Source organism: Megalops cyprinoides, chromosome 2, assembly GCF_013368585.1.
Source record: "Megalops cyprinoides isolate fMegCyp1 chromosome 2, fMegCyp1.pri, whole genome shotgun sequence".
Taxonomy (NCBI): domain Eukaryota; kingdom Metazoa; phylum Chordata; class Actinopteri; order Elopiformes; family Megalopidae; genus Megalops; species Megalops cyprinoides.
Window position 1 is genome coordinate 46106300 of NC_050584.1, and position 52555 is coordinate 46158854.

The 52555-nt window shown below is 44.2% G+C and overlaps 3 protein-coding genes across 5 annotated transcripts in view; 2 read left to right on the forward strand and 1 right to left on the reverse strand.

Moving 5' to 3' along the window:
- Nucleotides 1-4552, forward strand: part of stx6 (syntaxin 6) — a 7836-nt gene extending 3284 nt beyond the window's left edge. Inside the window, exons 6-8 of the mRNA XM_036521194.1 lie at nucleotides 1-16; nucleotides 666-760; nucleotides 1945-4552. The exon at nucleotides 1-16 is cut by the window's left edge and continues 91 nt beyond it. Of these exons, the coding sequence (XP_036377087.1) occupies nucleotides 1-16; nucleotides 666-760; nucleotides 1945-2021 (188 nt within the window). The 3' untranslated portion in view covers nucleotides 2022-4552. The remainder of the gene's footprint in view (nucleotides 17-665; nucleotides 761-1944) is intronic.
- Nucleotides 4553-8783: 4231 nt separating this feature from the next.
- si:dkey-121a11.3 (uncharacterized protein KIAA1614) lies at nucleotides 8784-29493 on the reverse strand. 3 transcript variants are annotated; one of them, XM_036554595.1, is made up of 10 exons: nucleotides 29159-29493; nucleotides 24077-25195; nucleotides 22936-23005; nucleotides 21877-22017; nucleotides 18208-19643; nucleotides 16648-16798; nucleotides 15775-16021; nucleotides 14295-14416; nucleotides 10760-10935; nucleotides 8784-10356 (listed from the first exon to the last, which is right to left on the reverse strand). In XM_036554595.1, the coding sequence occupies exons 2-10, from the start codon at nucleotides 25161-25163 to the stop codon at nucleotides 10163-10165; spliced, it is 3624 nt and encodes a 1207-aa protein (XP_036410488.1). In that variant the 5' UTR covers nucleotides 25164-25195; nucleotides 29159-29493; the 3' UTR covers nucleotides 8784-10162. The 3 variants fall into 3 exon arrangements, with proteins under 3 accessions (XP_036410488.1, XP_036410496.1, XP_036410483.1); XM_036554603.1 differs by having other exon boundaries at nucleotides 10760-10932; nucleotides 21877-22020; XM_036554590.1 differs by having other exon boundaries at nucleotides 21877-22020.
- Nucleotides 29494-37938: 8445 nt separating this feature from the next.
- On the forward strand, nucleotides 37939-50454 carry stil (STIL centriolar assembly protein). Its single transcript, XM_036519524.1, has 16 exons — nucleotides 37939-38018; nucleotides 38581-38688; nucleotides 38844-38959; nucleotides 39264-39451; nucleotides 40037-40290; nucleotides 40541-40624; nucleotides 41308-41394; nucleotides 42166-42313; nucleotides 42436-42545; nucleotides 43948-44074; nucleotides 44372-45502; nucleotides 45712-45844; nucleotides 46459-46648; nucleotides 46905-47052; nucleotides 49348-49643; nucleotides 49734-50454. The coding sequence occupies exons 1-16, from the start codon at nucleotides 37939-37941 to the stop codon at nucleotides 50452-50454; spliced, it is 3921 nt and encodes a 1306-aa protein (XP_036375417.1).
- The last annotated feature ends 2101 nt before the right edge of the window (nucleotides 50455-52555 follow it).

Sequence of the window (52555 nt, forward strand, 5' to 3'; positions counted from 1 at the left end):
TGGATGAGCAGGCCGTGTGAGTTTGCTATTCAGTGAGATAAGTTTGGAAAAATGAGACTCTGCTATTGGAAAATTTAAGGAATTAGTGTGGGTGTGAGGAATTAGGTAGAGGTGGTGGTAAGGCAACAGTATAATTGTTAATTTCATTATTGATTTAGATTACCTAATATTGTAATTTCTTGCATTGGCCCATCACACTAACCAGCTGACATGGTGCCACATCTCTGCATAGACGTATTTCAGGTTTTATTTACCCGGAGGTAACTGCGGCTTTGAAGCAACTTTCATACCTTCCCGTGTGTCTGTTGGTTTCCATGCTAATGTGTGCGATTGTAAATTGCGCCACACCAGAACATGGCTACACTGCTGTGCCACTACCAGAGAAGAGCCTCATTGGTCACTCACTGGATTTTGGATTTCAAGTCAAGATCAAACAGTGCAGGATGGCGTGCACTTAGCGTAAAACCCCAGTAAGCTCTTTACTAGCTGGCTAGACAGGAGGATCAGCTTCACAGAGCACCTTACAGACCCTCGGGACTTTACTGATGAGCCGCGGGCTCTCCTCATGTGGCAGATCTGTCTGCTACATACGCAAACCCCTAAGGCTCTTTCCAGCTTATCTTATGGCATGTGTGATATGATTGCTGTGTTCTTTTGATCTGTAGGATGCTGGATGACTTTTCCCATGAGATGGACAACACCCAGTCACGACTCGACAATGTCATGAAGAAACTTGCTAAAGTCTCCCACATGACCAGTGGTGAGTGCTGTCCCACGCTGCGGTCCAAACCTGCTGTGCCGTTTCAGCTGCAACCTGTGCAGCAGTTCAGTGACATGACAAGTGTTGCTTTAAGCTAGTGGCATCCATTAATCAGTTAATATTATAACACAAAGTGCCATGAAAAACAGGATAAGTGGCCACCTCCCTACAATGTTTTGTTGCCTTAGGTCATGTCATATAATATCTCATCCTACTGGTGGGCACACTTAAAAAATGTGCTAGAGCTGTATTTAGAGGAGACTGTTCAAATTATGCCAGCAAAACATTTACATTTACATTTATTTATTCATTTGGCAGACGCTTTTATCCAAAGCGACTTACATAGGTTACAGTTCTTTACAATGTCATCCATTTATACAGCTGGATATTTACTGAGGCAAGTGTGGGTTAAGTACCTTGCCCAAGGGTACAGCAGCAGTGTCCCAGCGGGGATCGAACCGGCAACCTTTCGGTTACGAGTCCTGCTCCTGCTCCTTAACCACTATGCTACACTGCCGCCCCCAAAGAGAATTATATTACACTCAAAGGAGTGTAATATAATTTTACAGACCTTAACTAACAGAAAAATCAAAATAAAGTACAATTCAACTGATTTCTATGCCATGTTTAATAATATGGGAAGGAATGGATGTTGAAGTGTGGTTTTGATTATTAGCGTGTATTGAGGGGAGAGAAAAGTCAGTCAAGAACTTCCTGTTGAAAGGTGCTTCTGAGCTAGACTTCCTGCAGTCCGCAGTGGGCGCTGACTTGAGAGGAAGGAAAGGTGTGGCTTTCACAGCGTGGCACGTCCTAAAAAGGCATTGTCCTGAAGCCCCAGGAAACCTGACCTGTGCCCCTCACAGGAAGTGCTTGGTACAGTGACAGGAAATAAGATGAAATCTTGACCTTTTTTGTTAGGACATCCTGTCAGTTTTATTTTGTGGGGGTTGTTGATATTACATGAATACATTTTTACTGTACAGTGGTTTCCTCACAATGCTCTTAATATATGTGGTCGTACACAGGGAAAAGGCAATGCAAAAATATCAGTATTTTTTCAACTGGCCCCACAACACAGGCAGAACAGCACTCTGCCTTGCGATGGTAAATGCTCACTGTTTCTGCATATAATTTTTTCCCCACAGTTGAAGCAGGGTTCTCATCATATTTCTCTTGTTTTGCAGACCGACGGCAGTGGTGTGCTATTGGTGTTCTCCTGGCCATTCTGTTTGTTGTCCTCATCCTGTTCTTTGCCCTGTGAAAATGCCGTCCTCCACCACCACCACACCTGCCCCTGTCTCCCTCCCTCTATCTCTCTCCCATTCAACTGCCTTTGAAGGACAAGTCATTTGGATCTTGGGAAGGAATTAGCAGTTCCCACTGATTTATTATTGTTCACTCCACCATACACTCCATATACTAAAGAGTATTGAATCCCGAAAACATTGAAACTAACGTCCTGTACCCAGCCCCTAGACTGCAGTAATGTCAGCCGAGATGAAATCCACCTCATACCTGTGCACTCTTAGTGCTCTTGTGCAGTTTTTCACATGACTGGAAAAACTGACTGTGTGTGATTTTTCCTCTCTATTTGTAAGATTTTTAATGGCTGCCTACAGTATCCACCACTGTCCCACAGAGGTCTGGGTCAAGCAAATGCATTTTCCTTTGATTTCCTTTGTACTCATAAGGAGTATGAGTATTTAAGCAATTTTTTTTTTTTTTTAGAACATCAGTGTTTGTTTTAGGGGTATAAAACACAACTCCGTTTTAGACTCAAGAAAAACACTGCCACATGTTTTCATTGCTTTTATTGTTTTTCCTTTAGTACATATTAATGGCAGCCTTTGAAGGATGCTACTTGATATATTGATACAGCGCATGTACGTAGAACAAAGTGCTATGACACCGAACGGTATTGCTACTGTTGAGAGGATATATCACTAACCACACTAACAGTTAATTATTTACTGTAACTTTCAATGTTCTTGTTTTTTCAAATTTTGTGATGTATTGCAGCATTACCAGCGTAAGAAAAAAAAATATGCAGATTGCATTGAAGGAACTCCAGTAATCTTATCACCATGCATAGGATACCAATGGGAATCATGAATTTTGTTTCCATGTTAAAATTGTTCAGGCGTATGTCATGATGAGCTTTTTGAGTTTTTTGTCTTCTCATTTGCCTCATTTTCAGAGTGAGATGATAGTGGTCCGCAACATCTGCTTGACCTTGGTAGAGCTTTGACTCACATGGGAAAATTGCTGGTCATAATCCCTTCATTGAATTGAACACTTTTGCCTGAATGGTGGGCAGAGATACAGCTTAAGCTCTGTGCGTACGCATCTCCACTTTTATTTGATTAGCGGTAGGAGTAGTTTCATCAAGTTCGTGTCTTCCATATTTCAGGCATTCCACAGTGTCTGCTAGTCACAGCAGATCACTCCAAAGTAAGCGGTTGTTTGAGTGAGTCTCAGGCACTCCAAATAATTTGGTCCAGTTTTTGACGAGAGGAAACATTTAGCTTTAACATGGACTGATGAGAGTTTGTAATGTGGCCTGGTGACATGTAGCCTGAGCAGCTTGGTTCAGAGAACTCTGTATAGACAGTGCCTTAGGTTGATGGGAGACTCAAGCATGTACAGCTTTTCTGACGAGACCTTTCTTGCCCTCATGCACCAGGCAAAATTGGCGCAGTTTAATTTGGAGTGGTGCTACATTGTGGTGTGAATGATGTTAACCCAGCATGAAGGGTGTACTGTAATTCAGTCATGGGCAGTTTGTGATACTGTGGCTGAACATGGGTACAGCCTCTGTGCAGATGCAATGTGTTTGACAGTAGTTGCTTGAATTGTGAAATTGACCACCTGTGTAGCCCACTAGTCCAGTCCTGCCTAAGATGCATAAAAACCAAGTCTCCATGAGAAGACATTTTTACATGAGACTGACACATTTTCTGAGATGCACTGAAGATACCTCCTAGATGTGATAAGTACCTGTACTCAATACTTAAGTTTTCTCTGTGAGGGATGTGAAACAGTTTACTTAATTCAGAATCAGGTGTGGAAAAAAAAGAAATCAAAACAGTTTGTCAGGGTCCTAAACTTAAAAACACTACAAGTTAACTCACAAGTGAATTCAAATGTACTTACTAATATTGAGATGTTTTAAACACACTTACCTGTTATTGACATTTATGGTTGATTTGTTCGCTTATGTTTGGTTTTTAATTGTTCTTTTTTTTTCCATAGGTCTGAGTGTTTACGGAATGTTGCACTGTTGCACAGTGTAGTGTGTGGATAGAAAGAGTATCTTTACAGGGAAATATTTTAAAACTTAAATTTGTTATGCTTTTAATTTAGTAGTGCACAATAACCCATAAAGCAAAAACAATAACCAGCTGACTTTGGGGTTAGACAAAAGGATGCAATGTAAAAGCGATTAATACTGCTTTAACTGTGGTTCGAAGACTGTTGTAAAAGCATTAAGGTGTTTCATTATGCAATGTTAAGGGAAAAAAATGAAACGTTAATTTGTACAATCACATCACATCTCTCATATGGGATGCTGATGAATTGGAAGACAATGTGATGTCAGAGACTGGGCACATGAATGCTCTAATTCATTTGTGTAAAACTACTGTATGTGTTGCTACTCTTGTTTGGCTTGTGTTCAGGCTGCTGGAGTGTGTGAGCATAAACATTTCCGCTTTGTGTCCGAAGACCTCCGACCCTCAGCCTTTTGACCTCCATGTCATAAACTTGAGTGTGAAACTGCAATGATACTGAGCTGCGGGGTCAAGAGTTCTTGTGAAAAACAAATAAAAAAATCAGAAAGACTCATTTCATCAAGATGTCTGCCTGCCTTAATTCTGTGCCCGTTTGTCAGCGTCACGGATTGGGAGAGCAGAAGACACATTAAGATGTAAAAAGGATGCATGAAGAAGGAGGTATAGCCAGGGTTCGTAAGCGGAGAGGCAGAGGATGTGGCTGCAGGAGAACCCAGGTGTGAAGCGACAGCGTTAGGACACCCAATATTGACCCACTTAGTCACCGGGGACCAAAGGTCTTTTGGTCAGGAACAGTGAGCAGTCCAAGACCCCGGCTGTTTGACAGGTGGCTCTCTCCCCACCTACCCCCACCCCCACCACCCCAGCTTGTAGGTGATTATTTGTCTGCACCTGTGTCCTCCGGTCAGGCATGACTGAGCGCGTGTCTGATTGTCAGAGGATTATTAATTTTCATCTACTGTCCTTTGTTGCCTGTTTGTATTTTGTAGGATTGTTAAGACAATATTTTATATCAGGACTTCAGATTATCTTCTACAGTCAATATATTATTAATATATTAATTATCAATAAACTAAAGCTCAAATCAATTGTATCAGTATAAGACAAATATGAACAAAGTACCTGTCAGAGCTTAGAATGTCAGATTGGTAATGTAGTGGCTTCGGGTCCTTTCTGAAGACTGTGACTGATCCAGTGCCATCATTTACATCATGATAACAAGACTTGAGCTTCACTCTAACGTGGGTGACGGACCTCCCCCTCCCCCACAGCACAGGAGAGATAGGTCTGATAGGGAGATTTTAGGGAAGTGGGTGTGGTGTGTCTGAGCGCAAGGGCGAGGGTGGGCTCATTACTGAAGGATGTGTTCTATCGGGGGGGGGGGGGGGGGGGGGGGGGGGGGGCAGCTCCGGCAGGCAGCAGGTGCAGGCTGCAGGTTTCCAGCTCGGCCTTTTTATCCACAAAGAGAAAGAGAGAAAGGACAGCTGAGCACACGCCCCCATGGGGATGAGGGTGCGGGGCCGGGACAAGCTGCCTCAGACAGCTGGGTTCATTAGCATTGCAATGCAGGGCCCGAGCACGTATGGAAAAGGGGAAGTGGTGAGATGGACAGAGAAAAGGGAAGAGAAATGCTGAGATGCATCTCCAAGCCAGCTATAGGCAGCAGTGCTGTAAACCTTGCTGACCATAAATGCATTTATAGTCAGGTGACCCCACTCCCTTACCACAGCCAAATCATTATATACCCATTAAGATCAATATAGCCTACAGCACACATCCACTCTCCTGCAAAAAATGACACCGCCACCCCCAGGGAGCCAGCTCCAAATGGACAGGAACAAGTGCAGAGGATTTCAGAAATACTATCGACAGTGCTGAACCAGAAATGATATCAGCCCGCCTTTGATCCACCCGTAATCTAAATATTCATTTGACACATACAACAAATAGTTACAATATTTTAGTATCATGAAAACTGAGTTAGAACACTTATTTCATTGCTGTCCAAAAAATGAAAACATATGCAAACCAAGAAGTGTATAAAAAGACAGCTTTCAGAGACCCCTAGAGTGGATGACACAGATGAAGTACTGGCCTGGTGTACAGCTCTGTAAAATGGTTACTTTACAATGTGAGCTATCCGTGACATGTGCTAACCAGCTAGGAGTAAGTGCTGGAGACCTTCTGGCCTATAGTATTTTATACAGGATAAATACGTCCACCTCCACTTGATGTGCCTGGGCTCCAAGCCAACCTATTATCATACCTGGGATAACGCTGTCAGCCAAGGTTAATACACTATGGAAATGCATCCTGCTTTCCTCAGGTATAGCTGACCTACCGCTAAGGTGGCTAAGTGGAAGCATTTTTCATAAAATATCATTTGCCACTCATTTGTCTGTCTTCTTCAGGTTATCCTCATACTCTGTAAAATAAACAAAATAATCCATATTCATGGAAGCAGCAATTCATTGCTTCCATCTTCATACACATCTTTTGTACAGGTATACAGTTTGATCCAGGAGAGATGGGTTATACCCCAAATCTGAACTGCCTGACTGCGCTCATGTCAGACTCCCTCCATACCCCTCAGATTAAAAAGAAAAAAACAGCTTTCCACTGTAAGCACAGCTAAGATTGTTGTTTTCAGTTTCACTTGTTCAGAAATATATGTGATCCTTCCATTATGCTAATTTTGTAAGCCGGAAGTAAAATGGCTTTCACTTTGGCTCTAATGTTACATTTTCCACAGACGTGATGCAGATGTTGATAAGTACTGCACTGCTCGTTGGTGGCCAGCCACCTCCATTTTCACACTGGATGAATTAGCAGCCTCTCACAAATGCAGATTACTGCACCTGTGTCTGTGTGGCCCCGTCTCTCACATCGCCCACATCAATTACGCACATCTGAGGAAATGGAGGCTGAGAGTGATATTGCTTTAAACACGTCCACCCTCCGCAACCGGAAACCACAGTGGAAAGTTATGATGTTCTTGGAAAAAAAAAATCAAACCAAAGGATCATCACAACCACAATGTGAAAAATAGAAAAAAATGACAGCCATTTTCTGTAATTTTCAGTTTTACTGAAAATGTTCTTAACAGCTCTGTGAGAGTGTGTGCACGTGTGTGTGTTTTGATCTATGTTGGCCCACCCCCGACTGCTGAGAGGGGAGGTTGGGGATGTGGTATCGATCATTCGCCCCTCCCCCCACGTCAGCTTTCCTTGCTGGGTTGCCAGGCCACCTGAGACCCTGGGGCCCTTCACACATCTGTCACCTCCTCTCCTCTCACTCGTCTCTGCTGTGTCCTTCCATACCCCCCCCCCCCCCCCATACATTTTCCTCTCCTTAAAGGGACAGAGGCCATGTACACCAGCCCAGCCGATCCATTCCCCTGACCTGTTTTCAGGTTCAAAGTGGCAATGAAATTCCATGGATGCTTAGAGGAGCAGCAATTCAAATGGTCTTTTTTTTGATTGAGCAGCCCACCACCTACTCTCAGTAAATGTGTGATCTGTAGGACGTGGATATTCTGTGTCAGACCCCACACAACGGTTGTGAAGCAATACTGTGCAGATGCAGGAAGTATCCACTGTTGCCATCTCAATAGTCAGGAGCTTTAGGACAAAGCAAACCACTGTAATCAAACCTAGCAGACACAACCGCATGTTCAAATCTTTTATTTGACTTGTACCGTCAATATAAATAAAAATAACAAAATGAATGGATTGAATGAATGATTGAGTGACCAGGAGATCTATTTTTTTTTTTTACTTTCTTGTATACTTAAATACTGATGTCATGACAGGTGTGAAATGGCACCCTCATTACCAAAGCCTGGATGGTCACTCTCATTCACTTGCTGGTTTTATTATGTCATAAATACTGAAATGTAAAAACAGCACACTATACATTTCCAAATCTGTGTATTTCAAATCACCATGTAAACTATTTTGTTTTTACCTATTTGTCTCCTGATACTATTTAAAGTCTTAAACTATAGCTTTAAATGTTCGATAGATTATAGCAGTGTAACAGTTTGGCATTCATTCTTACTGTTGCATGTGTTCTGTCCGTGTTCTGTCTTTGAGGTAAATAAGTCATGAACAGCAATTAAAATAATGCAGCTCTGCCATTTTTGCCTTAAAGGTCAAATACAGACAGGCGGGACAGCGGAATACAAGCAGAGTGACATCATCAGAGGTCAGCAAAGAGCAAGAGACAAACTGGTAAGAGCTGATGACAGAAAAGCGAGGGATTTCTAATTTTGCCTCCAAAAAGATTACTTTCCTGATCCCCTTGGAACTTGATCCAGTTTACCAGACTGCATATTTATAAATATAGATATAAACTTAATGTTTTCTGCACAGACTCCAGAGGCAAGTAGCCCTGGAAAGACCCATATTTTGATCCACAAACAGTAGAAAAAAAAAACATTTGATTCTGATGAGACTACATTCTTCAGGGCTCTCAACTTGTAAACATTTACTGTTTTAATTCCATAAATTTATGATCCTCCTTTAAGATTATAAAAATTGCATGAGCACAATAGGCGTAATCTTTGATCAGAATGCTATGCATTTACAGATAGCTTTGTTTCATGGAACATTAATGACTGGTACATGTAGCTGCATTTTTACTCCAATTTTACTTTGAAAAACCATGTGGGAAACAGTAAACACTCAATGAGGGAATGTTCTGTTCATTTTTAAACAAAGGGGCATGAAAATGTTTTTTATAACAAATACATCAATTAGTGGTAATCTATGCTGTGCTAAAACTAACTCTGAAGGAAAAAACTAACTGAAGGAAAATAAAATCCTTGAGTCTTCTAATACATTAGAACGATACATTTGAATATATTTCCAATGGTCTGTCATACGCCAATAAAAACCTGCCATTGTACGTGTATAAATCCAATCCCTTGTGAGAACTCCTCTGGCATCCTTTTTTTTTTTAAACCACCATGCAGTTGTACTCTTCAGGACAGCTGAACAAACTCCCGGTCCTTTGCCAGCTTATGCAGAGTGTAAAAAGACTTATTTCAACTTAAATATGTCAGTGGCTGAAAGAATGAGCAGTGAGGCCTGTAGCTGGGCTACATGGACAGCGTTACACATCTCATTTCATTGCATGAAAAAAGTTCTGGCTTCATCTGCTGTCTATAATCCACTGTAGCATTTTATCATCTTACAGGTTTAGCGAATATCCCAGATTTAGTTTGAGATGAGTTGAAGATTGGACTTTACAAAGCTGGTTAAGTAAAAATGAAGAACATCTCCTCCAGGATCTCCTCATTTGCATCCTTCCTACTGTGTAGACTGATGTGGATGTTTTTTTTTTGTGTTAATATAAATTTAGTAAAACCATTTCATTTCAAATAGTTTGTTCTGAGAGGTTTGTGTAAATCATGTTTAGTTTGTTCCACATTTGTGCCATTACAATTCTGTTCATTACTGTTCCTACATTTTAATTCCTTTTTTTCACTGCTGTAGCCATTTGGTAATCATGGTTTCCACTGTAAGAAGAAGCTTTTATTGCACAGAGCAGATCCTAGTAAATCTGTATAGAGTCTTAACAGAAGAAACAATCTATATGAGGTATGAGGCCAGCTATGATGCCTAGAGAATGACTGTAGACAAGTCTTGTGCTGTTTGAGGATAGGCAATGGCACTGGAAACTCAGTGTAGTGTTGATTAGGAGTCTTTCAGAACACATCTTTTATGCACTACTGGTCGCATTTCAAGCTCTGATGTAAAACAATGCGTTAGGGTTGACATTTTTGAATTTGAATTCTAACTTATAATGTGACCAGTTCCCTTCTGACACACATATAAATGCAGCACTCTCCGCAAGGAATCCTGCTGTGGCTCAGAGCTGAAGGAAGAAAGAGGAAAGAAGCGTTTCTCATCTGCTGGTTTGTTCTCTCTGTCCTTGTGAGAGGCTCCGTAAACGACCAAGTGAAGTTGTGGTTTTAACAGGGTGCGGGAGTCTTCCTATTGCACACTACGATTCGGCGACTGTGGTGGCTGCACCCGTGAATTCCGCCCGTCGTTTGTCCCCCTGGTCACACTCTGCTCACTGCTCTGCACGTTGGTGGCGGTCTCGCTTAACGCAGCGCCCGGCGGTGTCTGAGCACACGGATGGACGCGGTGCAGTCCTGCGTCATGAGCCGGGTCACTTGGTCCAGGGTCAGGCCAGCGACCTTTTCGCCGTTCACCTCCAGGATCTCGTCCCCGATCCCCAGGAGCCCCGCGTACAGCTTCTGTGTGCTTCTGTCTCCCATCTCCTCCACATACACGCCTGCAATGCAGAGAGCAGCGGGAGCAGTTACGCATCACGCGGTGAAAACGCTACTGCAGAGCTCCACCTCATCTGTGCAAGTTAATACCAAAGGACAGAAGCAAGAGCAAGCTGGGTGGCGGTGCAGCATGGTGGTAAGTAGCAGGCGTTGAAACCAAAACTTTGCTGGTTCTATTGGCACTGGCACTGCTGCTGTACCCTTGGGCAAGGTGCCCCAGTAAATATCCAGCTGTATGAACGGATAACATACAAAAACTGTAACCTATGTAAGTCACTCTGGATAAGAGTGTCTGCTAATGTAATGTAAAAGAGCAAATGATTGGGTCTCCTCATTAAACATAATAATGCTTAAGAGACCTGGTAAAATCAAGGGATTTAGTCACGTTCCTGCATTTTCTCATACCTGAGTCTGGTCGACCTTTACCCCGGGAAATAAGGAACCCAAAGGGCCCATTGGGGGGCCTCCTGAGCTCCAGCAGTAGAGTCCCATCGGGGAAGGCCTGGGCAACTCGCCCCACAGAGCGCACTGCGCTAGGGCTGCTCACATCCTCCACACTCAGAGCCCTCTGGAGACCCCTGCTGGAGAAACAAGGAGAGGGTCACAGGGTCAGGATCAAAAATATGGTCACAAATCCACTTCGAGAAAGACAAAAGAGATATGTTCAACAATACGTAGACAGAATTATAGAGACAATATTAGACAGATATATACTGAACTGAGGGAAAACATGACCATAATAAACACACTGATATTTACAAGTATATTGATTAGGCATCTACAAATTTTCTCAAATTTATTTGCACAGAGTTTAAATCACGTAATAATGATGTATGTGTATTTGCAAAAATAAATAACTGAAATGTTAAAGTACATGTTTGCATTTTTAGAAAAAATATATTGTCAGAATAAAGAAGTGGGTAAACAGTAGCTCTAAAAAGCTGGAAACAGACAGTAGTGTGGCATAGTGATAAAGAGCAGGGCTCATAACCAAAAGCTTGCTGCTTCAATTCCCCACTGGGGCAGTACTACTGTACCCTTGAGCAAGGTATTGAATTGTGTCTGTAAATACCCAGCTGTATGAATGGATAACATGTAAAACTTGTAACCTGTGTAGGTCACTCTGGATAAGAGTGTCTCCTAAATAACAGTAATGTAATGTAAACAAAATCTAAGTGAGGCACAGAGGGGAAAGAGGTAAACTGATAATGCCCAAATCAGTACCTTACAAGACATTGTGTCTCCCCACCCACGCCCCTCTCCCTCTTGTGAGACTGAGTGCAAGCCATTTATAGACCGTCCTTGTCATGTCACTATCAGGTTTCTCAGTGGCTCTCGAGGAATGTGATGTAAGCCTCGCATGTGGAATCAAGAGTGTGTGGAATTTCCTCTTTGGACTCCTTGACTGTTTCAGCTCTCATGTCACTGCTGGTAGAGGCACCCTTGCTTGTGAACCGTCAACCTCATACGCTTAGTGTAGAGTGTCAACACACGGTTACTGAAGCCATCTTTCCACCCCGTGACGCCAGGGCCGCCTCGTCGTTCGGCTCCTTTCTTTGGAGTGGCGGCACATTCTATTTTTATCTTCCAGGCGGCTGCAAACGCCCCCGTGGATGGTGTGAATGGAAAATATTATAGTGTTGCGCAACGCACCAGCTGTCTACACATACAGGGAATACCTGAGCTGCTGCCAAAATCCCGCCCCCTGCTGCCCATTTGACAGCTTATGATTGAGGATACACTTCATTCATAAACGCCGCATTGGAGGTGATAATGTCACACAAGTCAGACATTAAGAACATTACGAACAACAGTAGCAATCATTTTTATAATGTTGGCAAAATTCTAATCTTAATACACCTATTTTAAAATAAATACCCAATGGCTGAGAACATCTCCTTAAAATATTTTCCCCTGTGGTTCTAATTTAGTGATCTCCCACAGTGTGGAGTTGGTAGGAATTATGTGTTCATTTCATATTGTGGCATTTCAATCGATCACACCTCCGCAGATGTTATTTGAAAGATTCATTTTGTGGTTTCATTTTGTGGAGCTGTCTTAAGAGCAGCTCAATGAAGGGACATTTCTTTGAGATGAGCGAGTCTCTCACATTACATTCCTTTTCCTGGCATTCCACCCTAGACTAGACCTTCAGAGAGGAGAATCCTGCTGTGCCAACATTCAGGAATGTGAGGTTCTGACTCCGGTGGGCCTGCTTCGGTTTAGAAAAGAACTCTACCCATTTGTCTTCAGCTACTTTTGTTGCAAAATCACTTCTGTGAGGCTGATAGCTTCTACGCTCCTAGACACATTATCATTTCAGTGTATCGCTGCCAGATTATCTTTTCTACTTTCATCTCCCCAAACAATGAAAGGCATCCAGTTTCCCTTTCACTTGATCTCATTTCCCTTGCTAGCTTTACCAGTTTGCCTGTTTGGTTTTATTCCACACAAACAAAAAAATCCTCCTCTTGTACCAGCAAATGTAGGTATTGACTCTTGTAATTCCCTGTTGAGTTCCAACTGTGTACTGATGGCACAACTAAGGTGGAATGATCAGCCACCTGCCTGGAGACTTACATGGTTATTGCACATTGCTTGCTTATATTTGAAATGAATGCTTTTCCCTAAATGTTACGCTAAACGTGCTATATGTGTTAACATGAGTTTGCAGACTGAAATTTGGTAACGGTCTTCTCTTCTTACAGTATGACCCATTGCAGCATAGCTGATATACCACACATGGCGTCTGGCTCCACCTTAAGCATCAAGTTCTTAAATTTAACACGGCCACTGCTGGGCAGGTGATACACAGAGTCATTGGAAAACTACCTAAACAAACACACTATCATGATACAATATTAACAAACATATCACTAATTGCTAACAGCCCAAGTTCATGGTCTGTGACTCATCCAGCTTGCAAGATGGGAGCACCTCCTCCCGGTGTCTAATTACAGCAGCTGGCCCAGACTCTGGTTCAGCTCAGACTCCAGGCCTTCCAGGATCTCCTGGGTTCACATAGGACAGGCAGCAGAAATCAAGCTGTCTGCTGCTCCCTGATGTTATTTGAAAAAGGATATGGGAAAGCACCCTTTTTAATTTGGCACACTATAGTCATGTTGGGGAGGCAGTGTGGCATACTGGTAAGGAACAGGACTTGTAACCAAAAGGTTGTCGTTTGATTCGCTGCTGGGGCACTGCTGTTTTACCCTTATGCAAGATACTTATCCCAGAATTGCCTCAGTAAATACCCAGCTGTATAAATGGGTAAAACTGCAACCTATGTAAGTCACTCTGGATAAGAGCATCTGCTAAATGACAAAAATGTAATGTAATACTGTTTAAAATCAAAGCTACAGACATTTACTTATCAGAAGACCCTCCACAAAACCCTCTCTGCCCCCAGAAAAGTAAAGGCTAACAGCTCCAGCCCTACTCCCAGCCATTCCAAATTTAGTAGTTAAGTATTTATGAAATATAACATATTTACCCTGTAAGTGCGGCTAACAGTTATGATGGATATCATAAAAAGAAAAGGATAGAAAGGTAAATTCTAACAGATGAATGACAGGGTAATTATTTAGTCTGCTTTAGTGCACAATTCACTCTGCATGTTTTTGAATGGAAAAGTCTTATTGGACAGCACAGGGGAGGTATTGGCTTTGCTTTGCAGGCTGCTGGATGACCCTTCTGCAATGGTATCTAATAGTGGAGGAAAAACAAACACAAGTGATTTTTTTTGGATGACTCATGAGTGACTGATGCTTTCTGGTAGATACACAAAGAGGTATTTCACAGACCCTGATCATCACTGATTTGAAACAGCACCAACAGGCGACCTTGTCTGACAATGGGTCTTTAAGCCCAGCTCAGGGCTCATCGTGACCTCAAGTGGCCCAGAGTCCTTTTTAACAGTGCATGCTGTTACATTGTGTACCTCTGTGCTGGGCTGCAGGGCTGCTCTCCTGGCATGTACGCGCTGGACCGGTCTCCCTTCCTCTTGGGGACCTGCAGGCTCTGCACTGACGACGCCTTCCGCAGCTGCGCAAATGGAGACCCCTGGTGGTGAATAAAAATGACAATGCAGAAATCAGACCTCAGGTCGTTCCCAAATGTTCCAGCTCCCCCAACCTAAAGATCAAATGCAATTTCTTCATCTTCCATAATGGAGAGGCAACCTAATATGTGGTGCTTGGTTTTTCACTTTTTAAACCACTTTAGGAGTCGCTAATTATGCATTTAAGCTTGACACCATCAGAACCACTGAAACCACTCATGAGAGCAGGGCTAGGTGTGTGCACTCCTCCAATTCATACACACCCTCACTGTGACTATTTTCTACACTACAAATCCCACAGTGCCAAAGGAGGCAAATGCTGTCAGAGGTTAAGCACATCCTCCTGACCCTATATGAGCGCTCCGTAGGTGGGTCCCAGGGTGCCCAGAGATGAGCCACTTGGCTCACCTAATCACCCCTATCCCCAATGGAACAAAGGAAGCTTTTTTCCAACAATGTGGGCTCCCGGACACAGTACCCACTGAACCCGGCATTTGAAACAAGTGCTGTTACTGTCTGCCCAGTAACCTAATATGTATTTCAACAAAGAACAAAACACTTTTAATACATGTCAAAGTGAATAATCTATTCCTGATGCCTGGCAGCAGCATGCCAAGGACAATCCATAATTCTCTTGCATTCAGTCTCATAGGAAGAATGGAGGCTGCCAGTATGTATATACTACTGCTGCAGTAGTGCTGATCTCACCACAGTCTACTTTGTGTTCCAGTTTCCTCTGTTCCGTACCTCACATTTGCTTTGCTTGGACCCTGTTTACTTAATATCCTTCTGTCTAGCAATAAAACCTCAACATTTTTTTAACAATATAACAAGTGCTTTGAATTTCCTCAGCTATTTATGTTTGCAAATACATACACATCAATATTATATGATGTACACCCCATAAGTATACAGTAGTAGTCAAAAGTTTGGATGTACCTACTCATATAAAGGTTTTCTTTACATTCACTATTTTTCACATTTTAGAATTGTAGTAAAGACATCAAACCTATGACATAACACAAAATTATGCCATAACTAAAAAGTGTTAAACAAATCAAAACTGTCATATTTTAGATTCTTCAAAGCAGCCAAAAAAAATATTTTAAAATTAAAAATTTTTGGAAAGAAATTCATACATGGGCATCAACTTCACCATTTATGTTTATTATATATTCTAAGAAAACAATTTCAAGCATTTAAACATTTAAACAAGATCTTTAGATCAAAATGCCTTTGGATACAAATTTCCTATTATCTTAATCAGGTGTGTCTTTTTGACTGGTACTGCACATCTGGGAAAATATTTGCCGAATCAATATAAGGAATAAGTAAACTGCACATTTTTGGAGGTTGTTACCATGCGTAGTGACTGCAGCGAAGGGGCCTTCTTCAGCTGGCCACAGTGCCGGTGTGTGGGGCTGGGGGAGGCTGAGCCATGCTTGGGGGAGAAGCTGAGCTGCTCCATGCTGCTGGAGCGGCCTTGGGTCTGCTTTCCCACGCTGTTGAGTCCGATGGCAGAGAAGAAGCGGCGCAGTGACAGCTTAGGCCTGCCCTCCCGCTGGTCTATGCCCTCAAACACCACTCTTTTGTGAGATTCCGGGCCACTGGGCAAGGGAACACAGCACAAGTCCAGGATATAGAATGAAGCATGCACTTGCAGTTTACGGCCAGCTGAGGGCAGTGTTGAGTTAGAATTGGAAGTACGCGGGAGTGGCAGGGAGTCTGTGCTGGTGTCTTGGGAAAATACTTTTGTTTAATAGCAGCGTGTTGATTTCCAAACCACCACTGTTAGGCATCCTGCTTCTCAGAAACCACAGAATGAAATCAGAAATATTTCTGGTGAGCCAGCAAATGGATATTGACCTTGATTGATCTGAAAACCATGGGGAAAAACGGGGTGGGGCTTGAATAGTGTTATCCTCACAGTCATTGGTGTGGGAGTGTTGTTAGCCTGGTCTGGAACTATTTCTCATTCAACTTGAATGGATACACTTCTGTTCTGTTGTGCTGGAAGTTGCTCTGGATAAGAGCGTCTGCTAAATGAATGTAATGTAATGTAATGACAGATCCAGTCTGCTGTATATTAGGGCTAGAAAACACTGCAAAGCGAATAACCAACCTACTACAAGGTTTTTCATTTGTTATAATTCCCTGTTGAGACTCGTCTTCATTACTGCTGCTGGTACGAGTGATTTGGCCAGTGAGCGAGAGGTGCAGTGTGGGTACTCACTGTCCGGGCTCAGGGCTGTCCTCCCTCAGGTGCTCAGCCCTCAGAGGACCCCTGATTCGGCCGTCACCCACGCAGCGAGGGGCAGGGACCGAGCACGCGCTGACCGGGTCATGGCACAGCTCTCCGTTGACCTGGTGGTACTGACCCACAGCTGAGGAGAGGGGAGGAGACAGATAAATGCTTGAGAGTTTGCGGCTTAACAACGTTCTACCTGCGGATACAAATTAAGCTTATGTAAGTGTGAAAGAAAAGGGGAAAGTGAGGTGTGTGCGTGTGTGTCTGTATGTGTTTGTGTGTGTGTGTGTGTGAGAGAGAGAGCAAGAGAGAAAGCACATACAGTTTAATCTGTTTATCTATTTGTAAGAAAAAAAAAAACACTCAAGTGATTGTGTCTGTTCTTTGTTTGTGCCTTGTTTATGCTAGAGATGGAGGGAGGAGAATGGTACGCCGGGAGCCACCAGAGGATTCACAGCCCTAATTAACCAGAAAGTCCCAATGAAATCATCAGGCCTCTCTGGGCTCGTCACAACGGCGACTGAGAGGATCTGCTGACAGACACTTCTCTCGTGAGCGTGACCACGTCATGCCACCCCCACAGAGACAGTGACAGAGCTGACACCTCACTGACTCATTCAGCCTGTCCCACCGCTGCTGCCTCCAGCTAAAGCACAAACCCATTCACTGCCTTTCATCTGTGCTGAGCCTGCTCCGGTCCAATAACGCTTACACGCAACAGGCATGGTTCGAGGGCACCGACAACCAGATACACATGGTACAAACTACACTCCAACATAACATCTTTGCTTCACCGCAGATGGGTGTAAATTTCTGTTTCTGATACTGCAAAAGAACTTCACTGCCAGCAATGTGATCAAATTTTAATTTGTATTCATGGATTCCAACACCCAGTACAAGGACACAAGAGGAGAGTGAAACCCTGTGTCTGATCTCTAACGTTACAAGAGAAACCTCAGAGTTCAACACGACTATTTTGGTCTTCACCGCTTCAGTAACTCCACACTTTCAGCTTAGTGGAATTACTCTTGAAAAAGGATTAAATCAGGAGATTCACAACTCTAACCCCAGTGGTCAACAGGTCAAAGCTGGCCAACCTTCGCATTAAAAACTGCAGTCCCAAGCCTTCCAGCTACAGGTGAGAGAGGAGGTAAATAAGACAGAGAACACATAAGGTCTCTGGTCTGATTTGGTACCACAAAGCCTCTAGTGTAGATCTCCCTAAAACTCCAGATTCAAAGCATGTCTGAGAGAACATCGGTGCAAATGGACATTTCATGCTCTTTCTCTGTAAAGATCATTTTGGAAGTTATTACTGACGTAGTTATGTCAGCATAATTCAACATAATATTATGCTTAATTACATATTATATTGAATGACATATTATTATATAACATCATTGTACATTATATAGAATTATACATTGAATTATACTGACGTAATTATGTCATTATAATTCAATATAATATAATTCAGTGAAGGTGAGGTGATTGTGTGCGTTGTGCAGAGCTGGTGTGCACATGCATGTGTCTGTTCTTGCAGACCTGGCTCCGTGGATGCAGCGTCCCAGGGGTCCCCGGCTGCGTGGTCAACCGCTCGGGCCGCAGAGTACTTGAGGGAGGAGGGCCTGATGCATGGGGCGGGGCAAATGCCGGTGGACAGCCCCGGGGGGCAGGGCTTCATCAGGGAGGGGCTGTCCTCGTTGTAGCTCAGAACGGCGCACAGCTGCTCCTCCAGGCACTGCCGCAGGGCGTCTGAGTCGCCGGGCGGCTCCAGAGCCCCGCCGCTGGGCTCCAGGATGCACGGGTCCTCCAGGGTGTCCAGGTGTATGAGGCGGTACTGCGGGGAGGGCATCAGCTTCACCACCCGCTGGCCGCTGGGCCGGTTCTTGGACCCGGACTTCAGAGCAGATTTCTTGGGCAGAGGGTTGGAGGAACCGGGGGGAGCGTCCTTGATTTGGCGATGGCTTGAAGGTTCGACTAGAGGGGGTGCCGGAGTTCCGTCTCTGGGTGGGGAAGTTGGCCGGTGGCCCGACTGTTCTGTGGCGTAAGGGTTGGGCGGCAGAACCTCTCCCCCCTGAGACGAGCCCAGCTCCGCCCCGTTAGGCTCCGGCCTGCAGTGTGAAGTCTCTTGTAGCGATGACACACCATGGTAACCACTGCCTGCCACTGTCCGTGCGTATGGACTAAGCCCCACCTCTTGCCTCCCATCCCCCTTCCTACTCTTCCTTTTTAGCTTCCCTAAAGTCGATGCTCTCTCACCTGAACTACTGTTCTCCGTTTCCCCAGCCAAGCCACAATGAGCTACACTGGAGTCTAGGTCTTCAGCAGGAACGACCTCCCCAATGTAGGTCTCCTTGATTCTTTCTGTGCGCACTGTGCGGCTGGGATGGGCGGGGGTGACCCAGCAGGGAATCAGCTTCCCTTGAGACTCCCAGTCGGCCGAAGCCGTCTGAGGGGCCTGACAGTTTGCGTTGGAGTTGAGGTGGGGGGCGTTGCCGCCCTCCAGGAAAGTCCCACAGGAGTTGCACTTCCTGCTTACCGCTTCTTGTCCTGTGGCCTTGTGGCTCCCGCCGTTAGCCACGCTGCATTCCTGGGTCCTTCTGGTCTTCTTGCTCCACTGGGGGGCCCCATCCGGAGCGCGTCCTGCCTCCCCCACCGTGCCCGCCGCGCCCGTCTCGCCCTCCTTCTTGCCGTTGACGTAGGCCGAGAGGCTCGGCTTGGACACCAGGACGCCCTGCGTCCTCTCCCCCGCCCGCCGCCGCTGCCTCAGCCGCTCCAGGTAGCGCACCTCCGCGTCCTTCTCCGACTCGTCCTCGAAGCGCACGCGCGTGGGTGACTGGCCGTGACGGCGGCGGGGCCCGCAGACAGAGTCGCCACTCGACGAGTCGCTCAGGTTGCCGGACGCGGCGGCCGCGCCCTCCTTGCCCGCGAGAGGGGCCTTGCGCAGCGGCGCCGCAGCAGCCCTGGACAGCACCTCCCTGTGACAGACAAACACAAGCACCGGCAGAGGTTACAACAGGGCTCCTCGTCTCGTCCCACGGACACGGAGGGCTGGGTTAAGGCCGCGGAATTCTTCGCTCCGCTGCAGGCTGGCTCCTGCCTACCCAAGGCCTCTGCATTCCTCACATGCTCTTTTTCTGCTCGGGGGAAGGGACATAATTAGACAAGCAGACTTCTCCAAATCCTCAATTCCACTGCATCCCTGCTGTGGCAAGTGATCTGAAAGTAATTTTTGGCTCCTCGGGACAATTAAGTCAATAATCCAAACATAAATTACATTGCATTATATACAGTAAATATAAATAAATTTCATATAATATAAACAAATAAAATAACTTTGCAGTTTTGTCAGATATCACACAGACATTTAATAATCAAATGCAACAACAGGTATTTATATATCGATAGGAAATATTTTAACCATCAAGAAGAGATGTATATGATTATTTTAAATGTCTAACAATACAGCTAGGTCTAATGAAATTATTCCCTTAAAAAATCTATATTCACATATAATACTAAACCATGAATGGATTCATAGCTAAAAGTACAGTTGAAGAGGTGGGTAGCTTTTCTATGACACTCCAGATAAATCACTTCACATTCATCTAATGTATAAATATTACTTAACATGAATTTTAATTAATTAATTTACTTAATTGTAGTTTAGCCACTAGTACAACAATTTTGCAGACAAAGAACAGTGACTGTAGACAAAAAAAGGATGCAACGACTGTTCTGGTATATAGCATCAGACGAAGCAGCTCTGGAGATATGACTGTAATGAGGAACATGAAGCGGTTGTGTAAATACAGGGTTAAATGCGGAGGAAGCATGGTAGCGCTGAGGAAGCTCCTGCTAATATGCCTCAGCCCCCACACACACCCACACTACACACACCCACACCCACACCCACACATATATATTACACAAAAAAAGAACCTCATTGTGTTGTTGAATTCAATATGGGTATTTTAACTGACGTTACACATGTAATATATACTCACATTTTATATGTTACTATATAACAAACACAAAGAAAATTACCACAAAGAAAAGCAGGTCATGTGCAGATTTTGAGAATGATAGTTCTTATCATAGCTAGGATGATTATTTAATTGTATTCAAATTCAGTTGGGTGGGGAACTCAAATATCCCTTTAGAATAACCATAATCTTCACTAAACTTCATCACATGAAGATACAGCTGGCTCAGGAGAATATCCTTTCTGCACTGCCCTGAATCTGCAAGAGGCACTAATCAAAGGCCGGAGATGATATTGTGATTGTGAACAACGCCGTTGCGTATTTGTTGCATAATTCCGGCTTGCTTGCATAATGCCCACCGCAGAAATAGAACGGGCATCATAGCCTCCAGAGCGGCCTCATTGTCTCCATTGGTCCCAATTGATTGGCTATGACCTAGCACAGTGAGGAACGGAAAACACACAAAGTCCTTGTATATTCAACAATAAGAATGTAATTCATTAATATAAACTTTTCTGCTCTTTACATCAATACCACCATTCCTATTACTAGAGTCATCTGTGCATTAAAATTTCTGCAATCAAAATAAAGGACCCAGGAACATTCAGAATATCAGAGTGACGGACGTCCAACATGATTCAATTGAAATGGAAATGGTAACACCTGAATAGTAAGACAGAAAATGCACAAACACAAACATGCTTCATATGTATGAGAGCACGCAGCACCTGTTGCAGATGAACGCTGCCACTAAAGAAAAAAAGAGCCCCCCCCAACAATGGAGCTACTGCTCTTCAGCTCCCTCTGCTCCTTTCCATTGTTAAAATACAAAATGGCTTTGAAGTAACCACTCGGAAACCCCCCAAACTGAGCCTGCGCCTGCTTCAGCCCGTCTTCACACCACGCGCAACAATGACCCTTTCACGGCACTTCAGCTCCGACCGAGTTGAACAAGCCCAACACGAAACAGCTATCACACACACAAGGGATTCACAAGCCCTGCACTCCTGCAGAAATGAGCTGAACAAGAGGCGACACAGACTGCTGAACTGAGATTGATGGAAGCAGCTGAGAATTTTGTTGTTTTCAATGGGGTTAGGGTTGGCGAGGGCGGGCCAGGTGTCGGGTGGCCCTAAGCTCTCTCAGTAAACAACAGATCGGCCCGGCGCTCAAACAGAGAGCCAGGCGGAGGGCAGCACAAACAGACGGTGCGGAGGTAACTTACGGGTTGTCCCTCTGGACGGGCAGGATGGTGTGGTCGGCTTTGAGAGGGTAGGACCGGGCCTTCATGCGCGCTCTCTCCAGTAGACGCTTGGCCTGCTCGTGTCGCGGACTCAGAGGCAGGTCCTCGCTGAACACAAAGGCCCTGCTGCCCAGACCGGGGGGGAGAGAGAGGAAGAGAGGCACACGTCAGCGTGTGTCCAGGATTAGGCAGAGCAGGCCGTCACCACTAATTAGGCTGACGGAGCTGAGTGTGTGAGTGTGTGTGTGTGTGTGTGTGTGTGTGTGTGTGCGTGTGCGCGTGTGCGCACACCAGCATGCATGTGTGTATACGTGGTTCCGAAATGTTTTGTGCCTGTTAATGAATTTTTCTGATGTTTTTATTAGTTGTTTTTTTTCATTCCAAAATCCTCATTTCAGTTATTTTTAAAATTTGTGTTCATGTTCCTTCAAATTCCATAGTGAAAACATTTTTTTCACTTTTCTAAATCTACAATTCCTCAGCAGAGGTCAATTCCTCTTTCCCAGAATTGTTATTCCAAGCCTCTTTTCCAGTAAACCCTAGCGAATATTGTCACCATTGGTCACAACAGACAACTGAAAACGCTCCCCTTGGCCACATTAGTATACTGGTTGCACATTTGTACAATACAATGAAATGCTTCATTCAGACATTCACCGGAAGATGGAGTTGGTTTGGCAGTTTCAATGCTGAATATTATTAAGCCATCTTATGCAATGATACTGAGGAGGAGGGGCATGAGCAGTGAGTGACATAATCTTAATCTTGTGCTGATGAGCACTGGGTTAAGGAAGCAGCTGCTCTGCCCACAATGTCTTCTCTCACAGTTCTAATGTCTCAAATATGCAGAGCTGTGACACTTCAACAGCACTGATTGAGCAAAAAGCACTCATATCAATAACTACAGAGGGAAAAAGTGTGTATTGAATTTATAAATGACTGGCACAGGAAAGGATAATTCCAGGAAACTCCTTAGCGCTGGGGCTTGATGTGTATGGCAGGTATGACTTCAACAAGATGTGTCAGGGCTGGTAGCCATACCTTTGACTGTGTTCACTGTCTTGGAGAGATATCCCAGAATCCCAGTCACTGTCATTCAGGGAAGTCAAGCCTTTAGAGAAACCACCACAGCATTAGCTACAGCAATGCTTTTTTTCCGTCACTCTTACTTTGAATAAGATGCAATTGAGAACATCATGGCTCATGCTATTATTTTCCATCTGCAGTTGTACATAAAATAATATATACGGTGAAAATGTGTGTAGTAGACTTCTGGAAATAAATGTGCCAATCGGGCTTGTATAGAAATGGTCTCCAAAGCACCACAGATTTTAATGAATGCATTATCTCCTCTGAGTAAAGTGCACGAGAAGCAGAACTCTTTGACCTCCAGATCCCCCAGCTTAAAATACCAGCAGAAGGCACCGTGGTCACTGTTACGTAACACCTGCAGGCAAAGAACATCTCAGCTTTTGAAGTGTTCGGTTGTATCAAAATGTTAGTAGGCTCACGTTCAGTTGTCCTCTTTTTCTATTAATAGCACAGTTTATTTATCACGTAGATCTCAGGGTATTGGGATGACTGGAACATCTGTTCACATGGGTGTTGGACCTACAGGCAGAGAGGAACTGCTGTTCAGGGGACCAAGGCCCAACTGGAAAGCATTCGCTGAACATCTGGCAGGCTGTTCTGGGTACCACAACTCTGCTTTTTGTTCTCTATTTCTGGCCATATTTTCATCCTTCAGTCTTGCTGCTTTGAATATCTGGATAGATGACCTCCAGTTTCATTCTATCTTTTTCTTCCGTCCCTGCATGCATTCATCTTCCCATCTTAAATTCGTGCCATCATCCTCACACCTTAAACTGTTCCCTTGAAATTCTTATTTTTTACCACATAAGATCCTGTATGTTTAGGACATAAAGAGAAGCCTAGGCGCTGTGATGGTCGGGAACGTGATCAGGCTCATTCGGTGATATTTCCCCCAAAGAGGAAATCAGAGCCATTTTCCCTACACCTGTCTTAGAGATCAGACCCACTCTGCCACCTAACATCCCTTATATCACAGGATTTAGGAGATTATTGTTTAAACCCAGAGTCTCTAACCATTGTGGTAATCCTAATAGTTTTATACATCACAGCTGGGTTGGAGTGAATAGAGAGGAAGCACTCATCACTGTACCTCTGCCGTTGCACTCCGGTGTGTCCTGCTGCTCACTGCCCAGGCCCGGGGGGCCCTCTGGGTCTTTGCCCTTGGGTTTGCTGAGCATCTGCTTGAGGATGCCGCGGTTCATCTCCACCCTCTCGGCCAGGGAGAGGGAGCTCCCGCTGCTGCACACGCTCTCCCAGCTGTCGGCCCTCCACAGCCCCCCCAGCGGGGCCACCAGCCCCGTCTCGCTCTGCACGCACCTGCGCAGGTGGCTCTCCAGGCTGTCCGACCTCTGCAGCTCCCTGCGCACCCCCTGCCCTCCCGCCAGCCAGGCTCTCTTCGGAATCCCTGTCGCCAGCATCATCCCGCTGGCCATCCTGTCACCCGCCACCGGGGCATCCCCATTCAGAGGCAGGGTCTCGGGCCGGGTCGCTTTCCAAAAGGACTTAGGGGGAACCCAGGGTTTGGAGGGTGGCTCCTCCTGAAGGATGGTGCTGCAGTCAGACAGGTTTTCCAGGCTGGCCCCTTCTCCCAGCTCGCGGGACAGGGCCGCCAGGCCTGTGATGGGGCCTAGCTCACACCCGTCGCCCCCCAACACCTCCACCTGCACCTCCTGCTCTCCCGACAGCGGGTGGTTTGACAGGTAAGAGTGCACCTGGACGTGGGGCTCCATCTCCTCATCACTGCTGCTGGACTGCCATTTCGCTGTGACCGCAGATGCCAGGACAGAGGCCGACACTCTCTTTATGACTGTGGCCTGGCCGGACCCCCTCACCAGCACCACCGGGCTCTGGGTGGGCACCTGCCCGGCCGGCCCCCTGTCGTCCCTCTCCCTCCCTGCAGCCCTGCGCTCTGACAGGGCCTTCACTTTGGACTGCAGGGCTGACACGGCAGAGCCCGGGAGGCAGTGCTGCTGCGGCTGGCCGCCGGCGCAGGGCGAGCCGGGGGAGCAGGAGGAGGGGGTGCTGAGCTCCAGGCTGGGGTCGGGGCTGGGGCTGCGTAGCTGCTGCTCATCGGTCACGTGCAGGGTGGTCTCCGGCCTCCTGCCCAGCTGCAACTCAGCCCTTTCCAGAACGTCGGGCAAAGGGTCAGATCCCTCTGCTACTGCTACTTCCTCCATGGCAGGTTCAGGCTGTCCGTGGAGCGGCGCGTCTGCAGGAGGCATAAGGAGGGTGGGGACACGAATGGAAATGTTTTCATATCTGACTATTATTGGCTTCTGTGAGTCCATTCAGGAATTTTTACCAAAGGCGTTTTCATTTCATTTTATTTCAGTTCCAAAAGTTAATACAGCCAGACCCTGATCTGTATTTTAGCCGCTCTTGGCGGGAGCTGAGTTTCCTTTAATAATCCAGTCGGCAGCAGTGTGGTGGAAAGTCCCCAAGTGAAGGCGGTGATGCAGAGATAAGCACTGAGGAAAGTGTAGCCAGTACTTCTATATGTGGAAGGCACGTCAGGACATTCGTTGTGAGGGACTAGGCCTCACTGTCTTGTTACCTGGTAACTCAGACACTTAGCACTGCTTGGCAGCTGATTACCATGGCTACCTTCCCAGCTATTCCCCCTGCAGCTGACAGCAGTTTGTCACCATGACAACATTTCACAATGGCCAGGAGCTGTAGCATCTTTCATATGTTCTGAGGCCCTCTCTTGCATACAACCAAAAAATACTGTCTTACAAGTTCAGAAGTCCCATTTGAAATACTATCCCCCATTTTTAATCCAGTTTTTTTTTAGTACTTTGACTTATGCTGCTGTTTAATTTTCAACTTCAAACAGGTTTCTTACTAAAGCAGATTTTGTATTTTCCTAAAGTTTGAATGAATTTTATTATACATATATATCAAGAAATCCCATGAAATTGGGCAACTTTGGGTGAACACACACTTGCAGATGCCCATGGGAGCAAATATCAGTCACCAGCAACGCAACGCAAGGGCTATCTATAAAATATCTTTGGTTCAAGCCAGATTGCTAAGCAGTTTGTTAACAATATTAGTACAGACATTACTAGAGTCAAAACTAATAAATTGGCAAGAAAAAAACTTATTTCTTATTAGATTTGAACAATTTACCATGACTTCAAGGATTGTGGGATATTTTTCAAATAAATTGTCGTTGTATGGATAGACACATAATACACATAAGGTAATATAAATGAAATATAAATATCATGACGCTAAAGCCTTTCTAAGACTAGGGAAAAGCCAGCCTGGAGATAATCCACTCTGTGACTGGAATCTTTAAGTATAATTTCTTTTTCTCTAGTCACTTCCCAACTCCTGTCTGCTGTCTGCTGTCACCTTTCATCCCCATCTGGATCAGTGCTGTTAAAAATTGCTGTGTGTTTTTTGTTTTTTGTTATCGTCTTTACTTTGGCACTCATTGCTCTGTTTTTGAATTCGGATCTTGTTAGTTGCCCTATACCCTGTAGTTGTTAAAATTAGCTAGTACTGTGTCCTCAAACAGACTTTGCTCTCAGCTGAGAACTACTGTTTCATTGTGGAACTGTATACATCCTGTCCCCGTACTGTCGCTATACTTACTTAGGCACTTTTGTACATCGCTTTGGATAAAAGCGTCTGCGAAATAAATAAATGTAAATGTAAATGTGAACAGCATAGGGGACCTGTGTAGGTGAAAGCCATTCTTGAAAGGACACAGCATTTTATCATCATGCATTTGATGTTTTCATCCCTGGCTCTTCTGCCTTTAGCTAGCTATATCTGACTACTGTCCTTGGAAGATACAAAAATAGCCATCATTTTTCTGATGATATGGTTTTTTTTATATATATATAAAATCCTAATCCTTACAACACACTGTATGCTGCCCCTGAAGTGGTCGGGCCGCCCTTCTCTTTGTTGCAACTATGGTTTCCCCATACAGAACCTCTCACCTCACACTAATGGGGCTTCACACATTTCTCTTATCTTTGAGCTGTTCATACCAGGGACTCCCTTTCCCAATGGGGGGTGGGGGATGTCTTGTTAACTGTGATATGCAAACGTAAATCCACAGGAGATCTGTTAGCATTTTTAGCCAAACTGAATTAAGGTCAAATGTACAAACATGAAAAATGTTCCACATAACTTTTGGACATAAAAGTCACAAATAACTGGGTTCAGATGTGAAAATAACATTCAAGCAACAGCGAGTAACTGGCAGAAAGAATTTCCTCCTGCCATAAAAGTGTGAAAAAGGCTTTTGCAGACTTTTCAGAGTCATTTTCACACTTGTGAAACTGGCTGAGTTGCTCTGAAACTGAAACGTGCATAGACAACTCTCAGCACTATGTTCCCAAGGAAACTAATTGTTTGTGTGTGTGTTCCATTTTTTTCCATAAAAAGCTAACTAATCAGATGAGCCCTTAGAAGGAAGGAAATGGAATTGGAGCTCTATTGAGGCTATATGTAAACAGTGAGCAGCATCCCAGCGGACAAACAGGCAATGTGTCGGGATCGGCCCATACTGCAGCAGCGTGTAACGGAGGTGCCATGTCCATTTATTTGCCATTTCTTCCCAGGACATATTAGGCTTAAAATGTATTGTCAACGGGAAGCAAACTGAAGTGAAGGGAGTTACTTGGAGGAAGACTCTTACACACATGATTGATTCCTTAGAGAGGCAAATCTAATTTAATTAGTCTCAGTTTAATGAGCGTTTGCTTCTCCTGCACCCAGAATTCCCGCAGGTAACGTTCACAGGCCCCAGACACTACCGTTAATCAGCAAGTACTCATGAATCAACACATCACAAAAGCAGAAGGGCCAGTCTTCACCACATTTTTGGTGGACATCTACATAACACACAGAAACACACACACACACACACACACACATACACAGATTAGGCTATAGGGTAGAAGTCTGGTCTTTAATAGTCAATACCCTTTTCTTAGACAAAAGCAATCCTACCAAGTTAATCTGTCCCAGTCACTGAAGTAATGCCAAACTACATACTGCCGCGAAACAACGCCAGTCATGAAGTAACCAAAGCCTGCGGCATAATGTGTAACTAGACATTTCATTTCAACGCACTGCAAAGGGAGACGCTGACTTTGAAAAACGGAGAAAACCGAGAGTAGCTGTGGGTATTTTCAGTTGCTCTGTCTTGCCACGCTCACAGCAAAGGCCAAGCAGAGAGACTCTGCGCCCAGCTGTCTTATTACATTTCACAGAGCAACAGAAAACTCCAGCACACCAGACTCTCTCTGAGTGGGTCAGAAGGAGAAGGGAGAAAGACAAAAATTGGAGGGAGGAGGGAGAGAGAGTAAAAGAGAAACCTATGAACAGTGTATACGTACAGACAAAAGAACGAGTTAGTAAAAAATTAAAGGAGGAAAAATGTAATTAATTCAACACACAAAGTGCTTATAATAGCCTGAATGTGAAACTCTGACAATTAAAAAAATTATAATAGCCTGAGCTCCCAGGAATGTCTAATTAAGAGTTTTAGAGACAGCTGGTCAGACCAGTCTCTGAATCTCTGCCTTTCTCTCCCTTCACAGCGAGTTGCGTTCACCTTGTCTACCGCTTGGCCTCTCTGCCGTGTTCTTTCATTTTAACCGCAAGCCAGCCAGAAATACATGCGGGTTTCCGAACTCCTCAGAGTGACTGGGCAATGTATGCTGTGTTCATGTTTGTCCTTTTGCATAGCCTTGCACTACATAACCATAGGCCTGCCTGATGCCTTCAGCCACTGACCCTCAATGTAAATGTCAATGTGTAAAACTATGGATGAGGGAAACAATGGCTGGTGAGCGACTGAAATAACACCAAACTGAGACTCAGTCTCCTGTGATTCATCAGAATTCCTGCTTCTATCAGAAATTATTTCCACCAAATGTAAAAGAAAAGATTTCAGAAGAGAACCTCCAGAATTACTACACTACTATTTTGTTTTCCACTCAACTACTGGACTATGTCGTCAAATGCTTTGACCACATTTTTATCAAACAGTTCAATCAAATAGTCTCTTAATCTGGTTGACATGGCACAAAACTAACATGCACTGAGATCAGAATTTTTCTGTTAAAAAATCAACAACTGTGGCTGCCTTAAAGATACACACAAACAAAAGAGATGTAAGAGATGGCAGAGGTCTGTGTCTTACCTTTCTCTCCCCATCGAGGAACGTGCTCTGAAATTGTGCTGTTCCTGCCCTGTGCTCATAGGCTTCTAGCTGCTGGAAACCCATCAGGAATTTTGTAGCTGTTCAGCCGAAAGTAGAGTACAAAAACAACCCACTTTTTTCTTACTGCTGTGCCCTGGATTCTGAGGCAGTCCACCCCTTTGCTTCTTTCTCTGCTCCAGCTGTGCTGGGACAGTTCATGTGTCAGGGTAGTCTATGCTGCGCACTCTCTTCTCTCTTAAAGTACACAAACCTTGGCTTCACACCAGCTATCCCGTCCTTCGCAGCGACTGCCAGTCCTCCTCCTCCCTCCCCCCCTTCTGAAAAACATCTACACCCGACAGTCGGCAGAAGCTGACTGTAAAAGGTGATCCACATGTGTAGAATCTCAGTGTTGCCCTGGGAGACAGTCACGGCCGACCACAATGGGGATTGGCTGCCCCAAACTTTCAGACAGAGTGCAAGCACAGGACTATTGGTGGAGGGGCTGAAGCTGACCGTCCCTTGTGGGAGGAGACTCGTAACTCTACCCTTGAATTTGAGAGGAAAAAAAAGCAGAGAAGGAATCCTTAAATGCAGAACGCAGAGGAAGTGCTCAAATCTCCAAGCACATATTCCAGCTGCCCAGGAATTTCCTTTGTTTATTGTGGATTTTAACATGGCTGATTCAATACATTTTGCTCTTTTATGACTAGATATAAAAATGGCTTTCATTCATTTAACAAAATGAAAATCTCAAATTCCAATTAAAGTGGTAGATTTGAGTAACTCTTAAGTCAGATCTCTTGTGTTTGTCTTTTGGGAGGGGTGTGCTATACATGCCTGGAGCTATTCAAGGCCAATTTTGAAGCAGAGCCATGGTTAATATGAAACAATGTGCTGGAAACGACATTCTCCGCAGCCAAGGATGCACAACTGAATTTCTCAAGCCAGAAAACTGAAGCATCTCTTACAGATTCCCACATCCCTTGAATAAAATGTCGTCTTTTCCGAAAATGTACAGCAAACTAAAATCTCGATCCGGACGTTTTAGCAGTGTTAGCACCAGGCCACAGCAGGCTGAAATGATTATGCTTAGATGCTTGATTGGCCTCTTCCGACATTGTGAGAGTCAAGAAATTCCTACTTGCTCTTTCACTCTTTTTAACAAAAACACTATTGTGTATTCATGAGCAGCCCCACCACCAAGACCACCTCCAGGGCCTCGACTCTGCCTCACCAGCATACGCTGCCTTCATTTCCGTCACCAAGTTAGGAAACTGTGCAGTGTGTATGAGCATATTCTCTCGGAGCGCGTGTCTGTGGACAAATGGCTCCAACTGTATGATCGATATAGTTATTGTGGAGGCACTCATCGTAAAAGATACTCAGAACCCAGTCTGAGAATCAGAGCTAAGCATTCTTTGGATTAAATGCAAGAGCTGTTAAGGAGCAAATCTGAAGGCAAAGCACAACAGCACGCAAATACTTTGCAGAATACATGTTTAATGGAAAACAAGCCCAGAAAGGACCATATGCTGACAGCTGCTTGGCCATGTGCAAATGGCACTGTAATCATCACATTCCTGTACAGAAAAATGCAATAACACTCCAGACTCATGATGAGGTCAAGAGGGCTATATTTGCAGTGTTGCTCAACATTTTTTTTCAGAACACATCAGAGCAATTGTTATTTTTTTTCATACACACCATGATGCATAGGAAGTCTAGAGGACTGTTCACACTTTACTGCTCCTGTAATGTAACAAACTTGTGCTAAAATAACCCTTCCAGTTTATACTGTGCTTGTATGATCCTGGATCTAACTGTAATTCAGTGCAGCTAGAAATTTATCATGTTCAAACTGCGCCAGGTATACCCTGACCCAGACTGGGATTGGTGCCTCTCAGCTCCCTTTTTGATAAAAATACTCACCATGATTCCAAGTGAGCTGACTTGTGATTTTTTTGTAACAAAGAATCTGAATGTTTTACATCGTATACAGTGGCACATCACAGAAGGAACAGTGCCTAAAACAGAGGTCTTTGTATTTGTTGTGCTGTGTTACTGAAAAAAAAACAGGGTACAGTACTTACAATAAGTACAATACTTATTCGATAACTGCTACTTTTATTATTCCAGCTGTTGCCGTTTAGGACAAAATGCTTCCCCAACTGTGTGAAACAACTAGCTACATTCATACAAGTAATAGCGTCGTTTCTACCAGCTACTCTACACACTTCCGTTGTACAGTCTGTAGATGGAGAACCGAGCAAGAGACCCATGGCACACCAGAATGTTGAGCAGGTGTGATGTGCATTCTCACCTGGTCAGGGAAACTTCATTCATTCACACACAAATGTAGCTAATTACCTAGCATGATCTTTGATATCTTTGTTTAAATTTAAACACAATTTAAATGAATTTATTATAACAAAAATAAATAAATAAATAAAAGTACCATTTTTAGATAATGGTTTTTTAAGCTTAAGACATTTATGGAGGAATGTATGTTATCACCATTTTGTGCACTGTGATGAGTTAAGTACCACAGGTTTTGTTTACAGTTTTTAATCTGACAACATTCATCAATTTACCATTAGTATCCAGGCACACTTAAGAAGTCTCAAGATTGACTGATAACTTGATAACTGTTGGCTAGAGGATTCTCACCTTCGTCAACTAGCATATGAAATATAAGAGTCAGGACAAAGAGTTGTGACAATATTTTCCGCAGCGTAAGAAACTGGCATACTTTTTTGGTGAGAATAGGTTTGTCAAGATCAAGAGCAAACCGCACGCTTCAGGAAACTCACATGCTGCCCCTGGACTGAGGATATTGTGGAGTTATGCAACATGACGTCAGTCTGATACACCTGATTGGAATCTGTGACTGAGGATTTAGAGGTATTTAGTGAATCTGATCTCTTTACCGCGTAAATAACACAGCTGAATTCTCGGAAAATCTGTCTCATTCACGGGAGCCATCCAACTTTTCATTGTCTGGTTAAACGGTCGGAATCACCTTAAGTCAAAATGAAACATACCATCGACAATTTTCATCCCTCATAGTAGAGTGCTTGAATTTTATAAGTTTTTCTCTCTTCCATCTTCATTTTACACCCATAAAAGACAATCACTTATCATTCCAACTTTACTGATTTTTGCTGAAAGTGAAAAAAAAAAAACTCCAAAGATTATACCCTAGCAGATGAAATACAGCATCTTATTAAAGTTCTACATGTAATAATCATTCTCCATGTTCAATTGAGCAGCATAATAGCAAATTGCAAGGAAAATAAAAATGCAGTCCAAAACATCCATCGTCAACTCATACAGCAAACAAGGTTAGGGACATACTCTCTGAGGTATCAAGTGGTCTGAATTTAAAGTTAAAACCGTTCAATTCGTCATCAGTTGTGTTGCATATGTGAAGTGGTGTCTATGTCAAGTGCAAACCATTTTACATACAAAAGTAGAGATGGTTACCTCCGGCCGTTTCCTCAGTGAAGCAGCTTACGAGCTTCTCCTGGCAATACAGGTGCGTGCCTGCAGTCCTGCTGAAAGCTGGCAGTAGAACGGAAAGATTCTGATCTTCGCCGTCCATATCATGAATGAACAGCCCCTGACAACTTTCCTGAACTAGAGACTCTGGAAGGATGCTGGGGACATTCAGTGAACTAATTCGTTTTTTCCTCTCATTCACCGATTATGGATATCTCAGACCCGCTATGTGCTGTCCATCCAATAAAGCTGCAGTTTGCTCTCTGTCTTTCACTCCCGACCCCCACTCACCCTGTCTCTCTCACTCAATATTCGCGATTGGTTTGTTAATCCCTTCAAAAAAAATCAGGCGGATTAGACAAAAATGAATTCCGCCGTTGCCAACCAAAGCATTAGACGTTGCGTAAATCGCTGCAATCTGTGAGCCACTTCCAATGCGTGCCCCTAGCCAACATGAAGATAAATCTTTGAGATTATCGCTATTAGGACAGGAAGATGCTCGACTGGTCTAAAGTGGCGATGTACGGACTGCATGTCAGCAGTGACATCCGTACAAGTTCAAATAGGTTTCGTGTTTGGTTCCCACAAGGCTTAGAGGGCACAAACTGCGAAACTAATTTGGTTAAAATATTATTTTAACTGACTGATATTCCCATTGCAATCTGGTGCTATTAACAACTGGTTGATCCATCTTTGGTAAGGGCCGGTTTCTTAAATCCAGAGGCACCAACATTACGTCAGTCCCAAGGCTAAGAACACCGCAGGATAACACATGCCAAATCTTAAGCAGCCGCATACATTGGGAAAAAAGGAATTCAGACCGAAGTTCATACGGATAATGCATTTATTTTGCGAGCTAATTTGCATACTTGGATCGATGGTTATAATGCACTGTGAGATTGGGGCAAAGTGTATTTCGCTTGCGCGAGCTGTGCTGAGCCATCTGGAGCTGACATGAGTCTTTTTCCAGATGACATTATTCGTTGACATAGGACGTAGGAGTATATACAACAGATAGCATACAATCTACTTATTAAACCGCATAACCTTCAAAATGACACATTGCACACTTTAGTATCAGAACTTCAGAAACTATTGACCTGTGACATCATTTGCTGTTCAAAAGCTTCGATTGGTTTGTGTGTTGTTAAATTGTCCACAATACAAGAGTCTGATACATTGCATATCTTATTAATTTTGAAAATAACTACAAGCAACTGATTCGACCAAATCGTTCAATTTGTTTTAATGCAGCGCCACCTACTGGCTCATTGGGAAAGATTTTCACTGCAACAATTCAGGAGTGACTTCCAAGGCCACCTTGGCAAAATTCATTCAAGTACGGATTCACTGTTGTCTTGACGTAAAATTATGATTAAAGCGCTCTTAGAAATGGGTCGGGTTTAAAATATTAGATAAGAAGAAAGGTAAGGGCGAAATGTGAAAAGAAGTGTGCCGAGAATTCTGAGGGAAGGGGGAGGTCATGGCCGCGAAGTGGACAGAGACCATTTAGCTGAAAGCCATACAGGTACGAGGAGACAAGAGATGGCTTAAAATTAAGGACATTTTCTTTTTTTGTGAAAATCTTGAAGTCAGTGAATAGACTGCAAGAACTGATGGGTGAGGTGGGGTTTTATTTGCAAAAAGGAAACCAACTTTGCTGGATTGTTAGGCACATATTGTAACCTACTGTAGATAGGAAAATATAAATATCTGAGCTGAGGTCAGTGATGAAGATAACGATAAGTGCGGTGAGCAAGAGATAGGATTTTAACAAAATACAATTTACATATGAGATCAAAATTATTTGATATGACCTCAGTATTTCATAGTTACAGCAGGCGTTATAAAATTCCTTATTATGTTTACAGACCACTAATAAAGAAGACAAAACCAACCATCAGATTAGTACAGGTATGGCCTGAGGGATCTAACTCACCTCTACAGGACTGTTTTGGATGTATAGATTGGAACCAGTTTGCACACCAAGTTACGCAAGACTCAGGAATGGATTTAGAGGAATATGCCTACACGGTTAGGTTTTAAAATAAAATACTGTGTAGACTAGGTCACCATTAATAAAAACATCCCATCCCGTATTCCCAAATCAGAAGGCATGGATGAATAACAAGGTCCAGAACCTGCTAAATGCACAGGACGCTGCAATTCAAATCTGGTGACACTGCAGCATACAGTGAAGTCAGGTCAAACCTCAAGAAGGGCATCAAGATTGCCACGCACAGATACAGACAACAGATTGAGGAACACTTCAGTAACACCACCAACCCCAGACACATGCAAGAAGGAATCCCGTCCATCACAGACTACAGAACGGAAGAACACCTGCCCTTAAACCCGCGATGTTACTCTAGCGGAGGAGCTTAACAGCTTCCTTCCTCAGTTTGACAGAGACAACAATGCACCAGTGGTGAAGGCCCTGCCATCCGATGAGTACACGGCACTGACACTGAGCACACAAGAAGTGAGGCAAACTCTCCGTAGTGTCAACACGCGCCGAGCATCTGGACCAGAAGGCATCCCTGAGTGGGTCCTCAGAGACTGTGCTGATCAGCTAGCAGAGGTCTTTGCTGACATCTTGAACCTCTCTCTGTCCCTCGCTGTGGTCCCCACATGCTTCAAAACTTCTACCATCAGACCAGTACCCGAGCAGTCAGCGGTGACAAACCTGAATTACAGGCCAGTCACACTCCCCCCTGTAGTCACAAAGTGCCTTGAGAGACTGGTTATCATCCAAAATACACAATCTGGTTCTCAACACATCCGTTTGCAGCTGGATCCTGAACTTCATAACAAACCGCCCCCAGATAGTCAAAGTAGGCAAGTACTCATCGACCACCCTGACCCTGAACACCGGAGTACGTCAGTGATGAGTCCGCTCCTCTATGCACTTTTCAACCATTACTGCGCACCTGCTCATGCCTCCAACACCGTTATTAAGTTTGCGGATGACACCACAGTGATTGGGTTAATCTCAAACAATGATGGATCAGCATATAGAGACAGGGTGCAGAACCTGGTTGGGTGGTGTAATGACAACAACCTCTCATTTAACATCAAGAACACCAAAGAAGAGATTGTCAATTTCAAGAAAACCAGGAGAAACAAACAAGCCCCACTGATCATAAACGGAGAAACAGTGGAAAGAGTCTTCAGTTTTCAGTTCCTGGGAGTAGACACAGAGGACCTCTCTTGGACCACCAACACCTCCACAATACTAAGGAAGCTGACAGACTATCTCACGTGCAATAATGACATTATTATGTGCAATGCACAAGTACCTTTTGTGCAATAATATGGACACCATGTACACTGCACTTTAATGCAATGCAATAATATGGGAATGTGCAATAATCACATATGTGTGCAACAGAGATTTTTATTGTAACAGCCATGGAGTATATTACTACTATACCACAACTTCAAGTATGTTACATGGACACTTCTACATACTCTTTGCTGACTGTTCCTGTCAATGCAGACATTTTACTCCTCATAATTTATACATTTACACATTTTGTATAACACATTAACAACATCTTGTTTTAAGTTCTTGTTGTCATGGCACTGACACGGGGCAGCAACTGCAATTTCGTTGTCCTGAACAATGACAATAAAGCTCTCTCTTATCTCTTATTTTGAGTGTACTTGATAGATTTAAAGTAGTGGTGGTTTCTGTTTTTACAGGAGCTTATTTATTTTTGCTGTTCTGAATTTTCATTTAATGGTATTCGACCTACTATTGCAACAGCAAAGATGAACAACCGGGAGTGTGGTTGTCATCGGATCTTAAGGTAAATGTTAATTACAGTGACTTATGCAGCATTTATATATTCATGAAAAGATAAATACAACGTGTGTTTGGGGGAGGGGGTCTAACTCACCTCATCTAATATGTCATACACTTCTGGCTAAAGCATGGCAGCCAAATTGCGGCAGTAGTACCTACACTCCAGTAGATACGGAAACTGTTAATTAGCCACATGCATGGGGGATGAACAGATAGAGCGAGACTGGCAAAATAGTCCAGTAGAACAAGACTATTACTTATCTATATTCTTTGCAATGATAAATGCCCACAGGGTAAGAGTACCTAAATTCAACGTAAAACCAAAGGAGCTTCCGAATGATGTTCTAGGTTGGATCTCTACATCTGAAGCAGCCAAGGGGTGAGTTCAGAAGGCAAACGTTGACTAACGTTTTCATCGGTGCAGTAACTTCTAACGAGTGGAAGAGAACCTTCAAACAAACCTCAGTACGCACCTCTGTTTAATGTTATGTAACGTTTTGCCAATTGAAATGATCACATGTCCGTTTCCTCGCGTCCCACCCTTATATTAGCCAAACTAGCCGTCCTAGCTTTCGATCAATGAGAAAAGAAACTCTGATACGTCGGCAGAAAAGAAATCCACCCACGTACTCCCTCCCCCCGTGCTGTTGTTACTACAGGCTTGAACGCATGGCAGTTAGACCTGGATCAGTTCGAAAAGACCGGTGGGCAGGGCGGGCGAAATACGCTCATTTGATAGGCCCAGAGTCGTACAGCCGTCATTTTCTATTGGCTGTACGCCTCACCCCGCCATTGGAGCCTAGAAACAGCGCCACAAATTTACATTTGACTTCTCACAATCAATCAACCTATGTGGCACAGTTAGCAAACTAGCTGGCTAACTCGCGGTAATACCGAATTAAGTGAGGGAATCCTAGATGGAGCGACAACCGATGGCTCCCGCGCCTCATACCGCCCTCTGAGCGACCGAAAATATCAAACTGTGGCTTTTATTGAGACTCGCCAACGTATTCCCGACAAGAGGGGTGGAGCTGGCTAGCTTTTCCACGCCAGAGGGAAGAGGGGACATAGCTAGCTAGCCACGGATGCAGGCAATCACGGATTAATTTCGCACCAGATGAACAAATCCTGACCTACGTGACTGGTAAGACAATACAAAGCCAGCTAACTGTCATATTATCAATAGCTAAGTCATTGATTTGCCTAGCTAACTATGTTGTTTTATGCCTAACTTGTAAGTTACAACCAACTTGCTTGCTAGCTCGAGCTTCACGTATTTTCTAACTAGCTGGTCACGCTGAGTACCTATTTCACCAGCATACATGGATTAAATGTGACGACCTTAAGGCTGCTTGAAAATTTCTGACTTTAGCTGTGGATGACAGTATGGCAATCTTGCCAGCAACATGTTTAGCTAGCCAGCTAAAAACAAATCATTAAAGCGCACCCTGTTTTTTTTTTTTCTACAGAAATGAGTGTTCAAGTAAACTTCAGAGGGTTGCCTCCCCACGTACTGGAGGGTGTTTACACGAAGCCAGAGCAAAGACCGAGGTATCAAAAGACACCTTTCAAAATTTGACGAGCTAGTTCATGTTATGATTATGAATACACAATGATAACACACAATTGGAATACACAGTTGTGGAATACATAATTGTGAATTCCACACTTCATCCATTCGGCCGAGTCCCTCTGCGTCTTCAAGAAACATCTGAAGACACAACTCTTTCGCTCTCACCTGAGCACCTGAAATACCAAAGGAATTTCTCACGTCTCAAAACTGTTTCCCTATTAAATAAAAATGTGATCTAATCGTTTAATGCACTCGGTATCTCTACCAGCTAGCTTGTACCTTGTCTGACCAACCACTGAAACCTGGTCATGCAGCGCTTCTAATATCGTTGACTCCTTTTCGCTTTTTGTTTGTGTTGTACTCTGCCTCACTTGTACGTCGCTTTGGATAAAAGCGTCTGCCAAATGAATAAATGTAAATGAATACTGTTAGCTAATACAGTCGCTGAACTAGCTAAGCATTTTTGGTCAATGTTACTTTGCTGGTTTGCAAGGAGTACAAACATCGCTCGAGCAGGTCCGTTTGATTCCCTTCCCACAGGTCATCAGAGAAAGTCCTTACACCTCTCACCTTTCCCAAATCCAAGGTTGCCCTCTGGGACCCCAGTCCTAACGGGGATGTCGTTAGCCTTCACGTGTCTTATTACAGGTAAATCATATTCTGTCTAACAATTGGACATGAATACATCCCAAGTCACCTGTGTTAACTGAATCTTCATGGCAATTTACTGAAAGCTGAAGATAGATTTAAAAGCCACAAAACTAGATGCCTATTTCTAACGTTTTGTTTGTGTCTCTGTGCAGGAACCCCAGGCTTCTTGTGGTGGAAAAAGCGATTCGCTTGGCCCACCGCCATGCTCGACAGAGTAACAAAGAAGTCTTTTCCTGTTTCCTTCTGGGAGCACTGGCAGTAGATGATGGTGAGTTTTTTTTTTTTTAATCATTTCCCTAGCCTGTCTAATTCATTCACTTTTACATCCATATGTAGGAGTTTCATCCAAAGTAGTCAAAAGTTGCATTATGAGGTGTAAACATCTTTTGGAGATTACCTCATCTGAGCACGCACATTTGAATTCTTTGTCAGCAGGGCAACTTTTATCAAAAGGCAAAAGCTCTGACTTAGAGATTTCAGCATTGATGCTGGTCTCTTCAGTTTTTGTGCTGCCATTATTTAGTTTTTCTTGTTGCAAGTGTATCTGATGTTCATTAACTTTCCCCTCCTAGATGAGGAAGGGGTGACTTTGACACTGGACCGGTTTGACCCAGGACGTGAGCAGCCTGGGTCCTCAGGAAAATGTCCCACTGCCCTCTTACCTGGGGACTTCCTCGTGCCTTGCACTATCAGCACACAGGGAGTTGTATCCACTGATACTATGGTGCACTCTTCGGAAGACTTCGACATCACCTTCAAGGTAATGGGAATGGTCAGGATTATATATGGATGGAGCTAAGTGTTATGTGTGGAGGTAGTTACTGGCAGCTACATCTCAGTATTGTCATCAGAATGAATCCTGGCCTGAAGTGGCTTGGCCATAAAGAGGTTATTGTTTCTGTAATCACCATCTTGTTGTTTTTATAGAGCTTAAGTGTATGTGCTTAATTGTTAATCCAGGTAGCCTGCTTTGTTAAAACCCGAGCTTCAACCGCTTTTTCTCATTTCAAAGATCGTTGAGAGACCATTTGTGTCAGTTGCCAAGGGCAACAAGAGGGACACACCGTCAACCTCAGCTTGGCAGTTACTGCAACCTGTCAGCAACAGGTGTTCGGCTCTTCCCATAAACCAGAACATTGCCGTTGCCTGGTGTTTGCTATAATTAAGAAATTAGCTTCAGTCGGTCATTTTTTTGGTGGAATTACTGGAATATGTTTTTTGCCACCCGTAAGCTTTAAGGTTATTGACTAACACATGCTACAGAACAAACCATGATAGAGTCCAGTGAAGAGTCTGTGAAATACACAACATTCATCTTTCATCCGTTTTTCACTCTCTCTGTCAGATGCTCCAGCACAGCTGCTGTAGCAGAGGGGCCATGGAGCTGTCGAAGTTGCTCACCCTGCGGGCTCACCTAGGCTGCTCCGAGCACCTGGATAGTCTGAACTTCAGTCTCAACTGGGTGGCTGTTACAATTGCCAATACCCTGGACGCTGTCCCTGTGAGACCAGTGCCCATCATCCCCACAGCACTGGCCAGGAATCTGAGCAGTCCAGGCAGCGTGGCCCAGCCGCTGCATGGCGCCTGCAGAAAGCAGGGGTAAGGGCTGACGCCGTGATGGCTCCTGCTCTGTCATTTGACTTTCCTCACCGATGGTTTTGTATCATTTCATTAGCTAGCGCAACAAACATTTCTGAATGCACATGTAAACATTGAATAAATCGCATCCTGTGCTAAATTGCTGGTTTTAAATAATTGGCCTGGAAACTCCTGGTTGCTCTTTTAAAATTGAAATGGAATTAGTGTTAGCCTTGTCATTATTGTTACTGTTGCTGTTTTTGTTGCTCAGGTTTCTGACCATGGATCAGACTCGCAAACTGTTACTGATACTGGAGTCAGACCCAAAGGCCTACACTCTGCCACTTGTAGGAGTGTGAGTATGCTTTAATATTGGGACACCGTGTTGCACACCTTGCAATGGCGAACAGCATCACATTCTCCTCATCTTTGTAAAGATGAGGGGAAAGGTGTAGAAGATTGATGTGGTGTCTGTTGCTTCATTTATTGCAGAATTATATTTCCGAGCTGCATGAGAAGGTGCAGAGCTCCATAGCTGCATGTGTTGAAATAGTAGTAGCTGAAGATTTTAGTAGGTGTACTCCTCGTACTCCTTCACTTTTCATGTTTCCTTAGTTTGCAAGCTAGCTTCCACATAGACTGCTAGACAGCATGTTTTCAAATTCAGGTTTTTTCTAAATATGCAAGCATTTGCCTGTCATAATATATGAACAGCTGACATAGAGGAGCAGAGTGAGTGGCTGCTGGTCTTTGATGCTGAATAGGCGCAAGGTTGGGCAGCCCCACAGAGGTTCAGCCTAAATGCAAATGACCATTTTGAAAGGGTCGTGGCCGGCGCAGTACATGTCAGCTCTTCCTAAATTGGTTTAGTCGTTCCTCTCAGCTAGGGATTTTTGCTTGTGTTTACCTGTTGAAGTGACTTTTAAGTGCAGCTAGTGGAACATCTAGGGCTACATGGCTGTAACTATGGCAGTTACTGAGATGTTGTGGCAGTTGTGGAGGTTGAGCCCGTTGTGTAATTTTCTTTCCCTGTGGCAGATGGCTGAGTGGGATCACGCATATTCACAACCCCCAAGTGTGGGCGTGGTGCTTGAGGTACCTGTACAGCTCCTCCCTGCAGGACAGGTGAGTTCAGCTCCCATCTGCTATGTGTCTGTATAGTACAGGCAAATCTATTGCCCTGTCTCTGGGTTGGTGCTTATTTGTTTTCATGCCAAAACAAAGGGATGATTACATGACTTGTTTTAGTTCCTTGGCGCAGTTTTAAACATACTGATGGGCAGCACACGCTGAAGCTTGTTGTTTTTCAGATCAGTAGAAAGTGAGAATTTTGTGATGCTCCTTATCATTGAGATTCATGGGAAAATGTCTGTATTCTGGTCTAAACAATTTCAACAAGCTGAGTCTCCGGTTTAGTTTCCCATAAGCAGTCAGTGATTTTGTTTATAGACCAAAATGGACAGGAAGGGGAGTATGAGCATATGTTTAAAATGACTGTTAGAACCTTTGCTGCTAGCTGGCATGCAGAGTCCTAGGGCAAATCTTTATGTGCATAGAGTCATGCAGTTGTGCCAGCCACCATACATGAAATTGAATAAAATGACCATATCTGGTCTGATTTGAGATTGGTCACACCAGTAGGGCTCATTTTGAGGGCTCAGACAAGGGCTTTGCGTCTATTGTAAACGCCAATAAAACATTTAAAATGTGTAATACTGTAAACAGTAGTATCAAATGAAATGCTGTGATTTATTGAAATGCATTAAGGCTATCATGATTACTTGGATGTTTTGGGCAAAGTGTAGGGTGTGTAGGAAGCTGAACTTGGAGTCGTCCCTTCCACACTGGAATTTGTTTTTAACTACTCTCTGAATGGGACGTGGTCATGTGTTGCAGGGTGATGTCAGAGGGAGGGGCGTTCCTGGTGGTGCTGTACTCGCTGACCCACAGGGATCCTGAGTTCTACCAGTGCCAGCTGTGCAGCGGGCAGCAGGAGATGGGCTTCCAGCTGCTCACAGGCACGGAGTCGCTCGCCCTGTACAAGGTCTGTGCAGTTGCTGTCCCGCACTGTCAAACCCAGTAAAGGAAGGTCTGCGCACACGCTCATGTCCTGGCTTTTGTTTCGCTCACATAAAATATGACAAAATTGTGTGTGTCCTTCGGCAGAATGTTGAGGTCCCGGACGGACGTCCTTTGCAGTTTGAGCTCAGCGCTGAGAGCCAGAACCAGGAAACGGAATTTTTCAAGGAAGTGGCATCCCGTGTTTCCTTCACCAGGTAGGACATCAGGCTCAGCCCAGTTTCGGTGCAGGTATATGGAACATTGGGATAATACATGGATGTTAAAATTATTAGTAAGGGCACACCTGTGTATCAGATGAACAATATCTGGTTGGACATTCAGTGATCATTTAAAAATTCACGTTTATTTGCTGGAGATTCCTTATTCACTTTATTTCTCAGGTGTTTGTTCCATAGACATGCCTTTGTCTCTCAAATGCAGTGTAGCTGCTTTCCTGGCCACTTTAAGTGCTAGGTAGCCATCTGGATCTGGAGTGACTTGCTTTTAATCCCTCTTCACCCACAGCTGGTGGTAACAGGCAACGGCTTTTTTAGCATGGCCACCATATAACTGTTGGTGAACACAGCAAATGGAGACGTGCTGCAATTCACTGCATTGATCTTTGAGAAGATTTCGGCATTTTTCTGTGTTGCCCACTTACACTTTTAGCTGTCTAAATAGCTAATGGGTAGGGATGAGATGACACACTGAAACTGTCACGATACTGCTATGTTATTGTCTGGATTGTGATTTTTTTGAGAGAAGTTATCTTGACGTGTATGGCTCAGTCTGGATGTAGAAATTGGTGTGAGTTCTCTTTGGATGTTGCGTAAAACATTTTTTGTGAAGAGTTTATTTTACTGCATGGCATTATTGTATTACATGTCAGCTGAAGTGGGAAGCTTCAATTTCCAGATGTCTGGAAATGCTCCGGTAAATTGTGAAACTGAGGGATAGTTGACATTAGAAAAGCAAATGCTCTATAGTCTTGAAACACAACAAAAGCGTTTGAAAGATTAAACAATTCAAGCCTTAACACATGAAATTTTCACCATTGTGTTACAATATGGGTCATATTGTGGCCTAAAAATCATGATGTGGATCATATTGTGAGAGAGATGCGTAGTGTCATCTCTGCTTATTAGCACCCTATTGGTGTGCTTTGTCAGTACGAGTCCATGTACCCAGTTCACTTAACCAGTTATTTTTTTCCCCCCACACAAACAGCTCTTTCTCTCACACACATGAATGCATCTCTTGTTGCTAACAGTGACAGGCCCACAGTCCTTTGCTCATTCATCTCATAGTGAGGGAGCACTTCCCGCCCAGTATCAAGTTACACCAACCAGATTAGCCTGGACTGCGGCCCAGCTCAGCTGAGCGCTCTTGGATTTATCACTCCACCATATGGCTATGGTTTTACACAGTCAGGTGACACACATTAAACAGTCAGTTACTTTCAAAACTAAAAAGGGACATGTGGTAGTGTCTCGATGATGTGGTGTCCCATATTCAAAAGTAATAATATTATTCGTCCTCAGAAGGTCTTGTCATTTTCCAAGCCGTGGCGGTCTAGCAGATTGACTTATTTCCTGTTTGTGCTCGTGTCATCATCAGAACACCGGGGGCGTCAGGGGGAGCCTCTCCCCAGAACAAGCTGTCCGTCAGCGACCATGACTCTGGAGTGGAGGATGAGGACCTCTCTCCCAGACCGTCCCCCAACCCTCACCCCCTCGGCCAGCAGGTGCGTTTCTCAGCCCTCCATCCCCAGACTCCCCATTACACAGCACAACACAGCCCTGTCTGAGGTGCATTGTCAGTACAAACATGAATATCAGAACATCACTCAACTGGGAGAAATCGCACCATATCCCCTCGTCAGCTGTTAGGTTTGTTTAAATATATACGTGTGTGTGTGTGTGTGTGTGTGTGTGGATATATATGTGTATATGTAGGACATATTCTATGTACATTTTAACAATTTGATTCCATCATTTCCTTTTTTCAAGCTAGGTTTAAATTTTCTCGTGTTTTCCCTCAGACAAGGCGGATCCACCCATCAGTACCTGAGCTCTCCTTGGTGATGGATGGCAGCTTCCTGGATGGCAGAAAGGCTGCAGCTCATGAGCCTGCTGTTCCTCAGGGTCGCTCAGCACCTGCTTCTCTGCAGCGCAGGGGTAGTGCTCCCACGCCTCACACCCAAAGCGGCTGCAGACCCCCCGGCCAGGTCCCCCACCTCAGCGGCCCGCCTCCTATCAGACGGCCTCTCACTCCCGTCATCCCCCAGGCGAAGGTCAAAGGGCACATCAGCCCTGGGCAGCAGCAGCAGCAGCTCCAATCGTGTACCGGCAGGAAGTCGGCCCCACCCACTGGGAGGAAGAGCACAGGAGGGTCCTCGACATCCTCAGCCTCCTCTGCGTCATCCTCCTCATCTTCCTCTACACCAAATGTGGGCCGCTCGCCAAACAGCTCCATACATCAGCACAGGCAGCACCCAATCGCTGCAGCTGCTCCACACAGGGGTCTGTCGCCTACCACTCCTTGTCCCCCACACTCCTCCACTTCCCTGACCCCACCGTCAGGTTACCGCAGCCCAAGGCACAGCTCCGGCTTTCCCAATCAAGCTCCCATGCACCCTCACCACCTCAAAAACGTCCATAACGCCTCCTCCCCAAACTCTGGAGGCTTACCCTGCAGCTGCTGCTCCCATCAGCACGGTCATACCCCTGCTTACCACAGTAGCCCCTGGCCAGGTGTGCCCAGCACTCCGGCCCCGCCCCACGGGGCCCCCAGCCATCCCGGCGGAGTCTGCTGTCCTCCCTCTGAGAGCACCCCCCACCATGACTGCTGTTGCTCCCCATCCCACCAGCCCTTGGGCTGCCAGGCGTCTCCTCATCAGAGTCCCGTGTGCGTCACCGGTAGCCCCGTCCACCACCTGTCCCCTCACGGGGTCTGCTCTCCTGTCAAGGATGCCGGCACCCACACCCGAGTGCCAATGGAAAAGCCTGTCTCTACCTGTCAGGCCCAGTGCTGCCAGGGACAGTCTGGTTGCCACTTCTTGCCAGCTGGTCCCACCCACACCTCAGCAGGTGGACCAATGGGCATCCTGCCTGCCGACGCCTACAGAATATTGGTGGATCAGGACCGCCAGCTCAAGTTACTGCAAGCACAGGTTTGTGTTTGCGTATGTTTCCTTGGTGTTTATTTGTGTATATGTTTGACAATCCCAGGAAGCTTCTAATTCCATAGAGTCCAGTTTTGTACCCCACTAAAACTAGGTTACTCTTCCTTCTCAACCCCAGATCTTGCTGGTTGACTCGCTGCACTCCAATGGCTTGACTCTGACCTGTGTTAAAGTTGCCTTTTGGTTGTCTGCTCCAGATTCAGAAGCTCCTGGAAGCTCAGGGTAAAGCGGGGAGCACCTCTCCTTCGTCCGCCACACCCCCTCCAGTGTCCACAGAGCAGCCCGCTCCGCAGCAAGAGAGGAGGAGCGTCAGTGTTGCAGTGTGCACTGGTACTGTACAAGATCCCCCTTCTCTGTTAGCTTTCCAAACTGCTCCTCTCGCCATGATGGCTTCCTCATTTACACTTTTAGTACCAGTCAAAAGCTTGGACACCCCTGATTAAGATGGTTGGAAATATGCGTTCAAATGTATTTTGATCTAAAGACTCAATACTTGAAATTTGTTTCTTAGACATCAACTTCAGTATTTGTATTTGTCTTTGTATGAATTTCTTTACAAAACAATTCATAGTTCTAAATAGCCCCCAATTTTTTTAAGAATCTAAAATCTAAAGATATTTTTGATTTGTTTATAACACTTTTTGGTGGCTGCATAATTCAATTTGTGTTATTTCATAGTTTTGATATCTTTATTATTCTAAAATGTGAAAATCAGTAAAAATAAAAAAACAAACCTCTCTATGAATAGGTGTGTCCAGACTTTTGCCTGGTACTGTATGTGTTTCATACTCTAAATTTCAATGCCGGCCATTTTCCTCATATATATACTTTTGTGCTTGCTCTGTTGCATACAAAGCTGAATTAGATTGCAGCTGTAAAAAAAAAATATTGCAATATATTGCAAATTTACATGAAATGAATGTCTCTGACATGTCATTTCCCAGGAGCCAGTTTATTCTGGAGTCCTCCAGCAGATGGCTCCGGTCATGGGAGCAGCCTGCCCGAGCCACAGTGGCAGTGTGAAGCAGGATCGGCATGCGCTGCATCCTCACACCGTGACAACAGCACGGACACCCCCCAGTTTATCCACTGCACAGAGGAGGAGCCAAGGAGACTGAGCGCAGACACACCAAGGTATGGCTTCCTCACACCACTACCATCAGGATGAAAGAAGCCAAGGAACTGAGAGACTGAATTTGGTAGACCTTCCAGAATTTTCTCCATGTCCATTTGCAGTATCACAGTGTAAGCACAGGTCAAAAGCTGAATTGTATTGGGGGAAGCAAAGGTGTACAGTCCTCAGCTGTGTGCAAACTTCTGCTTTCAACGCCCCGTTTGCAGTCAACAGTAACGGCACTAATAATCACCTTCAACACTGTAACTGTTGCAGCTTGCTGTCTGGAGTTGGAGGCCAGGGCTGTGAGAGCTCAGTGGGGGAGAGGGCCAGCATGTGCTGTCCAGCTCAGTCTCCCAGTCGAGACAGTCAGCAATGCCAGCAAGCTACAACTGTGGAGGATGAGTTTTATCACGAGTTACTGGTGAGTTTTTAAAAACTCCTAACTTACATCTTGCTTTTTGTAGTTTTATATATTGCATTCATATAAATGTTATCGTTTGTTATTTAGGCTTGGTAGGCGCTTCATTATGTTTAACTTGGCTTGAGAGAGAGAGAGATTGGACAGTGTGTTTTAAAATTTTGCTTCAAGGTAACATTGAAAACAGTGATGTCAGTCATATGTGAAGGTTTAATGGACGTTTTTTAGTAAGGAATTCCTCCCAGGAATGATATTCATTTTTTTATTTTAACAATAGTTGCTGTCCTCTCTTTCACATGACAAATCTAATGCATTAATGCTAAACCAAAGTGCATCGTTGTGCCTGTGTCTGTCAGAGACTTACTCTCTGCCTCATCACCGTGGGGTAGGGAGGTTTTGTGGGAAATGCTTCAAGACAGCGTGTATGCATTACCTTTTTAAAAGTAATGTTTTGTTTACATTGTCAAAAACGAACAGTGAAGAGGTCGTCGGGTCTCCCTCGGCTCACTTCTCCCTTTATCATTTCTTCATAGCATATAGTATGACAGAGATGTGCAAAGTCCAAATAATTCCCACTATAATAAGGATGCAGCTCTCAGCATTAGGTGTGGTGCTGCTTTATGCATATGGGCCGTATTCTCCCATTCGTGCATAAGTCCTTTTTTTGCACGCCTCCACTTACGCGCATTTCAGTTGAGCGTATTCTCCCCTACACACTCCGATCACACCCACAGCGCTTAACTTCAGAATGAAGGCGGGCTCCTGAAAGAGGCATGATTTATTTAAAATAGAAATAGACTGAGTCTCACTCTCGTCGGGAAAACGTGGAACGTGGACTTGCGCATTTACCATGTGAATGTCATTGAAATCCATTCAAACCATAAACCAGACTCTAATTTTGAAAATAAATGCAAAGAGAGAGATGTATTACGAATCCCCTCAAAGGAAAGCATTTGTTTCTATGTATGACATAAACCCAAAAATAAATATGCCACGTATCGACACGTGCTGGGCCTATGTATAAAGACATGTTTGACGTGTGGAGATTCATTAATAAAAATGCACTATTGAGGGAAAGGTGCAACAGAATGCGTGTGTCAGTCTCCACGCTTGAACTCATGCTGAGTAACTTCACGGTCGAGACGAAATCGCTGGATGCACTGCGTGTCAGTGAGCCGTAGTATGTCCAAACAAGGTCGGAATACCTTGGCGAGCACTGTCTCAGGAGCACAAGCAAATGCAGAGCAGGCATTTTGGTTTAGGATTGTTAAGGCATACTAGAAGATTGGTCTTATTTCACTCATCTTAATTGTTATTTCTGTTTTATTCTAATTGAACTAATTATTTACCAGGCTTGGTCACAACACCATGTGATGTAAAACATTTTTTTCTGTTTAACAATGTAATATAGGGTTACAAGAAATGTTATTGTAGTTTAAAAATAATGGCACACAAATATCATAAGTTTGAAGTTTATTTGTACATGTATAATACTGTTAAAAGTAGGCCTACTGCCAACTTAAAAGACAATATGTTGTTACACCATGTAGAAGCACTTGACTTACTACAGCCCTCAGAAGCGCGTAGCTGAAAAGCATGTAAGTCAAGGGCAGAATACGCGTAAATGGTGTTTACATAAGAAACACCCAGATTTTGGGGTTGCTCCGCCCGAAGCACATAACTGCCTTCATGGCATGTAAATCATAGACTTAAGTCAAGGGGAGAACACAAGGGGAACAAGGGGAAGCACAAAAATGTATTTGCTTTCTGTAGGAATTGTAGATGTAATAAACATAACACTGTTAAGACATGTGTTGTCTTTACTAGGTCTTGCCTTTTAACATTTATCTGAGAAATGTGGTAAATGTATCCAAAATGGCCTCCACAATTCACTAGCTATGGTAACCTGTATATTAAATGTTTCTGCTCAGCTGTGTAGGAAGTAGAAAGATATTGGCTGCTAAAGAGTAATCCCCACAAATTGGTACTGGTGTACAAATCATGAAAAATGTGGTTTAGTACCATTATCAGAAGTTTTCTGCCTCTGATTGCTTGCCAGATAATGTGAACCAAACCTGGCAACTGTGACCATAATAGGCAGAGGTGTGTTAAAAGTGAAACAGGAGTTCCACCCTTTTAAAATGCATTTTGCTCATGGATATGCTGAACTCTTTATAGCACAGTGGTTGTTTTGTCGCTTCACTAACTGCTTTTGCTCGTAGTCTTTTTCACTTAACACTGAGTGGCGTACCTGATGAAGGAAAACACTGACCGAGTGAGTGTTTGTGCTGTGTGCAGGGCCAGGTGAGCACTCGTCTGCAGAACTGTGTGAGTGTGGACGAAGGGGAAGATGAGCAAGCCACGTGGGTCACCCACCCCAGAGACAGACAGAGCATCTCGCCCCCAAAGTCGCAGCCCACGGGGTCCTCCCCCACGCCCCCTCGGCCCCACAGCCAGAAGAGGAACTCCAGCCCCAAACAGCCGGCGCAGGACCAGGTGCTGCAGGCCACACTGAGGCAGCTGAAGCAGCTCGGGGTGACCGTGGAGCTGGACTCCGCCCCCCCTGGCATCCGCACCACCGTGGAGAGTGCCAGGTATGCCCGTCTCCACATCGCTACGGTCATTTTGTTCCAGCCCTTTTGTCAGAAGTGTTTATTTAAATACCTTTTCTTTTTCCGCTCCAGCACATTGGCCTGCATAAACCCCGAGGCGGTCGTTCCCAGGCTGGCTCTCTCTGAATCTGTCGGGGCCAGCATCTGGGGCCCTGGCGCAAGCACGGATCTCAGTCTGGAGGCTAATGCCATAGCACTTAAGTACCTGAGTGACTCTCATCTCTCCCAGTTCTCGAAGGGGGGTGGACCAGCAAGGGCCCTGGCCGCTCACAATGCAGTGCTTTCGGGGAAGGCTGTAGTAGAAAAGAGTGCTGTGGGGCTGAGCATATTGTCTCCTAGCAACATGTCCTTTGCCACCAAGAAGTACATGAAGAAGTATGGGCTAATGGAGGGTGGAGAGAGCAGTGAAGAGGAGGGTGATGTCCTGGACGAAGATGGGGAGAAGAGAGACGAGCAGTTTAAATGCTCAGGGAACTTTGCTGTCGCACAAGCCGAGAAAGGGGAGAGAAGCTTGGTCCTTAAAAACATCACAAACGAGCCGGTCCATTCCATTCCCCTGCGCACCCAGAACTCTCCGGACACTCAGAGCCAGCTGCTAAGAGAGTTACGCCCCAAAATGCAGCTCCTCTCCCGCAGTACCAGGAAGAGCCCCCAGAAGGAGAACAATGCACCAGCAGCTCCAGGAAAACAGCAGCCCAGGCTAACAGAAACCCATGGGGCTCCAGGGACAGAGGAATCAGTGGGGAATTTTCTAGACCTGAGCCGGCTCCGACAGCTTCCCAAGCTCTTCTGATAGAGACTAATATATGAACAGCTAACAATGTGGAAGCATCAGAGCAAAATTGTTTGACATGTGAAAGCCTAGTCATGTACACAAGATGTTTGGAAAATGCTCTTCCAAATTTGTTTACAGCAGATTTTCTGCAGTCTATGAGTGGAAAAATGAATAGTTTGTTACTATTTGTTTTATTCAGGATTGGCATGGGCAAAAACTGTTCATGCAACATCAACTGTGCTGTAACATAGTGGCTGTGGTCACTGCAACTTGGAATGCTTTAACTTGCAAACTTTGAACTTGATTGTACATAAATTATTTTTCTACTTTACATTCTTTCAGTGTTTCGGCATGTCTTTAAGACTTCTTGCCACTCTGGGAATGGAAAATGAAGTTATGGTTGAGTAATATTTTTTAGAATAGGGCTGTCATTTCCTTTTTGTTCTCTGATGTCACTTCACTTGGAGCTGGTATAACAAGGCCTAAAACTTAGTCTCTAGTGTAATTATTGGAAATATGTTCTTATCTCGGGTCTTTTTAATTTAAGGGTCAAGTTTACATTTTAAGTGTGTCTGTGGTTGTGATTCATGATTTATCAGCAATTCCATTTGTTTTAAATCACTGCAGCCTTCAGCATTTCATCTTTGTATGGAACATGGGTTGCATTGTGGTGTCCAAATGTTTATCTATAATGAAATGCAAACATGTTGTAAGCATGCTGAGGGGAGGTTACCTCTGTCAAGGCTGTCTGTTTTATGATTTTGTTTGTTTGTGCCAATGTAGTACATTTTTGTTGATTAAGGAACACCAATTGTATGACAGTCTGAGAGGACCTTGGTAAGACTGGCTTTCCAAACAATAGCAGATGGTCAGAGAGGTGCATCTTCAAACAGCAGGTTTTACACTGTCTTGCAAATCAGGTTGCCGTGAATAAAATCAGTATTATAGCTTTATTTGAACGATTGTGAACATACCACAGTTGCCTATTTAAGACCACTTATTTGTTCATTTGTATGTGTTATCTGGATTGCTTCTGTATATGTATCATACATTAATACTTATTTTATGTGTTTAAATAAAGATCTACTTGATTCTTTTAAAGCTTTATCAGAAGGAGTTTGCTGGAATAAAGTGTCCTACTGAAAAAGTCATTTAATACCTCTTTATAAAGTGAAACGTTCTGTGACAATATTTTTGTATTATATACTTTAGATATCTAATAAGTGACTCCACTTGAATGCTCGGCAGGGACTGGAAAATTAATAATTTAAATAACTGAAGGAAGTGTATTACTTGGTTGAATTCACACTTCTACCACACAGAAGACTTCCTGCCAGCCCTAAATTTAAATATTTTCTTTCTTTAATTATTAAAATAAGCCTGCCACCCTCCATTAATAAACAATGGGATGGAGCATTAAATTTTTGTAAGGGTGTATAAGCTTGCACAAGAAAGTGTATGAGGTCATATTGGTGCTGGCATTTTAATAGCCTGTTCTTTGTCTTTGTCTGCCAGATTTGATCCAAATAAATCTATTAAACTTTTTAGGTACATTGTTAGTTAACCTTTGCTTTGCCTGTCTCTGAGGGAGGTAATTTTGTCTTTTGTAACAAATTTGAGTTATTTCAGTTCATTTGTTGATAGGATTGCTTGTTCTGTGTATGCACTGAAATGATGGAAACTACCATTACTTGCATATGGACTTGAATGGAAACCTGCCATCACATTGCTATGCTTTGGAATCTGGGTCTGAAGTATGGGGCATTGCTGGGGCACTGCTGGAGTCCACAATTGCCCCAGGAAATCAAATTTGGCAGATGCCTTCACTGCATATGAAACATATTGCTTTTAGTAATGTACTGCAGAGTTCTCTCAGCATCACTGTGTTTACAACATGCAGGCCATAAACACCAGGTTAAGAACCAATAAAATATGTTAGCAGCAAGTATTGATGGTAAAAGAAGTATGCAATCTCACAATACTCACCAACACCTCTTGATTAAAACAGAGATAATACTGTTATCTAGTCAAGTAGGAAATGGGCAGTTTATGGACGATAACTGGGATGGCTAGAGTGCCACCCAACCAAGTTACAGGCTGATGGGCAGCATACTGCCAA

Coding starts and splice junctions, on each gene's coding strand:
- si:dkey-121a11.3 (XM_036554590.1), bottom strand. CDS start 25,163: ATGGAGGAAGTAGCAGTAGCAGAGGGATCTGACCCTTTGCCCGACGTT. Junction 23,006..24,076: donor ACCGGAGTGCAACGGCAGAG/GTACAGTGATGA, acceptor GTTTCTCTAAAG/GCTTGACTTCCCTGAATGAC. Junction 16,799..18,207: donor CGCTGCATCCACGGAGCCAG/GTCTGCAAGAAC, acceptor CCCTCTCCTCAG/CTGTGGGTCAGTACCACCAG.
- stil (XM_036519524.1), top strand. CDS start 37,939: ATGAGTGTTCAAGTAAACTTCAGAGGGTTGCCTCCCCACGTACTGGAG. Junction 38,019..38,580: donor AAGCCAGAGCAAAGACCGAG/GTATCAAAAGAC, acceptor CCCTTCCCACAG/GTCATCAGAGAAAGTCCTTA. Junction 40,625..41,307: donor ACTCTGCCACTTGTAGGAGT/GTGAGTATGCTT, acceptor TCCCTGTGGCAG/ATGGCTGAGTGGGATCACGC.